The sequence below is a fragment of the Azolla caroliniana genome, unplaced genomic scaffold (genome assembly GCF_043228905.1).
Source record: "Azolla caroliniana isolate FFs.n. ecotype wild unplaced genomic scaffold, voAzoCaro1.0.p SCAF_5, whole genome shotgun sequence".
Taxonomy (NCBI): Eukaryota; Viridiplantae; Streptophyta; class Polypodiopsida; order Salviniales; family Salviniaceae; genus Azolla; species Azolla caroliniana.
In genome coordinates, this window is record NW_028230440.1 from 2,393,391 (window position 1) to 2,465,479 (window position 72,089).

General features: G+C 39.6%; 3 protein-coding genes across 4 annotated transcripts; 1 reads left to right on the forward strand and 2 right to left on the reverse strand.

The window, feature by feature from the left end:
- The first annotated feature begins 938 nt into the window (after nt 1-938).
- On the forward strand, nt 939-10,629 carry LOC147863606 (ATP-dependent 6-phosphofructokinase 6-like). 2 transcript variants are annotated; one of them, XM_087319335.1, is made up of 15 exons: nt 939-953; nt 996-1,496; nt 4,444-4,490; nt 4,565-4,604; nt 4,702-4,773; nt 5,002-5,139; nt 5,393-5,551; nt 5,627-5,680; nt 5,778-5,846; nt 5,931-6,060; nt 9,050-9,090; nt 9,180-9,401; nt 9,502-9,550; nt 9,693-9,847; nt 9,952-10,629. In XM_087319335.1, the coding sequence occupies exons 2-15, from the start codon at nt 1,092-1,094 to the stop codon at nt 10,189-10,191; spliced, it is 1,821 nt and encodes a 606-aa protein (XP_087175461.1). In that variant the 5' UTR covers nt 939-953; nt 996-1,091; the 3' UTR covers nt 10,192-10,629. The 2 variants fall into 2 exon arrangements, with proteins under 2 accessions (XP_087175461.1, XP_087175460.1); XM_087319334.1 differs by lacking the exon at nt 939-953 and having other exon boundaries at nt 972-1,496.
- Nucleotides 10,630-12,875: 2,246 nt separating this feature from the next.
- On the reverse strand, nt 12,876-17,577 carry LOC147863607 (uncharacterized). Its single transcript, XM_087319336.1, has 2 exons — nt 17,420-17,577; nt 12,876-14,702 (listed from the first exon to the last, which is right to left on the reverse strand). The coding sequence occupies exons 1-2, from the start codon at nt 17,440-17,442 to the stop codon at nt 12,938-12,940; spliced, it is 1,788 nt and encodes a 595-aa protein (XP_087175462.1). The 5' UTR covers nt 17,443-17,577; the 3' UTR covers nt 12,876-12,937.
- A 6,699-nt stretch (nt 17,578-24,276) lies between these two features.
- Nucleotides 24,277-27,095, reverse strand: LOC147863608 (cytochrome P450 94A2-like). Its single transcript, XM_087319831.1, has one exon. It carries the CDS (start codon nt 26,941-26,943, stop codon nt 24,724-24,726), a length of 2,220 nt encoding a protein of 739 aa, XP_087175957.1. The 5' UTR covers nt 26,944-27,095; the 3' UTR covers nt 24,277-24,723.
- Nucleotides 27,096-72,089: the final 44,994 nt, after the last annotated feature.

Below are 72,089 nucleotides of genomic sequence, written 5' to 3' on the forward strand. Positions count from 1 at the left end.
TGCATGCAATCCTTAACATGTAAGCATATATATACAATGAAAACAACATTGCAACGATGTTTTGGCAAACATAGTTGCAATATCTTGACAGAGACTCAGGCATAGTCCATCAATATATATTAAGCATGTATGTACTTCTTCTTGATTTAGCAATTGTGCCCCCTCCACCTTTGATGCATAAGATGATGATGATGTTCAAGTATTGTATCATCATCTATTGTTGCTCATGGCTTACACATGGCATCAAAGGATGAAACATTCACCTACAACTCTCGGTGATTGATTAAATATGGTGAGCAAAACGAGATCCATGAATCATATTTGCTTATGTGAAATGGGAAGGCCTTTCTAAACTAAGAGCCCATGGTGGACGGTGAAAGTTGGGATATACAATAGGGAATAATCGGTCGGTCGGTGGTTTCCACATCATTCGGGAAGACCTATTCCAAAGATGGGCTCATGATCACATTCTCAACAACAAAAAATACAATGCATCATGGACGAGGGAACATGAGCAGGGTTGTCGAGATGACTATACAACCAACCGAGGAATGAGACAAAATCTTCTTCTTCGCTAGCTCATGTAAATGTTTCTGAGAGAGGTGCGTGTGATATGCATCCGTTGATAAGAAAAAGCATTCGATTCGACGCATTAAAGAGAAAAACTAATGGTAGTAGTGTCTACGATATGCATGCATTGATCAGGAAAGCATTCGATGCATTAAAAAGAAGAGCTAATGCGAGAGTGTCCATTACCCATTATGCTCTTGGGCCCAGGGTTGTAGTCACCGAAAAGGTGCGGCTTTTTGGTGAAGGAGCACAAACAAACAAGAATTACCAAAACAATAAAAGAAGACTCAGCACGAAAATATCTAAACACCATTAGCAACACGTGGAATAACGAGAAAAATGCGCAGACGAACAAATGCTCACATTATTTTAGTCTGTCTTCAGTTCTCACTCCTGGGGCCCTTTCTCTCGACGCAAGCCCTCAGCGACGAACAGAAGAAGTCTCTTTCTCTTCCTCCCCCTCAGATCGCACATTTTCCGTCTCTTGATCTGCTTCTCCTTCCAGAGAAAGTTTCATCTCCATGGCTACCTCTACCCTTACTTTCTTCGACCTCCACAGATCTTCCCTTCCTCCTCCATCGTCATCATCAAGTTTCAACCGTTTCGTCTCTGCGAGAAGCTCTAGCCATAATTCGACAAGAGGAGTAAGCATTCCAAAAAGATCGACGCTTTCTTACTGTAAATCTAATTGCTTTGGAAATATATACTGGTTGTATGGCAAATTATATTCGAAAGAGCCACACGAATTTGTTCAAGCTCGAGGAACCACCAAAGTTCAGGCTAATTCATCTTCTTCGCCATCACCATCATCAGCATTTTCCTCTATTGAATCTGAATATGACCCCGTGGACATGAAGATCGTGAGACATGGATCTGCGCTGCTCGAAGATGTCCCTCACTTGACAGACTGGCTTCCTGATTTACCTGTAAGAGTTATTTCATTCTAGTTTCCTTTTTTTTCCCTTTCTTCTTCTTCTCACTACAGTGTTGGTTTAGCTATGGATGCAGAAATAGCAGATTCTTCTATGAATTATTGTTCTTTTTTGCTCATTATTAACTTAGTTTAGCTATGTATGCAATGAACTGAAGTTGGATTACTGCTATATACATTAGCTTATCCTTCTCTTGTAATATTATTCTAATTAGACGTGGATATGGAAATTATCCCTAGGAATCAATCAATATTTTTCCTCATTATATCATTAGTTTACATATGAGATATGTAAAAAGACAGACTTGATTCTGAACATTGCTTATAAAAATTATTATTTGGTTTCTTCATAACTTCTCGTTAGCGTAATAATCATATTGGATATGAAGACAGCTTCCTTGTTTGCCAATTTGGCTAATTCATGTAAGAATTATCATTCTTTTTTCTTGCATAACCTTTGGTTAGCTCAACTTGTTGAAGAGTGACTTTTTATGCTTCTCAAATTTCCTCTTAAAAGTTATGATTCGTTTTCCTTATAATCTTTGGTTTGCAGTCTGGAGAGCAACATATTGCTCTTAAAGCACTCCATTTGACAGGTTTTTCACACGCAAAGATCTATAGGATAAGATCAAATTTCCATACTTTTTTCTTCTCATATACTTATTTTAATTGTTGCTAGTGACCAAGATATCATTGTAATCTGGACAAAACCTTACTTGATTCTGCAAATAAGTAATATTTGACAAGTTTAACGTTTTTTTATTGATCTATGAATCTTACAAATCCATGCAGTATTTATGCACAAGAAGATCAGTTTCTCAATGATTATCATTCTTTTTTCTCACAGCCTTTTCTTAGCATAACTGTTGTTAGCGACCATGATATCATCATACTAAGTAGAATACTTGAATTTTGCAAAAGAGCAATATTTGAAATGATTTTGGTATTTGAGTTGTTTCTGAATTCTTAGATCTATGCATCATCAGATTTCAATTAGTATACATTTTTTTCCTCTCATAACCTCAAGGTAGCTTAACTGTTGCCAGCTATTGTCATTTTATCTTAGTCTGGAACATTAAATTGATTGATTCTGCCAAATGGCAACGTTCAGCTGGTTTCATATTTGATCAACATATCAAGTTTTGCATATCACTCCAAGATCAGATTTCAATAAGTGTCATTATTTTATATTTTATAACCTTAGTTAGCGTAACTATTACTAATGATCACAATCCATTGTCGTCTGGAATGATATATTGCTTGATTCTGAAAAGATCTCTGCAACATCTATGTAGGATGCACTAAAGTATTGATCTATGAGCTTTCAATGTCCATGAACAAAAACATAAAATGATCAATAGTTAAGTAAGCCACAATATGCGAGGATCTCTCATCTACTAGATGTTTATCAAATAGTTTATTACAAATTATTGTTCAAATACACACAAATTTATGGATTGCAAACATATCATGAAACTTTAGGATTCTTGTGAACCTGCTTACTCAACCTCGCATTCTGATAAGTGGAACGATATCCTTATGTAGAACATTTAAGGTATGTTAATCTTCATATTGTTAGATATAGCTTTCATCTCGATTTAGAAGTTATTTTTTCCTATCCAACATACCCTCTTCGACTTTTCTAGCATGATTTCTATCATTTCTCTCTTTTGCCAGAGATCTTGATATTATCTATAGTCTGGAACATTACATTAATTGATTATGTTGCCGTTCATGTAGCTCATATTTGATTGACATATTGATTTTTACAGATTACCTGATATCTATGAGCATATCAGATTTCAATAAGTTTCATCCTTTCTTATTTTATGACCTTAGTTAGCTTAACTGTTGCTAACCATCGTGGTCCTTTGTAGTCTTGCTTGATTCTAAAAAAGATCTCTGCAAATGAGCCACAAAATGTGAGGATCTGTCATCTGCTAAATGTTTATTGAAAAATCTATTGCAAATTATTGTTCAGATAAATAGATAGAATTATGAATTGTGAACATGTCATAGAACATTAGGATTCTTGTGAACCGTCTGTCAATCGCCTTGCATTGTTATAAGTGAAAAGATATCTTTATGTAGAGCATTCAAGTTATGTTAATCTTCGTAGTGCTAGCCCTAGCTTTTATCTTGAGTTTGTAATTTCTTTTTCATGTCCAAAATACCCTCTTCAGTCTTTCTAGCATGATTTCTACGATTTCTCTCCTTCATTTTCTCTATTTAGGAAATGCATGTCTTATCAGTTTGTGTTGTTTGGGTGAAGAAGATGACAATTTTGTTTACTGTTATATATACTTTGTTATTCAAGGTTCTCAGGATTCTCGGAATGGTCTAATTCAAACCTTTGTTGAAAGTTTTTTAAAGTTTAAAACATTCAGTATGAGAAGATGTATCGTCCACAGTCCTGAAGGACTTTGTGAGACAACTCTGTAAAAACAAGGAATTGCAGTTGCAGAATGCATTTGACAAAAAAGCAATTCATCTCTTTTGTGGACATTGCCATTAACTGGGAATCCTTTTCCATATAGTATAACTTTCTCAAACTCATCTTAATATCCCTGGATGCATCGCAAGCAATATTTACCATTTGTTGTCTCATGGGATTTTATGGTCTTTGTCTAAATATTTGTTGTGAGCCGGTGAGATAACAGTGTTCTTTTGTGTCGTGTATTATTTATCTTGAAATAATATAACAGGTGAATATTGGTAACAACGACCATCCTGCATAAGTATAGGCATTATGTGGCATTTGTTTTCTTCTAATGAAAAAGATGTAAATAGAATCCAACTGTATTATGTAATATGTGAAATTATTGTTTTGTAAATCATCATCATAGAATATCTATTGGAAAGAGTAAACAATGGTCTATTATTTTTACTTATCCCTTGTCAATTGCATCATATAATTATATATTGTTTGATGCTTGTTGCAGACATACAATAGTCCTCTCACTTACAATCCAGTCTTTGACTCTGGAAGGTAAAGAGACTTATATTATCAACAATATTTGTTTCCATTTCGTGGTGTCATTATTTCACATGCCCTTATGACAGGTACTATTTTGTTGGCCCAGATGATGTAGTTGCTAAAAATGTGAGTATTATTTTGCGTCAAACCTATTGTTTGCAGTGCATGCATACAGCTATTTGCTATATATGCACATTGAAGTATGTTTTTGTTATGTTCAAAGGTTGTGTCATCACCTCGCGTTCAAGGAGAAGTAATACAACGATATTTTCGTCGTGCGGGTCCTAGAGCAAAGGTATTTATCTTGCTTATCTATTTTTCCACCTCAAAACCGTTAATAATGTACTTTTAGTTGTGCAAAAACATATGTGGTTGTATGAAAATGTTAATTTTATGTGTTAGTTATACAAAATCACCAAATTCTAAATGTTTGTTCTGATTAATTAGATTATGTTATGACTGTATGATGAAAACGTAAAATGTTGTTTAGTTGTACAAGAGCATCATTTGATCTTTCCTGCAGGTTTACTTTAAATCTAATGAAGTTCGAGCTTGCATTGTCACATGTGGAGGCCTTTGCCCTGGCTTGAATACGGTTATTCGAGAGATAGTATGTGGGTTGTGGAATCAGTATGGAGTTCAAGACATAATTGGCATTGAGGTGCTCATCTATTTCTTTGCAAGTTCCCAGTGTATCTCTTTGTGGTCCTTTAAACGAAATATCAACCATGTACAAAAATGAGGCGTAACTTCATCCTAATAAATCTATTACTCAATTGATAGAAAAAATGGATAAAAAGATGATACAAATGGTAAAATACTGTGTTACTGGTGGCTGGTATCTATAAAAACTTGACCATAGTAAGATATTCTTGATTCTAAATGTTTATTACTATCTTTGGATCGATACCCAGGGTGGTTATAGAGGATTCTATGCTCGTAATACTGTACGTCTGGACCCAAAAGCAGTTAACGATATCCATAAGCGTGGTGGAACTGTGCTTGGAACTTCACGTGGTGGTCATGATACTATGAAAATTGTGGATAGTATTGAGGACCGTGGAATCAACCAGGTGCTTTTCTAATAATTTCTCCTTCTGATTCCTTGTTGCAATATAGCTAGCATTGTCTCATTATTTATTTGGTAGGTATATATCATTGGGGGTGATGGAACTCAAAAAGGGGCTGCTGCAATCTACAAGGTATAAATGGAAACTTCGTAGTGTTGTATTATCATTTAAAAAATTCTGATATTTAAAGTAAGGATATGCTGAGGATATGCTGAGGAATCCCAAATAGGAAGTGCGAAAACGAGGCTTGAAGGTGAATGTTACAGGCATACCGAAGACAATTGACAATGATATTGCAGTATGTATCAAATTTCTTATAGACATGCTACTTATTCCTGTTCCTGTTAGCAGGTTTTTGAACTTACTCTTTGTCTTGTTCCAGATTATTGATAGGTCATTTGGATTTGACACAGCAGTTGAGGAGGCTCAACGGGCCATAAATGCTGCTCACACTGAGGCAGAAAGTGCACAAAATGGCATAGGTCTTGTGAAGTTGATGGGTCGACATAGTGGTATTGTACACATTCTCTCTCTGAATGAATTTGTTGCGTATAATTTCGTAGCTCTTATATGAGTTTCAAATACGAAATATAAAGAGGGTCATTTTGGAAACATCTGGCTTACGTGAGCTGTGAAGTTATTGGATTGCCTGCCTGGCCTGACATCATGGTAATGAATTGAAGTAGCATTGACTATAGGTTCACAAAACCCATGCCTTTGCCTGCATCTAAATTTTCCGTATGTGTCTCCCCTCAATATCCCACCCATTTTGACGATAGGTACTACGATGAGATACCATAAAATCTTCATGAAACAATAATCTCCTGGTAGAATTTGGGAGCTGAGATAATCACAACTTCTGTAAATAGAGTGAAGTGTATTAATGGACTGATAAATAAAAATTCTCTCATTCTTTCACCATCACGTTAGCCTATAGAAACTTTTGTTGACCATCAAACTCTGACCGGCATAATTTAAATTCGTAGCTGTTGTGGCTACACTTTCAGACTAGTTGTCTAGTCAACTTTACAATAACCGATTGTCTAGGCTTGCACGGGTTTTTTCTACTTTTGATTTTATCTAGTCAACATCTCAAAACCAAACAGTGCTGGTGGAAGTATCAAAGCAGAAAATAATACCAATGAAAGGATCCTGAGCAATTATCAGTCTTCTCGTCTTTGCAGATAATTTTTTTATCTCTTCACAACATTCATGTCCTTCCATAATATCTTAGATCTCTTTAACAGTTAACTTTCAGTCATCATAGACAATGCCAATAATCAATATCCGTGCTAGAGCATTTTGCAAGATCTTCAAAGAACAGAAATTTGGAAGGAGCAATAATAATGATTTAATATTGGTAAATCATTATTACCCCCCCAATTCCAGAGACCATGTCTCTTTAACAACATTTATGTCCTTCCGTAATATCTTAGATATCTTTAGCAGTTAACTTTCAGCCATGATAGACAATGTCAATAATCTCTATCCTTCCAAGAGCCATTCCCAAGTTCTTCAAAGAAAATTACAGAAATTTGGGAGGAAAATAAACAATGATCATTATTACCCCCCCAAATCCAGAGACCATGGGAACTCTAACAGGCTTGAAACGCGGGCACTGATCATCATCAAGGTCACATGAACTAGCCTATTATTATGCTCTATATGGATCACGCTATTTCTTTTCCATAGTAGATATGGGATCTTTGTAAAACTTATTGGAGTTTCATGAGATACTGCATGTATACTTGCATTAGTTTTGTTTTGTTTGAGAATTGGGAGATGATCCTTCTTTTGATAATGGAGATAACTGTGGTAATAGTTTTGATAGCCTTCATGTTGGGTGATTTTTGTCTTCTGTTGAGATGTGACAAAATTTCAAGGTATTTGTTTTTTAATAATCCTATATCTACTCTTGGGCAACTTATATTGCGTGTGAGAATGAGTTAGCTTTTGGTTCAAAGCATTTATTCATGATGAGCTAAAAACTCTAGAGGTGAAGATTACACTCAAAATGTCAAAATGTTTGGGCTTATATGTATGCATATTTTTCACTTGTATTCTTTTCTACTCTTGGTAAATTAATAATGTGAGTGAGAATGACTTGGTTTTTATCCTAGGTATTCATGATGAGTTGAATGAATGAGGTGAAGTTTACTCTAAATTTTTTTAATTGTACATGCATATTTTCACTTGTATTCTTTGACTAGAGAAGTTACTCTTTCTTCTCATTTTATCTTTATTCCAAGGTTTACTTCACTTTTCACACATATGTAATATGTATAAAGTTTAAAAGTGTAACAAATTGCATGCCTAATGTTGTAAATGATCAAAATTACCTCAAATGATTTCAGAAGTTGGAGACTCCAATTCTTTATTATGCTATGTTCTTGGTTTGTTAAAGTTACTTGCAGAAGCTGATCCATGATTAATCATGGAAGATGGCCATATAGAATTAGACTGTGTGAGGTTTTGTATATTTTCCTACAAAGCAGAACCTTGTGTAAATCTTCATATTATTGTGAAATGAAACTAGATTGAACTTGAGTAACATGGTAGAAAAACATGAAATGAAGCAAGTGATAGCAATGACCTTAATCGACTCACTATCCCTTTTAACTACGTGAACCTAGTGCAGTGACCCCAAGTTTAGCCAGAAGTCTGTTTGTTGCTTGGGAAAATAAGTCAGACATTTCTATCAAAACAAGTGTAGGTTTTTTGCTTCACAATATCTACTTTCTCTTTGCCATTCTCTCTGCATACATGCAAATTGATATCTTTTTTGCTTCATTGAATGGTCTCTCTTCAACCTTCTATTTTCCGATGTTGTGCCCCCTTATTGCAGCCTGGTTTTCTCTTACACATAAACTGATTTCAGGACCTTCTATCAATTTGCCAAATTTCTCTAAGTGGCATAGTTTGTTGATTTTTCTTCTTTCTTTTTCTGTCCACCACCACAGCTCCATTTTGATATCATGCATTCCAGTTTTGTTTATTAAACTTTCATGAATGCATTAAAATATCCTTCATTCATCATGAAAATATATTTAGCATGTACTAACTCTAGGTGAGATTGTTTCCCCATTCCATTTCTCTAACTTCCATGTATTGTAATGTAAACTAATGTAGGATGTGTTTTGTGTTCATTACTAGCACTACATAATCCTTAGAAAACATATTGAAATGGTAGATGCCTCCTTGCCAAGGTACATCTCTAGCCTTGTGAGCATCATTACATTGATCCAGAGTTACATGTATTGGCCAAACTCTCTTAGAGCACAAAATGAGCTCTAAGAGGCATAGTAAAAACACCAATCTGGAATGTAAATGAATTGATTAAGCAAGGAGAATCACTAAATTAGTACCATCAATTTTTAAATCAGAAAGACATGTACCATTAGAATTTAAATAAGGAAGACTTACCCCTTCATGTTTATTTCACTTGGGATATTTATTTTGACACTTTCAGTTAGTGCGCTAATATGAAAGGCTGCCTTGCAGGATATATTGCAATGTTTGCAACTCTTGCAAGCCGTGATGTGGTGAGGTTTTTATTGTCATTACTACCCAATGTTACCTCTGCACACTAATGAGCCCATATGAAGATGAGAAACTCGTGTTTGCTATGCAGGATTTATGTCTGATACCCGAAGTTCCCTTTTATCTAGAGGGCAAGGGTGGTTTGTATGAATTTGTAGAGCGCCGCCTCCGAGAGAATGGTCATATGGTTATAGTTGTAGCCGAAGGTGCTGGACAAGAACTTCTAAAGACTTGTGGGAAAGAAAGCGGTTGTGATGAATCAGGGAATCAATTGCTCCTTGATATTGGCTTATGGCTTTCAGAGAAGCTCAAGGTAAACGAAGTGACTCAATTCAACTCAGTGTCATGTATAAATACACTCTCAAGCGATTTGTATTAACCAAATTAACTACTTTTTCATTATTACCATGAAGGATCATTTTATTTCAACAAAGAAAGGGTCTTTGAATCTTAAATACATTGGTAAGCAGTACTACATTACAAAAGCAACCATGAAAGTACATACTCATGTTAATCTACTTGCTATTTGTTCAGAAGTATTAACCATTGTTGGCAATTTTAATCTACTGATGATTTTTGGCCTAAAATTATGGTAAATTTTCAGATCCAACATACATGATTCGAGCTATTCCTAGTAATGCATCAGATAATGTGTACTGCACTCTACTAGCGCAAAGTGGTATTCATGGTGCAATGGCTGGATATACAGGGTTCACCGTTGCACCTGTGAATGGTCGTCACTCATACATTCCCATCTCGGTGATTATATCCATTCAAAACAGTCTTCTTTTTTCACATCCTGTTTTTTCCACATAATAAGCTTCTAAGCCAAATTTGCCTCTTTGATTGGTTGATTGATGCAGAGAGTAACAGAAAAACAAAATCGTGTCAACATTTATGATAGAATGTGGGCTAGATTGCTCTCGACAACAAATCAGCCAGCGTTTATTGATGCTGAAATGTCGGACGATGAAGAGAGCTCGACTACATCTCTATCTTTTTCATCTTCATCTCCACAGATAACATCCTCTCTGCATCAAAAAAGCACAAACGGGGTTCTATTAACACAAAAAGAGCTTGACGGGGTAGCTAAAATTGAGTGAGAAAAAGAATTTTGTATTCTTAGCAGAGTCGCTCTGCCCGAATAACACACAAACTTCCATCACATATCTCCCCAATCAATAGTCTATACACCTTTTGTCTAGACATAAAGGTGATAATTCTAAAACAATTCACATGCGATCCAAAGCACGGGTTTCACATGTCAAGAAGACTACTAAAATGAAAGACGAGTGAAATCCCTTCAGCAACTTATCTTTGTACCATTGCAATCACTACTAGTTTGGCAAAGCTCTACTTCTGTAGAGAGTTGCTAATATGTTGAGTTCACCTCATTCAAACATTAAAGTCGATTCACATTTTCTTTATATAAAATTTATGTAAAATGTCATCATCACCAAATTATATTTTATGATCAATGGATTGCTTTGGTCAGAGACATTACAACAATCTTGGGTAATAAAAAATTGAAGTGCTCATTCTATGTGTGAGTACTCTCTATCATGTTGCATGTCTAAAATTATTTCCTTGTTAAGCATATCCAATGTCTTTTAGCAAAGAATGCCAATGCTAACGAAATGTTAAATAATTGCTAAATGAATGAGGTTTGACGTTCACTGAAGTAGAGAGAAATACTGCATTGTCCTATGAAGCCTTCATATACTACTATTAACTTTTGTGCCATGTTCTAGATCCCATGATAATTCCCCTTCCCCATTCATGTCATTTCTCTAGGTACTTCTATATTGACAACTTCTGTTGATGCTCAAAAAACACCAAAATGGTCACTATGCAATAGATGAAGCAACAATTTGTTGATGCTGAAACAACTTTCAAGCGTTTGTCAAGTAGTGCTATAGCCAGCACAATGAATCTAAATTATACATTGCTATCCTCTTTCTGATTGTAAATAGATTCATGGTTAATTTAACTTCAGTAAATTAATCCTTAAATATGAAATGGTAATTAGAGAACTCAAGGTGTTTGGGCAATCATATGAACCCATAATAATAATGAAATAAACGGTTCAATGTGTATTTATCTTTATTCACAACATAGCAATTACATTTATTCATACATATACAATTGCATGCTGGTCTAATTATTTATTTCCTGTGTGTGTGTGTGTGTGTGTGTGTGTGAGAGAGAGAGAGAGAGAGAGAGAGAGAGAGAGAGAGAGAGAGAGAGAGAGAGAGATTTGTACCTTCCACCATTTCGCAAAGGGATTTCTGGGAAGTGGGCATACTGTGCTACTCTATTTTCAAAACAATGTGACTAGTAACAATGTCTATTGCTAATGATTAATTTGAAATGTTGGCTTATAGAGTGGCTTGTGTAGCTAATGTGTTTGATGCCAACAACCGAAAATAAATTACCTGACATGTGCGCCCAAGCTTTAAACTTTAAAATTCCCTTCCATTACAGTACCAAAAGGAATTTCATCAGTTGAACAGATCACCAAATGACGGTGTACATGATACAAACAAATCAAACACAAATACAAGTAACATTTATTGAATAGAGAATGACAGTCAACCTAGAATATATAATTATCTCACCATTTTGACAAACAAAGCACATTGTTTTTTATCCTCAGCTTATAGAGTGTCTTGTGGAGCTTGCGTGTTTGATATGATGAGTGAAAATAAACTACCTTGACATGCACATAACCAAGACTTAAAATTCCTTTTCATTATAGTATTTGAAGGGGTTTCATCAATCAAAGAACAGAACAACGAATAAAGGGGTACATGATCCACACATATCAAAACACAAACACAAGTAACAATTCTTGGATAGACAAATAGTCTACCTAGGATATATGATTATCTCCCCATTTTGACTAGTGAAGCATTTTGTTTTTTGTCCAAATATCTGCATCAATCTTAGTGTTTTGGTACTCATCTTCATTTGACACTGCATTATATTCTTGATACCCCATGGAAGCTTATTTTGGTGGGTACTATTAATATGAACTAAAGAAAAGACAAATATTGAGTACATCTTGTAATCGGACAGGGGTATTTCATTTGGCTTCATCATGAAGTGACTCAATTTCCATAAATAGTTGAAAATATATTTGCCATTGATTCAAAGCATTGCAAAACAATCACAAGTAAGATTTTCTTCAGTAATATTAAAATCGCATGTCAGCCTTCACCACAATATCATTAAATAAACATTGTATAAATTACTGGCATCTGACAAATCACAGCAAGATATGTTTGCACGTACCAAAATGCCTGTCTGCAAAGTATGAGCTGCCAAGATTGCTGTCATGATGATCATTGCCACATAAGGTAGACTGTTTTGCACCGTAGAGATAAAACACATTATAATCAGGAGGATGGGATATTCGCCAAATATTAACTTCAGGTTTTAAGCTGACCCTGTTTGATCAATATATATACTTCTTATACACATATTAGATTCTAGCATTAACAGGTGATTTTGAACAAAAGCAAAGCCTCATAGAAATGACCATTATCCTTTGACTTACTATATAAATGTTTACTGGTGGGTGCCCTCATCTTTCCTGTGTAGCTAAAACACACATTTGGCCAACAAAATAATTATTTACCGCGTTAAGTACACCTAGACATGGGCATGAAAATGTATTGACTCATAAAAAAAATCAACATTCAACCTCATGCTACAGAGAAACAATCTTTTGATCACTTTCAATGGTTATGCAAAGAAATACATCTGATCAAATTTATTGTTATCACACATCTTGGCTTGTTGATAAAATATCACCACGAAAGAAATTGAGGACGTGCACCAACCAAGTCATTCATCTGATTTTATGACGCAATCCTGTTCCACCATTGCATTCATGAGCTCTGTTGCTTCTGATTTCCTATCTTTCTTATTCAGCAGACGGAGAAGATGCTGGAGCTGCCGTGACTGTACTTTAATATTGCCTTTATCCATGACATACTTGCATAATTTTATACCTTTGTCAAGCTGTCGAGCTCGATTCAGCGCATCAAGAATAGCTGTAGCCTCTCTTGTTAACAGTTTTGGATTAGTGGCTAACAACTCATCAAACATGTCACCTACATCATCAAATTTGGATGCAATACTAAATGTTTGCATTAGCATATTGAAAGTGCTTATAGGCAACTGCAATCTTTCAGCTTTTAGCTCACTTAAGAGCTGTTTGGCTTTCTCTAGCTTATACAAATTGCAACAGCCTCGCAACACTATCACATAGCTGGTTACATCAGGCGTACATACACCACCTTTCATTGTGTCTAAAACCCCTAATGCTTCAGCAAGCTTTCCACTTTTGATAAGTCCACGTAGTAGAATATTGCAAGAATCAGGAGACAACTTCTCCCCTTTCTCTGATGCAGTTTTAAATTCCCCCACTGCTTTCTCAACATCATTCACCTTGCATTGGTTCACAATAAACAACCTTTTGGTGTCAGTTGTAGGTGTGCATCCATCTGCTTCCATCTCCCCTAAATGCTGGGTTGCTTTGTCATATTGTCCCAACTTTAGGTATCCTTTAATTATACAATTATGTGTTGTGATGTCTGGTTTAAGACCATTTGATTTCATCCCTTGAAAAAGCTGGAGCGCTTCATCCATCTTCTTTTCCTGGCACAGATCGCTGATTAGAGTATTGTATATATCCATATCTGGGTTAAGACCCTTTTCATGCATAACTTCACAGCATTTCATAGCCTCATCTATTTTGTTGGACTTACACATAGACTTCACAAGCATCTTGTAAGTCTGAATATTTGGTGGGCAATCATTTTTTTCCATCTCCTCCACCACCTTCTGTGCAAATTCTATCTCATTGGATCGAGCATATACTGCAACAGCAGAATTAAAGTAGTCTATTTTACCCTCAATGCTTTCATCCGATAATCGCTGTATCAACTTCTCTGCCCTTTCATAATCACTGGCCTTAATGAAACCAGTCAATGCGGCATCATAAACCTTTGGGTTAGGACTGAAACCAAAAGATTCCATAATCTCTGGAATTTCCTCTGCTTTAGATGCCATGCCAGCTTTCCCAAAGTAATGAACTAAAGTGACAAATAATTTAGGGTTGACAGGCATGTCACTCTCTTTCATCTCCTTAAGAATCTCCAAGGCCTTTTCAAACTTGCCTGATCGTATTAAGTTTCTGAACATTGTACTATAAACATGTTTGCTGTGTTCATAACCCTCTTGTTTTCCCGCCCAAATGAAAAATTTCTCTGCAAAGTCAGATCCCATGTTTTGGACTACCCTTGATACCAGATGATGACTGAGTTTTCCTGAGTATTCACCTAAAGCTTCCTCAACATCTGTATTCCATGACTTACCTCCACAAACTTCTAGCACCTTCCTTAAATTGCTTTTAGCCTTGGGAATAGTAGGATCTAGTTCTACTTGGTTTGTTGAAATGTCTGAACTATTCATAAGATCCACTGTCTCAGCTGAGAATGATCTGCAGCAGTGCTTTCTAGACGCAATACCGAAGCTAATCCTCACTGTCAAATCAGATTTGGGAGCTACCAATGGGGGGTCACCAAGAAGCTTGTATGCCTGCCAACTGCAAAGGGAAATGTTTTAGATAAGTAGTTGGAATAGAAATCCCAGCAGTAAAAGTGATGAAGCCTCCCCTTTTGCTTTGTAATTTCCTTTTTTCCCTATAGATATTAAACTATTTACAGCCATTCTTGGAGAAAAAAGACCTTACAGCCTCTGCAAGGACCAGGATGATAGTTCTGACTTATAAATGATGCTGTCAAAACTTATGCATCCAAAATTACAGGGCTATTCTGATTCATTTCAAATATCTTACTTCAAATTTTTAGAACAGTTATTTTCTGTAAATCCTAAATATAAACGCATGTATGATTACAGTATACATGGAAACAATAATGTGATAACACTCCATTTTCTCCATTAACATTTTTGCACATCTACATATTGACATGGTAAACGAGGGCATCCAATCCCTTGCTAGCACGTTGACACAAGTAGATGAAGAGTTTTGCATGGTTTACGGTGAAAATGTCTAACATCAATAAGTGTGAAACACTGTATCACAAGGAAGTATGAAATCACAAAACAGGGAATACAGTTTCCATTAATGTTGATTAAAATAATGCATGCCTTTATTTTTTGCAAGCCTATATGAGAAGATTTCAATGATAACTAAAAAGGCTTAACTTCCTTCACATGCAAATATTCTTGAGGAGAAAATAAAAATGAAAAAAATGAATCTACTTCTTAACCTACTGCAGCAAAACTACAGAGATACGTTCAAATGACATGATTTTACACAACATGAAAAACATGGAAATCATACAGAGAGAAAATTAAGCAACTAAATCATATTAAGATACAAGAAGTTCTTGATAAAAACTCAAACACTTCGATTCTATAAGTCCTACTGCAGCAAAACTACAGAGAAACGTTCAAATTACTTGATTTTACAAGACATGAAAAACATGCAGAAAAACTAAGCTAAAGGCATTCAAACTATTTTGATGCTTCCAAAATAAAGAGTATAGCATACTGCAAGATAAAAATAGTTCAAACACTCTGATAAAATGCCTAAAAACAAGTGTAAGAGAAAGACAAATATAGAATAATTGAAGGGAAAATGGTTGAATGCTACAAGAACTGAAAACAAGCATGGAAAGATCATACTGAGAGAAATGCAGAACACATATCAGAAGGAAAAGTATAAAAGACGTTCAGATTAAAACCAAGGACTGTCTTAGTAGTGAAAGTCGAATAATATAAATAACAACTGTCCGGAAAGCCTGTGCAGAAAATAGATAGCTTTTCAAACGAAAGACAAAAGACACAGATAAGCTGTGTTAAAAAGAAGATAGAAATGCAGGATTTAGTGCGATACTGCACGAAATTGGATGGTTTGATAAACAGCACAAGAGATTCTATGTCAATGAAGGTAAAATATTCCACTGCAACAAGACCTTAAAACAAGTGTAAATCATTCCGAGAGACAAATGTATCATAGTTAAGAAAAAACGAAGCTCAAAATCAAGTTCTTGATGAAACTAGACGTCTTCCCTTGGTAAGTCTAGTAAATCTAAGTACACATAGAGATTTCTCGAGATAATGCAGCAAAAAAACAAGTTCTTCACACACTTCTGCAGAGGTTAGATGAATTCCATCAGTAACACCGATAAACTTAACAAAATATGGTTCATAAATTCGCATTCTTGTCTGGTTTATAAACATTAAATCTAACAGGATCAGGTTCAGAAAATAATCACCTTCTCGTCCGATCTAGAAGCTTTAAAATCAAATAGAATCTGATCCATAAACTAACATTCTTGTCCGATAAATATTTCCTAAATCTAACAGAATCTCGTTTATATGATCATATTCTTATCTAAACTGGAAATTTTCAATGTAACGGAATCTGGCCCATAAAAATCACATTCTCGTCTGATGTAGAAGATTTAGAAATGTTGATTATCTATAATTCTTTCACACAGTAAACGTGCTTCTTTCACCATCAATAGATCTTTGTTCGTTCAATCCTGGTCTCGTGAAAACATTTTCAAGATATTTACATGATATTCACGTGAACAAGAAACAGATAGAGAGACAGTGGAACGCAATAAACGTTTGAAACGTCATGAAAGTGTCAAGAAGAATCAGCAAAGAACGAAAAAAACTTCACATCATACAATGTAATGAAAAGGCAAAATAATTTTTTTCTGACCTATCTGTAGACGCACAATATAGTCTGTAATGGCTGAAACGCCATGAAAATCATGAAGAAAATTGGCATAAATTTCAAATGCAGCGAAGAAGCGCGGGAAAGCTTGTATGGTCAAAATGCAGACGCAATGATTAGCCATGCCTGCTAACTTTAACAAAGTTATGGTGGAAGATGGATCTTTCTCGATCATGGATGAATGCAATACATAGAGATACTATATTACTAGCAACATTAATGCTTAAACAAAATAAACATTTCTTGATTGTTGTGAAAATGAGGCAATTCTATGATGGTTGGCGCGGCAGGAGAATCACGAAGAAACAGAAAAAACTTGAAATGATATTCAAATGTAAAGAAGCACCACAGGAAGTCCAATCTGTTCCATGGATGCATAGAAAAACGCGTGATCTGTGACGGTTGAAATTACGAACTTCCATGAAAAAACGTGAAAGGATTAGGAGAGGAAGAAGAACAGGTACCAAAAACAGACATGGTAGAGAAGCAGTATTACTATGAAAAGAAGGAGAAACTCTAAACAGTCAGACATAAAGAGATGGACTTACAGAGAGATCCGAGGTCGAGCCATCGTCGTCTGCGCAAAAGAGTTCCTTCTTAAAACCCTAAATCTCTGTATATGTAACCTAATACAAAATGTAAGTAAGACCGACTGACAACACTGCTTTAATTCTAGGGTTTTAGTTTTTTAGTCATAATCGTGGTTATATCTCATTAGCATAATCTCTTGTTGTTTCTCTAGTCTCAAAGAGAGCATGCTCGGGTTTTACTTCCAACATTTTCTTTGGTTTGCAGTTTTCCTAGACAAGCTCGACCAATCTCTACTCTCTATCATACACACTAGCAACATCATCCTATGCAACTTATCAGCATGTTTGTACATTGCTACGCCTTTGGTTCATGTCAAGCGCTCTCTAGTCTCAACGAGAGCATGCTCGAGTTTTACTTCCAGCATTTTCTTTGGTTTGCGGTTTGCCTGGACAAGCTCAATCAATCTCTATTCTCTATCACACACACTAGCAACATCATCCTATGCAAGATATCAACATGTTTGTACATTGTTACGCCTTTGGTTCATGTCAAGCGTTAGACATCCTGCACTGCTCTGTCCGATCTGCCCCTAGGATAAAACATTACATCAATGCCATACTAGTAGTTGGAAAATAGTAATGCCATGTCATTAGCTTGAAACTAATGATTATCTCCTAGAACGATGTTACATGAAGTAAGTTGTCGGCCATCGAGAACATGCCATTGACCACATCAATAACTCTAAATGCACATACGATAGTGGCAAGTTAGCATGCATTGTGGAAGTTGTTCAATTAGTAGTAATGATGCTTCATAACATCACTTCTATAATGGTGTTACTTTGGTTTTTTCCTCATAATTATATGTGTTTGTGACATATTTGATTCTGGAATGTTACAAAAGTTTTGCAAAACATTAATATACAAGGTTTTCCCTTGACTCAACCTCATTCATATTTTTTTATAAAGCAAGGTTTTGCTATCTAGACAACCTCTTCTCATTCTGGGAAGCAATAGCCCTTGCCAAGCGTATCAACAACAAGGTAGCAATGGTGCTACTAGATTTTAAGAAAGTATATGACAAGGTATGTTGGAACTTTCTAGAAAGTGTGATGGGGAAACTCGACTTTCAAGAGACATGGATCAAAGGCATTGCAGGACTTTATAGGAATGACAACAGTTGTGTTTCACTAGCAAGTGAAAGGGGCCCCTTTTTCCGAATATCTCAATCTGTACGACAGGGATGCCCACTAGCTCCATATTTCTATTATACGCTGAAGCACTCTCTTGCGTTCTCAACTCGCGACATCTCAACCTACGTGGTCTTCCCGTACCTCATTCTCACCAAAGCATCTTGGATATAGAATTTGCAAATGACACAACGGTCTACCTACAAGGGGACTTGGAAAACCTCCAAAAGCTAGAAAGTGGGCTAGTTGTATTTTGCAAGAGATTCAATGCCATGATCAATTGGCACAAATCTTGCGCAATATGGCTCTCTCAGGAAACACATCCGGTGTGGCACCCACGTCCCGCTTTCAAATGGATCAATCAAGGAGTGAGCACCAAATATTTGGGTTTCCAAATTGGTTTCAACATACCGTTGGAGACTATGATTGCACCCGTTATCCATTCCATTCGACAAAAGTTGATACATTGGAGCTCGAAAAAACTGTCGTTAGTGGGTCGCATCATAGTGGCAAATCAGGTACTACTTGCAATAGCATGGTACAGTCTATCGTGTTGGACAATCTCCAAGGAAAGTATACATCAGATTCAACGACTGGTCCGCAACTACATTTGATCTGGTAATGAAGAGGTGCATGGGCAAGCCCGAACGGTCCCCTCGTCACAAGATGGCCGAACGTACAAGAAAGACACAAACACACACACAAAATGCTTGTACGCCTTTATGAGGAGGAGAGGTGCATGGGCAAGCCCGAAACGGTCCCTCGTCACAAGACGGTCGAACGTACACGAAAGACACAAACACACGCACAAATGCTCGTACGTCTTTATGAGGAGGAGAGGTGCATGGGCATGCCCGAAACGCTCCCTCGTCACAAGACGACCAAACGTACAAGGAAGACACGAATAAAGAAAGAAGGAGAGAAAGAAACACGAATGATATCGACCAAAGAGATAAATACGTGTTTAATTCCAACGCAAGAGGACCCTTTATAAAATAGGGTTTTGTTTACAATGGCAACTTATAGTTAACCACAAGCTCAATCAAAACATAAATATTAAATGCCCTCAGAGACAAAAGCAAATCCGAACACGGCGAAGATGAACACACGAGCACGAACCACGACCACCCGAATGGCGAGCACACGGGCTCGCAATGACGAACGGGGCGGAGCAACGTCGAGCCAATGAAACTTGGGCTCACGAGCACTTCGAGTGCCGACACGAAGAAGACGAACACGTGGCGATGGGGGGATGAAGGGGTATGAGATGAAGAGAAGTGATGAATAAAAAGATGAAGAGCTTCGAAGGAAAATTGGCGATAGTCTCCTCCTCCCAAAACGTCTTCCCGAATGAGCCCCCCTCAACCTCCTTTTATAGGAAAAAAGAAGGGGGGGTCGCCAAATTTGTCTAAATGAAAAAGGAATAAAATTCCTTAAATCACACTACATGGTAAGACTAGATTTGAACCATGTACCTCTAACTAGTAGTCAATGTCACTTTCCACTAACCCACTAACTCTCGCTTTAACAATATATAATTTTATCTCTATAACTTCTTAGTTTGTGTCTCCTCTGCATTTTATCTCTCTTCTCTCTTACTTTTTGCACGGGCTTCTATGTATCCTTTCCACTCTTTCTTTTCCCTTTTATTTTGCATATGCACAACTAATCGCTTTGTATGCACACACATTGCACATGCACATTTTTGACCCCCCCTTTCGCCGGTTTTTCCCACTCTCGAGCACGCCACATCACGACAACGTAAGATCAGTTGGGACCTTTTGCAATGGACATGGCGTGATCCCTACGCGGGGCAAGGAAGCAAACCCATCCCTTTCTTCCAATTCACAACTAGATTGGGTCACCACATTCTAGCTGGTCAAACCGCCCGAGAGTTAGCTGTTGCGAAGGTCTAGCACACATTTCAAGTTCCTCCCACAATAATCACCAAGTTTTGGCGGAAAATCTGGAAACAACAACACGTGAGGCGAATTACCACGTTCTAATGGCTATTAATACATAAGTCCCTACCGGTGGGAGCATGGCAACGTGGGAACCTTAGCTCTCCTAATTGTGTAGAGTGCCCACATGCAGTAGAATCAATACGACACGCTTTATGGGACTGCCCAACGTCCCATCGAATATGGCGAGGGGTTGGCCACTTGTTACAATTATGCCAGGTGCAAGGCTCAATCAAGTGGGGAAATATATGCAGTAGAATCGATACGACACGCTCTATGGGACTACCCAACGTCCCATCAAATATGGCAGGGGGTTGGCCGCTTGTTGCAATTATGCCAGGTGCAAGGCTCAATCAAGTGGGGAAATATATGTTGGCTATCATGGCAGACCGCAGTTGGCAGATACGAGCATTAAGAGGAGGGGATGACTTTGGTGATAAAAGCACAAGAGGTATTTTTCTCCTCTAGGGGCAATGTCCACTCCACTCCTCTTAATGACAAATCTCAAGAGGTTTTGGAATTGGTCAACCCAATAACTCTTTGGATTCTATGGAAACAACGATGTAGGTGAGTCTTCTCCAACCAAACCGCACATCCAACAAGGTTATTGCAAGAGATATGGAGTGAAGTTGCAGCCACTTTGAAGAGACAATATGATGGCCTTAAGGGCGGCTCCGATGGAGTTGAAAGACAATGAATAGCCTTCATCCAACAATGGTTGTCCTCTCCCTTATTTGAGTCAGTGGGCATCCACATAAGATGGAACTATCGCGTCCCTACAGGGATTTGTACATAATCGTCTCATTTGTAAAATTTTATAACTAATGGAAGGAGTTTTTTTTGGAAAAAAAGAAGAAAAAAAGAAGAAGAAGGTTTTACTATCAAAGTGGAGTGAGGTCCAGGAGATAAGTGGTAGAGGAAACTTCAAGGCCTGATTCACAAACCACCATGTTTGTAAGTATGCTTGGTAAACGCTATCGATGAATCTAAGAATGAGCTCAATTCATTGTCAAAATGAGGTGTTTTATTGTCATGGAGGAATCAAGAATTGCATGTATTTAAAGTTGAGAAGTACTCCAATGTGCAACCATAAATGTGTGGATTATGATTCTAGAATGCATAATGAACCATAATGCATTACAATCCTACGTATGGTTGTTTTACAAAATGGGAAACATCATTAAAAAGTCAATGTTATCAAATTCTCTTGTATCAGTATTTCCCCATGTGTGTGTGCACATGCACGCTATTAGGTTTGAGGTGTTATTTTGTATTCTGAGAGCTTGTGATAAAGGGTGAATTTTAAGGGATACTTTTATTAGCTTATGGGAAAGGAGAACTATTTTGGCCAAATATCCCCTCTACAAAATATTTAAAGCTCTACTACACACTAAAAAATTAACTCAAAGCTTTCGGGTTCTTGAAGATCTACTAAAAGAATGGTTTTCAATCCTTTATAGGAGATTATAATTTGAGTTTAGAAGGTTTTGTATTCATTAAAGATGGCCTTGTTTGCTATTTGTACACAAGGGTGTTAAATTTTAATCCATTAACCATAAGTTTTCAACATGCTAAAACAAAATCTTGTGCTCTAGAGTCTAGACTAAGTACTAAGAACATGTGTTGCTAGCTTCTTGAAAACATGATGCATAAGTTAGAGGAAAGATATAGTCATCAAAGTAAGAAACATATTGATGAGTGGAGTGTGGGATTTCAAAATTTTCAAACTTCTCATTTAGTAAATTGACAAATTTAGAATGGTTTATGAGAATTGATGAAGTATGTGTGATGAGTTTATTGATTTATTAAATGATGATAACTCTCTTGATTTCTATGTAATGGCTATGGTTTGACATTTTGTGAGACTCCAAATAGTAACGTCCCAATGCAATATCAACACATAACAATTTCTAGAGGTCGTGGATAAAGATGCAAAAGCATAGTATGAATGAAGCACGATGTTATAAGGCATGCCAAAGAGTGAGATTTGGGTATTTATGTGTATGTTAGGTGTATCCAATGGTGTATTGTGAGGCCATATTGAAATTGATGTGATATGACATCCCAAAGAGTGAGATTTGGGAATTTGTGGGTATATTAGGTATATGCAATGGTGTATTGTGAGGCCATATTGAATTTTACTCAAGATAGATCTTGTTGTCCACCTTGGTCTCTTATTCAAAGGCACTAATTAAAAGTTCTCTTCGATTTATGAGGGAGCTATGGGGAACAAGAGGATTGCAATATTCTATTGTTAATATGATTAAACTAGATTCATTACACACTGTCCAAAAAACGTCTTTTGGGTGATCAAACGCATACATTCTATAAAAAATTAAATGGATGCACTTGGAAATCATGTTCTCTTGCAAGCTTTGACCAATGCATTACTTTGAATTTTTATGTGAAAGAAAAAATGTTGTTATTGAAAAGATATTTCTTGGCTAGGATATTTTGATTCATATGTCCATTTAATGTAAATTGTTGAATTATTTAAGCCATGTAGAAAACCTACTTTTTTTACATTGACAATTTGACTTGGTACAATTGGATCTCTACTCTTTAGATGGGCTCCTATGTAGCACATTGGTGAAAATCAGAACACTTTGTGGATTGATTTTATCAATAAAAATCACCCATAGACAAGAATCCGTTGGTAAATAGTTTGTCAATATTAGAATAGGTACTAGTGTTTGTGAACATTTAGATATTGACCCCCTAAAGTTTGTATTGAAAACATTAAGGTCAAATTATGATTAAGGCAATAAATAGATATAAAATGCGATAAAGCCAAGGCATTTAGAGGTTGATAAAGTACTCAAGTCTACCTACCACTTCAATGATCACGAGTCTCATCACATTCCTATTTTTGATAAAGTTCTTTGTAATCGGAGAACAATAGACCCTAGAATTTGTCATTGTTTTTTTAACCTATAAATTCGTATCCACCAGTTGACGCATTGAGAGATTACAAGGGTAGTTGGACATCTATAATTGATGGTTGTCTATCAAGAGTAATGTCAAGTTGAGAAACACTTATACATAGGAGATACTCAAGATAACTCATATGCAACGACCCAATCATAGCATGTCAATTTTCTTTGTGTAGATTGAATGTCCATGCATGTCTACATCATGATTTTACCTAAAGAAGAAAATATTCTTTATGAATACTTGATTAGATATACTCCTAGTATGTCAATAAAGGAACCGAGTTTGCCTTTGACGTATAATGTGGAGCCCATGTAAGATCATTAATTTTGTTTGTTTTATTGTTCTCAATGTAATTAGCGGGAGTGCATTAATTTGTCATTTTCACATCAATATGTCAAATCAACAATTATCAATTAGTTAAGTTCGAGAAAAATATCTGAAATAAAACTAGGACTCATTAGGAGAAAAGAACAAGGAATGAAATGATGGGGCATGTGTGAAGTTCCTTTTCGAGGGACTTGGAATTATTATAGTAATAAAAAATCCATTCTCCAAGAAAATTTGAATTAAGGCATGCCACTACTAGTCAAGCTGAATTAGATACCAGATTCTATTGAGAAGACATTTCTCTAAGAAACAATGATGTAGCAGACCAAGATATTGCTTGATGCCCAATAAATCAATACACAAATTATGGCTTCATGACTTTGTAAATTAATGTGCCCAATATAATAAAAAGCAAAACACCCAAGAGAGAGAGAGAGAGAGAGAGAGAGAGAGAGAGAGAGAGAGAGAGAGAGTAGTTTTACAGTTACTCATAAAAAATAAAACATACAAATTTTACAAAAACTTTTCAAATAAGGCTCATTAGATTGCCTCTTTATGAGTTAGTGATACAAAATAGGACAGTCTCTTTAGATTGTGCTAATACAAATAGGAGTGTCACTTTAGGGTGGGAGTACTAGTAAAAAAACAAAGAGGCTTATAAAAAGAGCTGAATGGAATTCTTTATCCAACAAAAGGGCATGCAAGGGATAGAGCATAAGTTAAATTTGAGGAGGCCAAATGAATATTCGCGAAATTTAGACAACACATAAATGTTAACTTCAAGGGATCTTGTCCGAGGCTAGCGACATTTAAAGATTTTCCTTAAGTTTCATTGGAAGAACCCTAATAGCGATCTTAGAGAGAGAGAGAGAGATTTGGAGTATGCGTGCAAACTTAAAGTTGGTGTGCTCTAAGGGATCCTAGGGAAGTTTATAGATCGCCTAGCCTTGACATTGACCTCGCTAGTTTTGGTCATGGGTAACATGGAAGTTGAAGAAGAGGAGCGGCGACGGACATTGACAGGAAGTCCCTCCAACATTTTGAGAGTGATGGCAATGCCATAGTAGGGTTCGAAGTCTGGGTGGGCGAGCGAGATTCGGAAGCGGCGGATGATGGCAGCTGCCGCACACTTCATCTGGAGGATGGCCATATCCTTACCTATACATGTGCGCGGGCCTCCTTGGAACACCGGGAACTTGTATGGACTTACTTGCACAAACGTGCCTACATTGTCCTCGTCACCCGCGATTGTGTCAGTCTTTTCGAGCCATCGTTCAGGTTTGAACTCATGGCAGTCGGAGCCCCATATTTTGTCCATTCGTGCCACGGCATACGCATTGTATATCAGGTGTGTTTTCTTGGCGACTTTGGTCCCGTTGGGTAGCACATCCGCCTCCTCCACGAGCTTTATGTCATGAGGCACGGGAGGATACAATCTTAGCCCTTCGTGTATGGCAGCATGGAGATAAGTCATCCCCTTCAGCTCATCATATGTGAACTCTTCTTCCTCTTCTTCCTCGTCTTCACTTTGCATATCTTGACTATGCTCTTGACCAATGTTGTACACTCCATCATATTCATTCACACTAGACTTCTCACTTCGCTTAACTTGCGTGGACTCATCACCAAACTTATCCCCAGCTAAATCATGCTCAAAATGGCCACTCTTAGCTTGGCCTGATTTCTCCCCACCCACATACATACCTTGACCATACAAGGCTTGACTACACTCATCCTCAATAATTATATGCTTCTTGACTTGGCCACACTCCTTCTCATCTTCTACATGGTTTGCTTGACCAAATTCATGCACCACATCCAAATGAACCCTATGACCAAGCTTCACCTCACCTTGCTTACATTGCTTACCTTGTTCACCATCTTGACCAGGCTCTGTTACCGTCATCATCTTCTTCGATTCCGCATCGCCATGAAGACCATCGCAGGGATCAGGAGCTATTTTTGCACTGTGATTCTTCTTCTTCTTTGCCGACTCCTCCAGGGAAGGCTTCTTCCGCATTTGCAGCACTCTAGTTACCTCGTCATAGATTTTTTCTTCTATATGAGGGTGTTTGATAAGCAACCAGAAGAACCAAGTCAACCCAACAGAGGAGGAATCCCTCCCAGCTACCATGAAGCTAATGCTAGTGTCACGAAGGAACTCATCTTTCTTCCGATCCTCTGACAGATATAGCTTCTCGTAATCACCAGCATATTGCTTCTTGTCTTCTCCCACTTTCTTATCTGTCTCATTAAATTGCACCATACTCATTAATCTTGATAAAAGATCACATGCTTCTTGCCTATCCTTCATCAGGTGTTCTTTTTTCCGCCTTGCGATCACATTCATGGCGAAGCTATGCACCACATGTAGGGCTTCGGAGAGCTTCCTCTCGGGGCCCACATTCATGGCCCTGGCGAACTTCCATAGCCAGTTGGGCAAGAAGAACCTCTTGAGGATGAGCTCCGAGGCGTCATCAAACGCCTGCACTAGAGGCCCATTCTCTAAAGACAAGTCTAGACAGGCTGGGTCTACACCCAGGGTCACTTGGCACACATTATCAAAAGCAAATTTCATAAAGATGTCTTGTAAATCTATACTCATTGCCGGAGACGATGAGCATGCTTCTTTCAAGACTGGGACAAGGCGATTCGTGACCTCATTCTGGACAGTGCGGAGGATGAAGGTCTTAAGAGAATGTGCCGAGAAGCCATTGATTGTCATCTTCCTTTGGAACTTCCATTGGTCTCCGTCCGTATTAAAGATGCTGTCCCCTAACATGTCTTCCATGACCATGTGAAACCTAAAGCCTTTGCTATAGTTGGGAAAGTTGGTCTTCAGCATGTGCTCTATGACAAGTGGGTCAGCCGTCGTGTGGAACTCCATCCCGAAGATTTTGGTTGAGAACGTTAGGTCATCTTCATCGTACATTATCTCGGCTACAAAGTCATGCAATCGGTGGATGTTTCGAAACAAGGGGATTGCTGTCCCTATGAAAGGTAGGGCACGTGGAGGGCCAAACAACCACCATAAAAACATGGTAATGATTAGGCTCACCGGTATCATAATCTCTCGAGGGATTGAAAGCAATGATGAAACCATCATATCTATGTTCCTTAGAAACTCCATGGGATGATAAACTTGTAGGGTTTCTCAAAGAATTTGAAATGAAATTGGATTATGTTGTAGACTATATTGATTTACTAAGAATATGCTTTGAACACTAGGTTACAAAGTTTGTGGAGAGAACTTAACATCTACAAATGCTTGATCTTGGATTCATCCTAATGGAAGATACGTCAATATATGTATGCTACGGATGTGAGGTAGTTGAGAATATTGCTTTGATGTCTCCTAAATGTATATCTACCCAAATGTAACAATGTCGTGGCCAACCATGCATGATCTAGGATTCGCTCATAAATTTAAATGACCTATCCAACATCGTGTTTATTACACCAAGAAAATAGATAAGCAACTGAATGAAGTGTAAATGAATCATCCCAACACAGGAAAATAATGTATATAAAGGCAATATGTACTCTCAAATTAAATAAACACATAGATTACAGTATTGAAGTACCACGAACTATTTACACTAGGCCAAGTGCTTTTTCCATGGACACTTGATTAAGTTATACCTCGTATAATATTGCGTCATGATAATTTTCTTTGGTTAGATGCTGGTTGGGTAGAGTATTTAATGATTGCCAACTTCTCACCATTTACCGTTTTATTGAATGGAAATGGTTAGGTGTGCCAAGGTAGACAAGGAGTGTAATCTTTCTTGTTTTTAATGTTATAAAGTGAAAGTTTACCTTTTCTTATTGCAAAACTGGGAAAAGAAATCACTCTACTGAGATTTCAGCCTTACTTTGAGCGCGTACTGATATTTTCTGTATGCTTTATTTTTTGTGGGTTTTTACCTCAAAATGAAGTTTCCCACGAGTAAGTAATATATGATGGTCCCAAAAAAGAAATCAATCACACATTTTTTTAGCATTATATATAAATATTACTAATGGGAAATCTCAAAGCCAGGAGAAATTCCACAATAATAATAATAATAATTATTTTCCAACAATGGTTTATATTATGTCTAAAGTGATTTTAATTATATATGAATAGTGCCTCATGTCGATGGAGGAAATACCTAGAGAGGTGGCTGATACCTCCAACATATACAACCATTAACCATGCAAAAGGCATTCATCATTTCCCATCTCTTCTTAAAAACCTCTTGCTTTCAAAAGACTATATCTAAATCACCCTTGATAGCATCATATTCTCCTTTCCGTGTATGCACCAAAGTCAACCAAGTCTCCTTGACTACATTCACAACATTCCACTGAATTTCTTGAAATATCCCTTGATATCTACTAGTCCACAAAATCCATAAAACTATTGAACTAATCATCTCCCGAACCACACAATCCTGTACTGAATTAATAGACATACCTAGCGACACTTCCGCGACATATCGACCTCTCGTATACAATGCAAAGTTAACATTTTCTTTTTCATAATCTTATCGTTCACCCTTGATATCTGCCCACATCATTGCCCCCATTTATATACTCTAGAGCCATATATCTCATGCAAGAGACACAAAAAACAATTTCCAAACCAATTTAGTTGCCATATATGACCACAATACACAATCAAGAGACTCTGTTTCTAACCCACACAAATCACACATCTTATTTACATCTTGACAATACATCCAAACCATAACAGGAACCGCATAATGAACAAGCAACCATCTAAATACAATAATCTTCTTTGAATTTGCATGGCCCATAGCCATTTCCAAAATGTTGCCATGCGAGTAGGATCAACATTATAACTCAACTATGTCTTAGTTGCTGTCAACCAGTGGGGCACCATATGCCTTCTCATTTCCCTTCCCAATCGACACGAATATTGAAAAAATGGAATCAACCAAACATTACAACGATAATTTACAACATGTTGCATTAGACACACTAGAAAGATAGTGCATTTTTATGTCATTAGAGATGTGACAAACATAAACGGATCATCATGGAGATAACCTAAATAATTGATATGGACAAGAAGTTGATTGCCCATAATTTCGCTGGTTAGGGACAATCCAAAGTGTCCATAAAGAACATATACACGTTTTTGTTTGTCTTTATAGCAATGCATTATTATGGCCCCACACATGCAAACTTAAAGCATTCGCCGAAAGTTGGGAAGTGAAGAAAAAAAGTTGACTTTTCTTTAGTAGTATCCATGTGCCAAAATATGAGTTACCCAAAAAATTGATTCCTTTGAAAGTTATAATATATGAAAGATTATACAAAACGAGATAATGCGATGCATAGCCTTTTATCAACAATTAACCTCGAGAGACCATAGAGAGAAAGTCATCGCAAATACCCCCTACAAATAAGGCAAACTTTTAATTTCATGTGATTCAAGAGTTATTATTTTTGGGTTGGTGCATTTCAAGCGAAACTTAGTACAAATTTTCTAATACAAAGTTTTTTTTATACCAAAAGTTGCTTAATGAAACTTAGTGCACATTTTAGATGGGTGTTCCCTCCAAGTGTTCCTAACATCTAGATGGGTGCTGCCATGAGGAGCGAATGGAGGACATCTATGCTGAATTCTGTTTTGTATGAGGCTCACGTGGAGAATATGTGTTCGAGTAATGCTATACACATAGAATGATGTGGTGTTTTGGAGTTGTTTTTTTTTATGTTGTTTCATCTACACATTGTTTTCCTTTGACATGCAAGATGTCTTGTAAGATATGAGTTGTAAATGATTCCTTTGTACATTCTTAACTAATGGAAGTAGATGTTTTTGGAATGGAAAAAAAAAACTTAGTGCACATTTTTTACCTAAAAGTTCTATTTTTAGGTTGATGCATTTAAACTTACTGCATTTTTTCTAACATGTGTAAGATTCAAACGTATATCCTCTAACTTAATCACAAAGCTAAACAATATAAGCCTTGAGGCATTACAATGACCTTATCAATAGTGTCATAACATCACAATATATGTGTGAGAGGTTTGGAGCCCACACATGAATTTTTAAATTTTTTTTATTTTACAAATATTAGTATGTATACAAAAAAGGTAGTCGTGATGTATAAGTGGAGAATATGGTTGGTTTGGATGTGGGTTCACATCATGTGCCGTTGGCAATATGACAACAATAGCTATCTTCACTAGCTCTTGGATCAAACAAACTCAAACAAATTTTGATGGTGCTCAGTCGATGTCCCTTGATCTACCAATCATAGAGGGGAGTGTAAGCGCGTTTATATTAGTGGGAGAAGGAAATCTAAGCTCATTGTACAAATGAATGAAGGGGATACTTTTAATATCCCAATTCCCACTCACTCTACCATCCTTACTAGGTTGATCCTAACTTCAACGTGTACTTACATAGCCTCATATATAAACCAAGCCCATGCCTTCTTGTATGAAGTGTTGATGTCCTTGATGTATAATTTATTTAATATTAGTATTGTTACCATAAAACATATGCTCCATTGGTATTAATAAAAAGCCCGGAGGCAGTATACAAATAGTACATAATATTGTTTCATCTCCACCAGTATATCTGAAATGATTCTAGTATTTGTAAAAACTGTTGGGAAAAAAAAAACAGCCATAAAACACAACATTAATATTAGTATTGTTCATAGTCTCATTGTATAATCATGCATATTTTTCTTTATACATGGTCTTGTGAATATTGTCTATTGAATATTCCCTTCTTCTCTTTTTGTTTACCGTAAACAGAAATGTCTTAATTACAAAAGTTGAATTACAATTGATGGAATGTGGTATCTTATTGATTCATCACAAAATCAACTAAGCCCCACGATATCCTCATATCTAGATACATTATGGACTTGTACAATTCCATGTGATAAAAGGTCAATGAAAATGATGGCGATGATCCCTTACCAAGCTACTAATCCCTAATTCCACATGTCAACCTTCCTAAAGTCTAAAACAAGGAGAACTGACATATATGTCCTTGAACCCCATATGGAGTAGAAAAAACAAAGGTATGCCACATATGCCGATTATATAACAATCCCTAATACCTTAGGTACTTTAAGGCTATCTCAAAATGTGGAGACGACATCCTTGAGTCCACTTATAGAAGCCCACACTAGATATATGAATTTCCAAATAGCCCTTCACACTTATAGACAAATGACTTTGGCCACTAACTTATATACTCCCCCCATTAAGGAAATAGGTTGCCAAGGAGTAAAAAATGATGTACATGGCATGGAACTTTCAACAACAAGTTTATCAAACCAATCTCTCTCTCTCTCACACACACACACACACACACACACACACACACACACACACCTCTTAATCTATATTCTAATATACATAACTATATTCTCTAGTTCTTTCTGAGCCTTATTCTCGAATCTCGAGTTCAAAATCCAAACTACAAGTCCAAGGAGTATGATTTTTCTTTCCATATTGAATGACATAGAGTTGATATCAATAAGTGCTTGGGCATGTCCTCTCATTTCATTGTAGGTGCCCTAACATGCTCAATTGATATGACTTCAATAATTGTACTACAATGAGCTATGCTTTACATCCTCGTTTCATTCAACTTGTGACAACATCTATAAGACATGGTTTGATATTATTTTGAAGATATGATTAATATTTCACACAATGTAGGTTGTCATGTACCCATCATATGTTCTTTATTTTCTATGTTTTATTACCAACATCCCAAGCTGAGACTGGAAGTAGGTGGTGTGCCTCCATGTTGTTTACTTTCAACACATAACTTTGGACTCTCATCACACCCACTAGTTTCATGGTTCTCACTACATTTCAAGATCAAATAGAGTAGTCAACTTGAGTTAAAGGAGGCACCATAGGTGTACCTTCTCAATGTTATTCTACTAAGGAAGTTGTTTACTTCCTCTGAATAGTTTCGCCAAATATAGGAAGTCTCTAGCTTTTGAAATAGCTTTCAATATAATATTGTGAAAGGAACTCTTGGCAAAACATTGTATACCAAATTCTCAAATGAAACAAAGCAATGTTAGGAAACATGTTGTGATGTAACTTCTATTTTGTGCACAATATGGTGCTCTACTCACAAGGTGTCAACACACTTGAACACTAGTGCGTATTGTTGAGGATATTTGTAAAGAGAACGACCTATCAAAGAATGTATGGAGAACCAAATGCATTATTGTCAAGACCAATTGACCAAATGTTATGTAATAAAAAAACATTTGTCCATGATTCTACTCCCTTTCATTATGATTGAGAGAGTAAAAAGATGGTATTGTGTTTTAGTTTGAAAATTGCTTAGCTAATGGTCAAGTTTATTGTCTACCTCTACCCACTCACTCATTTCTTTTCCATGATTGTAATGTTTAGTTTTATGAATGTAGAGTTTCTAAGTTAATTTAGTAGTTAGAAAGCTTAGTTTTGTTTTCACCTTGGTTTTAATCCAAATGTTTTGTCATTCTTTAGGAAGCCTTTTCTAGTGGTTTGATCAAACTTGAATATATATTTTGAGTGGAAAACCTAGTGCCTTCAAAGAGCTTTACTTTGTGGATATACATTTCTTTTCCACAAGCTAGAAACACGCGCCTTTCTTCATTTCCTTGTATGTGTTGGTTAGACAAAGATTTGCATGCATTTGGTTAACATGTAAATGTTCATAGAGTGATCGAGCATATCTTCTTCTCTTAAATATAGATAATCTCTTAACCTCCTTTCCCCTCCCCTTAAAATGTCTCCATACGTCATTTCTTTTGCTCGCATGAGAGATTTCATCTTCTTTAGTTTTCTTATTGCATTTTAAAAAGAAAAAACATATCCTTCCATTAGTTTTAAAAAGCATATCAGCAACAAAATACAAAATGATGGAAAGGAAGTGATTATCCTTCCCCAACCCGTCTTGTATAAGACTATAGCTAGCCATGAATCCTTCATTTGATAGACTTGATTGAGCACTTCCTCAATAGTTGAACTTGAAACATCCCATGAATTTGCATACGTTCAAACCAAATCAATCTTCCTCATCATGTTCATATTCAACATATCCAGATACCACCTTTGGGTCATGACATGCATCCAATATACCACCACATTTACAATGACCAAGCATCATCTATTTTCCATATTCAATGTAAAACTGAAGCAAATCATTATGGTATAGAGGTCATTTCGTATGCCTCGATCCATGATTCCAACATGTATGAACATGCCTTCATGTACAACCATGTGATCGACACCCACCTTAAGGGATCTCAACCCATCGAACAGTTTATATGCATCTGATAAACTTCCACATGTTGCATACAAATCAATAGTGCTTCTAATGAGCATATTCAAGTTGATACCTAGCTGAGTGATGTCAATATGGATTTCTTTTCCTGTCTTTTAACTCAGATGTGTTCGAACATGAAAATCACATCTTGAATGCAAGATTTGAAGAACAATGACACCATCCATCACATAAGAAGAAACAAACTTCTTTCAAATGCATACATAAGAGCATCCCCCCCCCCCTCCCCCCCACATGTCCAAATCCACATGTCTCCTATCGGTGGAGGAAATACCCTGAGAGGTGGTTGATACCTCCAACGTATACAACAATTAACCATGTAAAATACATTCATCCTTTCCCATCTCTTCTTAAAAGTCTCTTTCTTTCGAAAACCTACATCTAAATCACCCTTGATAGTGTCATATTCTCCTTTTATAGCCTAACCCTCCGAATGAAACAATATGTGGTTGCTTCACACAATAATGTTGTTTTCTTAGTTATTGACGACCTTGTTTTGATTTTTCCTCGAACCAATTTCAAGGAAACTCTTATGGTCTTGTGTTTGTCTCTATTCCCCATTTGAAAGATAAGAGGTGTAACCTTTTGTATGGTTTCATGCATCTTCTTCCATTTTTTATGGAGGTCCATATTGATATCCAATTGTTTTTGCAAAATGGAGGGATTTATTTTTGCAAGCAACTCAATGTCAGGACTCGGGAGCAAGAATGTGCCCAAAAGCAAGGTACAAAGCAAAAATATGAGTTGAACTAGAAAGAGCTTAACCGCTAGTGAGTAAAAACTATAAGGGAATAGACGAGAAGTTCATTTTAATGAAGATGACAAGAACTTAGAGAGGGGATTAGGCTGAAGACAACCAAAAAATAGTAGGCCAAAAAAAGTAGTTGGGAAACACATGAAGCGACCATGAGTATTGTGGTAAATTAATGTTAGAAAGCCTAGATAAGTCAACATTAGGTAAAAGGAGTGACAAAAGTGAATGGCAAAATGTCCAGAAGAGCAATGTGAGGAATTTATTGGGGTTGTGTGATGAATGGAGGGAAGGGCCTAGGATCAACTTTAAGAATGTGAAGGTGCCAAGGACAAATTTAGAGCCACATGGGAATGTTAAAGAACCCATGAGATATAATGGAGAACTTGATTTGTGGAAGGCCCAAGGAATTATTATGGAGCATAATAGCTTGAAGAAGTGCCAATGATTAGGTCAAAAGGCATGGAAATTGTGATAGAGGGTGTAACAACAATCATGGAGTCCTTAACAATGTGACATGATTTAACAACAATCTTAGAGTGCTTGAAAGTGTGGAGAGTCCCAATGTGAAGCTAGGAGCATTAAAGCATGAGAAGGAGTCCATGGGCCATGACTAATTGTAGTGACCCAATAATGAAAAATGACGTGTCGTTAAACCTAAGGAAAAACATGCTCGAGTTGGGGTGGGGATGAAACACTTAACAACATGGTGAATGATTAGGTTGAGGAATGTAAAGTCTCACATAACAATCAAACAATATGGGGAATTTAGGCCTCCCAAAAGAGAGATGTCTCAATGGCTCAAAGAAAATTTATTGACAATTCACTGATGTCATAGGGAGGCCAAGGGATGAAAATCTCGAAATAATAAAGGATAAAGGTTGGGTTGAGTGTGGAGAAAACAAGCTCGAGAATGGAGTGCCAAAGGAAACAACTTGCTAATTACCAGAAATAAGTTCTAAGTGAGGATGGTGAGTCATGACCCACATTAGAGAACTAATAATGGTCACACAGTGATGATGAACTTGTGAGTTGAGACATAGTTGTGAGAGATACATAACAATCGGCAACGGTTCGGTTTGAACCGAACCAAACCACGAAACCGCGGTTTAATGGTTCGGTTCGGTTTCAACAGTCAAAAACCACGGTTTAAACGGTTATTTATTATTATTTTTTTAAAATTTAAAAATTCAAAAAGAAAATCTAAAAATTGTTTTAAAACAATCTTTGCATTTTTAGACCTTATTCTCACATTATAGGAACATCTTAAAAATTTTGAGAATGTTAAAAAATGAAATATTATAAATTTTAAAAAATTAAAAATTAGACCTATGTTGAAAACTGAAACCGTGGTTTTTACGGTTTAATGGTTTCACGGTTCGGCTTAACGGTTTCACGGTTCGGTTGAAGTTTCAACATTTGTAAATGGATTCCAAACCAGTTCGGTTTCAAACTGAACCGAACCGTTGCCGATTGTTAGAGATACATTTGAGTTATGACCCAATTTCAAAGTTTGGGCATCATGATAGAGATCATAAAAGACCTACAAAAAGAAGCATGTGGCTAGACGAAATCACATAATGCAACATGCCTCAAATTTGTAGGATCTTCACCAACTCGCAATCTTATCAAAATCAATATAATCATTTGGGACAAGACATCTAGTAGTAGTCTTGGATTGGGATTCATGAATGAATGTAATAAGTTCAAACGTTGGTTGATGCATTGGGTTGAAATGTGTACCTACATATATGTACTTACATGACCAATAGAGAATCATAAATGTAATTCTTTAAAACATTGATGCTTTATAGATTACATGCATTTTGTATAACCATGCCATTATTAAATTGTTGCTGAATCTGTAATTTGTGTTTCTCAAGATTTACTTTGTTAGCGCACAATTTTATTCCAAAGTATCACACATAGTGCGTAATATACTCAAATACATTTGCAAATATTCTTTTTCGTATGTTGGCAAACGAATGTGTATGTTATGAAAACATACTTGCATTTTTATTATTACATTTTTTACCTTAACTTTCTTACCTATAAAACCAATTTACCTTATAATATATAATGAATACAAAAGTATGGTATTTGGTATTTACCATACTCGAACGATTGAAACATTCTCGAATGTGAATGCACGTATGGTACGTATTGTTCATGCTATGGTATCACATATATAAAAATATGATTACAGAGACTCAAACTACAACCTACAAATGTTCATTGTTGGTGAATTTGACATTATATATTTTCTCACAGAAAAACAACAATCAAATGAGAATTCTTTCACTAAAATACCCTGACATAGTTGTAACTTGTAAGTTTTGTATTGATGGATTTCTAGTAGTTGTGAAAACTTAGGAGTATTATTTTATTTTGGCGTTTTGTTTAGAAAAAATATCTTAGCGTAGTTTATGGGGCCTATCAAATAAAATATGAAGTACATACATACAAACTGAATTCCTTTCTTCCAAAGTTACATTAACTAGCACTAGGTTTGTTGCTAAAACCAAAGACTTTTGATACCTTCAAATAATTTAGAAAAGCCTACATTATTCATACTTTCCCTAGAGATTTAATATATTATATTCATGTGAGGCGTTTCATTAAAGCATTATATCCACCATGTGAATTATATTACTTTACTTTGAAATGCCTTTCTTTTCCATGGATAATTGGGAAAGTTTTTGGATTGTACATAATACATATTTTTGAGATATTGTATACTACAACTGGCGCCAAGATGCGGGTATAGTCGTTGAGTTTGCATAATTTCATAGTCACCTCACTACCACATTCTATGTTTGTCCTTTTGATTCCCATTACATTGTCACTACCACATTGTATGCATTGGAGGTTTAGAACAACTTATTAAACCATTGTTAGAGGTTTTCTACTAATCTGAGCACACACATATTAAAAGAATGTGTGCATTTGATTCTCGCATTATAACCCAGAATTAAGAATATTGTTTCCATAATAAATGTTAAATAAAAGGGGAACATATAAAAAAGTTCATGAATACTTGCTAGAGGAAATGAGTGTGTCGTTTCTATTGTCAATGACTCTACACATTATTCTTAAAGCCACTCTTTAATAAAGTGATCCTACTCTATACCATTTCAGCGAAGATAATATGTGTATTGCACGTTCTTTTTGGGTAAAAGGTTGATGGGCATCACACCAATCTCATCTACGGAAAATATCCTCACGAATGGCCAATGATACACCAGTCGAAGTAATTGTTGAAATGTTGTATGCTCTATAGATAATCATGAAATATCGTTGCACGAATCTGTTAGTATCTCAACATAACGCGCTAAAAGGTTTATAAGATGTAGTACAAAAACATTGATACGAGATGTTCTTCAAGCATTGGTGTAAGTTGTAACAGTTTTACTTTTAACCACTCCTGACGTAATAGCAATTTGTTTTGATGTACATTTTTTTAACTCTTTCCCTCATTAAAACCTTGTCACCAAATACTGAAAGTTGTTCACTATGAGATTCTAGAAGGTTTAAGTGTTCTATCCCCTCCCCCTTTAATAGGAGCTATCCACTTTTTTCGTAAGCATAGTTGTACGTCCTAACACATCAACAATCGAAAGTACTCAAGGAATTCAATTCGAAAACAAAATAATCTCAATGATATTCTACACTTGCCAAAGAAGATCACTTTGTGCTTTCTAAAAGATGTTTTTCAGCCGTACGGTTTCAGATACAAAACTATTGTATAATTCTTATATACAAATTTATTAGTTTCTACAAGCCACTATGAGTAAAGCACAAATGTTCCATTCTATAGTAACCTCATCTTGCGCCATTCTATCTATATAACCAACCCATAAATGGCATCAAAATCTGTTGACATCAAAAATACGTATAAATTGAAAATTTGATAAAACAATAAATATTTTATGCATTTGACAATATGTCATGCTTTTTGTTTACTAACTCAAAATCACCGGAACAAGATTTGATTTAGTAATGGTTATGAACAAGATTTGGTTTAACACACCTTTCTTTAGTAATGTGCTACTAAGTAACAAGATTTGGTCTTCTATAAAAAGTAAGTAATGCAATGAGTTTTAATCAATGTCTCACCCCTAACTAATCAATGTGCTTATGCGACAATTGCTAATAAGTAACGTGTTTAATTAATGTAGATTAACTATTTAATCAATTGATTAAGCAAAAAGTGTGACCTTTCAAAAAATACATGGGGATTATATGATAGAGAATGTCATTTGGTCAATTGGATGGGCAAATATTGTGAAAAGAGAATTTAGACAAAATCATAATATGTCACAATTAGTAAGGTTGCTATTATCGACTAACCTGTGAATCCATTAGTAACTCAACCTATGGATCTATTTGTAACTTGGTTTTACTTTTTGAACTTTTGATTGTGTGTCATTCCAGCATAGAAAGCATATTCACACAATCTTTATGCAAGGTTTATAGAGAGGCACTCAAAGGTATGGTTGAGTTTGAGACATACATTTATGGTGTCATGGGTTTGTATGCTCATTCAAGATACTATGTTCATCACATGTGATCTAGGTTTTGATACTTATAAATTCCTTACCCTAAACTATCTCAAATTATATAACATGGAAGGTTAACTAGTCGTTGGTTTTCTCGATAGGTATGATTATCACCAAAATACCACCAGAAGTAAGCTAATGGTACGAGAGTGAGGAACTAAATAATATCATATGTAAATGCATGTAGGAGACAATAAGAGGAGATCAAATGATTAATTACAATCGTAATCATTTAGGAAAGATAAATCAGTTACATGGGTTTATCTCAAATATACCCCTTTGTAAAAGCTATACATTGACAATTGTTTTCCCAAAATTGGGTTGGTAAAAGTATTTTTAAGGGTAAAAGACAATGAAGACATCATTGTTGAAGTGTAAAATGTGAGGTGAATTGTGCCATTTTGAAGGTTTTCCGCGGGTATGTGTTGAAACGGGTGGGACCACCGGGGTCTCAAACCAAGGACCCAGTGAGAAAGGATTTCCGGATCGTTTCTGGATAACTTCGCCGGATTGATCCCCGGCTACCGGAAGTTGAGCTCACAGGCTCGGAGACGTATATTGTTCCGGACCGGTTGCCGGATAGCAGCGATGAGCTCACAGGCTCACTCACTCGGATACGCACACTCAAACAGGAATAGCACATAAATAAGAACACAGGGATGCCCAAACACATAGAGAGACTTAGCAAAACTACTGATTAATAGAGAAAACAAAAGGATTACAATAGGACGTGGCCAGCAACAGAGCTTCGAGCTCCCAAGGCTCACGCACACAGACGATAGCGAGCCTCCGATCGGGCGCACACGGGCTACCAGCGTGAAACGGAGGTCTCACAACACGACGACAGAAACATAGATTAGGAAGGCAAGTTTTGCAAAGCTCGGTTCGGTAGCACTTCGTCCTCCAAAATCGTGGATCCCTTTTCAGCTTCTCTCTCCCCCTCTATAGCTCAAGAAGGAGAGGGAGACCGACCGTTACATCAGGCTGTTAAGACAACCACTTTCTATCCTCGATTCTCTCACATCATACCTTCTCATTCCTCTCTTTCTGTGGGACATTAAAGTGCCCATCAAAATCACACTCTCTAGTATTAGTCCTATGCTATTTACACACTTATGTACATAAAGAAAAATTTCGTGTGCATCCGCGCACACCCATTCACGCGCATCTAGCAAAATTTTCTCCTTGTAGCCGGAATTCCCCACGACAACACATTTTTCTCTTTTTCTTTATTATTATTATTGGAAATTACCTTACATTAGTGGTAAGTTCATATATTACTACTATCTATGTCATGTGTTCGAAACTTAATTTTGTCACTTCTCTCTCTCTCTCTCTCTCTCTCTCTCAATATAAAGCAAGAATGCCTATTGATCATCAAAATTGGCCTCTTTATGGACGATTCTAATTCTAATTCTAATTCTCGTTCGTTAGTGTCATGTCATAGTAACATTTTATGTTAGTGTCATGTTTTCTTCATATTCTCGAATATATGTATTAATAATGAGTTTTTGAACGTTTGATTATAATTTGTAATGACATATTTTGATTAAATCTCTATAGTTCATACTCATTTTTTTTTAAAGTTCTAAAGTGAAGAAATTGATACCTTCATTACTTGCAAGACGAGAACATTGATGATTGCAAGATGAGCTCATCATCAATACAATTATGTCCTTGAACTATTTGATTTTTATGTTTGTGCTTTCTAATGTTTAGTAGTAGTTAGAAAATTCCTAAGTTTTGAACTTTCAATTGTGTTGACATGTGATTCAATCAATACATAATATAGACCATAGTCATTTTTTGAAATTCAACTTAAAAATCAAATCCAACTTTGAGATGATTTACCATACACGTTTGAATGAATCATTCTCGAATGCGAATGCATGTATGGTTCATTCTATGGCCAGATGGATGCCTTTAATGCAAGTAGTTGGTGCTATGAATGCACAAGAGGTAAACTCGTCAAGACCCTTTTTGCGAGATGCTTAAAGACCGTATCCTCTCGTTTCCGGGTTTGGATGTTGATCACATGCTTCACCCTTTGGTATGTCTAGAAAGCAAGTTGCCTAAAGGTCTTCCAAGATCTGGTACGCCCCCCGAAGGAAATGATCATGGATATTTTGTTCATGATAATCAACTGCCTACAAGGGTAGTTGTTGTCATGAACACGTGACCATTATGGCGTCACTTGGGCTTTAACCTAGGATCTTGTAATCCATAATTGAAAACCCCAACCCTTAAGGTAGCTTATTGCCATATGATTTTAGGATAAAAGTTACTTTTTGTAATATATTGATTATTCTAAAAACTCTGGATAATTCTAGAATGTTCTAGAATGTCCTAGAACATCTTAGAACATTCTAGGTCTAGAACATTCTAGAATATTATAGAAATCTCTAAGCTATTCTATAGGAACCTATAAATATAGACATACATGTCTTCTCAAATCAATTCGAATCAACACCAACCGTTAGCTCTCATTGCCTATTTTGTATCAATTCTCTTTCTCTTTCTATCGTAATACACCCATTCTTCTCTTATCATTTCGTTCATTTCTTCTTGTGTTCTCTTTTATCCTTCTTCCATCACATCAAGGAGAATCTTGCACATGGGTTTATTCGACATTCAAATTCTCTAGCTGGTGCTCCTATTGTTTTTGTGAAGAAAAAGGACAACTTGCTTCATTTGGTCATGGATTAGCGAGGCTTAAATAAAGTCACCATAAGAAATAGGTATGCTCTACCTTTAATCTCCAGTCTTTTAGAGCGAATTGGTGGGGCAAAGCATTTTACCAAAATTGATCTAAGGGGCGCATATAATCTTGTTTGAATTCGAATGGTGGATGAGTGGAAACTACATTTCGCACTCTGTATGGTCATTTTAAGTATACAATCATGCCTTTCGGGCTCACAAATGCATCCACAGTTTATCAACATATGACAAATGACATTTTCTGGGATTTCTTGGATATCTTTCTATTAAGTAATTAGGTAATTAACTAGGGTTAATTAGCGACTAATTATATGGTTACGTTAAGCAGCGGAAAATTAGTATGATATGCGCGTGAGAGTGTGTGAGAGGAAGAGAGAGAGAGAGAGGAAGTTACACTTGAACACAAAGATAAATGGGGGATGATTGACTATATTGTAAAGTGTCATCACATACAAAAATACCCACAATGAGGTATATATACAACCCATGTGCAAAGGTGCACATGTGTGGGTAGAACATAGGTACTTATGTGTAAGTCCTACATTAAATGTACTAAGGAGTGGAGGATCTAAAATATCCTACTTAAGTACAAGGTCCTATTTAAAGGCTTAAGGTCAACACATTAACTAGATTCGATCTAGGTAACTACTAAGTTATATGTGTTGACTAACTAGATTAAACTAGTTGAGCTTGATATCTCAACACGCCCCCTCAAGCTCAAGTGTGAGGCGTCCAACGTCCGGTTTAGCTTCCTTCGGCTTCATCAGCATCGGTGCGGCTTGCGGCTTTCTTCGTGGTGTTGCGCGGCTTTCTTCGCGTCTTCGTGGCTTCATTGCGCGGCTCTATAGCACGGCTTTCTTCACGTCTTCGCGGCTTCGTTGCGCGGTTCTCCGCGTCTTCGCGGCCTCGTTGCGTGGCTCTCCGCGGCTTTATTGCTCGATTTTCTTCACATCTTTGCGGCTTTGTTGCACGGCTCTTCGCGACTTATTCTCCCCCTCAAGCTTGTGACGAAGGCTTGGATGCTCGGGCTCTTGTTCGGCCACTACCTTCATCGCGAGGGCATAGTGATGGGCCATATACTCGTTGTAGGCGTAATGAGTGACTTGGGTCTTCGCTCGTGATGAGCAACAGAGTTTCTCGTTTGTCGATGTGAGTGCCTTCTTTACTCCGAGTGTCCTCATGATGGGTACACTGAACTCACTGTCTAGTGAGCGAGCCGAATCATCTGAATCATGGTCGTCGGGGTGGACCTCGACTTCGTATTCGGGCATCTTACCTTTGCCTTTGTCCGATGTCGGACTTGGCTGCAACGTGTTTTCATCGCATGGAGGCTCTTGTGGGCCAATTAGCTCGGTAGAGCTTGGATTGTCCTTCGGTGGAGGACTTGGCCGAGTTTCGTCGTCCGAGTTGGCGTTCAACTCTTCCTCGATCGGGTCGGATGGAGTCGCATCGGGCTTATACCAAGATGCCGATTCGTCAGAAACGACGTCGCGACTTATCCGCACCGCTCAGGTCGAAGGGTTGAAGCACTTGTACGCCTTTTTCGCGGACAAGTATCCTATGTGGATACATTCTTCCAACTTCGCGTCGGGCTTCTCTCGACTTTCGTTCGGGATGCGTACATTCGCAATGCTTCCGAACACCTTGAGGTGCGAGAGGATGGGCTTCCTTCCAACGAAGATTTCGTATGGAGTAAGCTCGTGCACGCTGTCGTGCCTTTCGGCTCCGGATCGTTGCGTGAGTCGGGTGGGAACCACAGAGGTCTTGGACTAGGAGAAAGAAGTTCGTGAGATAGAGATTAATTATGAGTAAATAGCAAAGAGAAAGATAAGAAACTCGTGAATCACACGAGTATACTATATTAATTGGTACTTAGGGTGTTAAGAGAGAAGTAGATGTATAAATCGTGAATCCCACGAATAATTTTTGTATTGGTTAATACTTAATCCAAATAATCAACAACCCTTTACATATTTCTCTCCTCCTTATATAAGGAAAGAAGAGCTAAGCATGGCTTCATGCTTTTTTTTTTTTTTTTTACAAAAAGTGTTCATGTCCACTAAATGTCCATGTGATGCTTTTTTATTTCCTAAGTATAGGGCTCATGCACGCTAGATGTGCATGAGTTATTTTTAGTGTCTCGCGTTTTTCTTTTTCATATATTAAAAAAATACACGATTTACCTTTTAATAAAGGTATGCATAAATAAAGGTCTTATACGTATTAAATCTATATTTAAAACACTTAAGATAAGTTAATGTAATGGTAAGGTTGGGGTTTGTCAACGTGGAGGTGCAGAGTTCGAATCACGCCCTGCGCAGTAGTGAGTATTTCCTTTCTTTTTACATTTATGTCTCTTTCTTTTTACATTTGCCGGTATGCCGTTTTCTTCCTTGCCGGTATGCCGTTTTCCTCCTTGCCGGTATGCCGTTTTCCTCCTTTTCGGTATGCCGTTTTCCTCCTTGCCGGTATGCCGTTTTTTTCCGGTTCTCACCGAGCACTCCATTCTCTATCCGGAGGGACAAAAATATAATTTCCACATAGTGTGCAACCTACACTACGACACTCACCCCCTCCAAACCCGCACATCCTCCGGTATGTGCCGAAGTTCTTGATTCTTCGTATCCGTCTTCATCCGAAGCTTCCTCCGATTCTCCCCTTATGTCGACTATGAGTTGTAATCCACTTTCTTCGCTTCCCGCATCATTGTGGTCTTCGTCCGATTGCTCCTCGTTGTCGGCCTCGACTTGGATCACATAAGGTTTGTCGTCGGTCCGCTTCTTGAAAATCTTCACCCGCTTCCCGGCTATAGGCACTCGTAGTATTGTTCCATCCAACTCGGACAGTTGGTACGTCCCGTTGTCGAAGACCTTCCGAACCTCGTACGGCCCGAACCACCTTTTCGCGAATTTCCGCATCGTTGTATGTTGATGGTCCAAGCTACTATCATAGACGATCACCCAATCTCCTTCTTCAATCCTCCTCGGTCGTAGTCGGTGCTTTGTGTCGAACCGGCTTTTGTTCCGGAACCGTGCTTCTTGTTGTCGGCGTGACGCTTCCGCTACATCTTTCGGTCTTCCCTCCAGTTGTCGTATCCGGACCGCTAGTAGTTCTTCCCGGCTCATCTCTTCCTTCCACGGTAGTATTGTCCATGTCGCGATTGCGGTTTCCGTTGGCATTACCGGTGCTTGTCCGGTCATGAGTTCTGCCGGCATATAACCGGTCACGGAGCTATGCGTCGTCCGATCCGCCCATAGTGCATACGGAAGTATTTGTGGCCAATCCTTCACCCTTCCGTCGCATGCCTTCGCAAGTGCTTTCACGATCGGACTATGTCCTCGTTCGATCTTCCCGTTGGCCTCCGGATTGTAGGCCGTTGTCAACGTTAACCGAACTCCATGTTTGGCGAAGAATCCCCTAGCTTTGTCCGAGTCGAGTTCTCCCCGGTCCGCAATCACTTGTCCTACACAGCCGTACCTACAAAACACTTCTTCCAAAAGAAATTGGCACACCGCGGCACACGTTTTCCTCCGAAGCGCTCGACCTTCAACTTGGTTTGTGAGATCTTCTCGAGCTAACACCAAGTATTTCTTTTGTCCAATCCCGGTCGGCATAGCTACAATGTCGACCATCCACTTGAAGTTGATTGTCGGTGAGAATGTCGGATGCAGCTCATCTCGGTGTCGGACCCCGGAGTAGACTTGACATTTCTCGCAGCTTTCTGTGAACTCCGCGACATCTCTATACATGTTCTTCCACCAATACCTTTGCTTGATTTTCACAAAAGTTGCCCATGTTCCTCGATGTCCAGCCCAATCGGATTCGTGGAACTCGGACATTATCCGGTTTCGTTGCTCTTTCGTCCCGACTACTCGAAGTGGTATCCCATCCGGTCTTTTCGGCGTCCTCCATATTAAACCGTTTTCCAAGAAGAACTTTTGGACTTGCCTCTTCTTCCTTCGGATCTCGGCTCTCCTTTCTTTATCATTGGTTGAATCCTCGACCTCTTGTAGCATCTTCCCGATCATCAAGGTTTCCCCCTCGTATTCTTCTTCCCGGAATTCTCGGATCACGTTCACTCGGCATATGGATTCTGACGTGAAGTAGTCTTCGGAAACTTCTTCATTATCTGATTCGGTTATGTCGTCTTCAAACCGCGCCCTCGATAACATGTCCGCTACCGCGTTGTCCTTCCCCGAGATGTGTCGAACCTCCGGATTAAGTGACTTGACATATGCAACCCACCTTAGCATAGCCACATCCGGTATCGTACAACACCGCATCATCCCGAGTATCGGAAGACAATCCGTCTCGATCACCACTTCAGCTCCGATCAAATAATCCCGATCCGATTTTATCGCCGACACGACTCCCCACAATTCTCTTTTGACTTGTGCATATCCGCGTTGCCTTTCGTTGAGGACCTTTGCTCCAAATCGGATCGGATACCGCGAACCATCCGAGTCGGCTTGATTGATGACCCACCTGATACCGGTTGGACTTGTATCAACCGTTACTATGATTGGTCGCTCGTAGCTTGGCTTCTTAAGTGATTCCGCCCTCCATAGTGTCTTCTTGAGCTTCCTCATGGCTTTAGCGTGTTCCGGTTTCCACTCGAATTTCTTACCTTTCCGCAACAAGTGATAGAGCGGGTCCGCTATATGTGCATAGTGCGGAATCCATATGTGATAGAATGCACACGCACCCAGAAACCTTCGGACTTCCGATGTTGACTCACATACTTCCTTCATAGCTCGAATCGCATCGATCTTTGTTGGTGACGGTCTTCGGCCGTAGGGTCCACATAGATGTCCGACCACCAATATTTCTTCTTGCCCGAATGCCGATTTCTCCCCGGAAAGTGTTAGGTGCACATCTTCTAGTTTTCGCAACACTTTCTCGCAATCATGAATATGGTCGACCACGAACTTTCGGCATCCCCGATCATCCATAGTCTCATCTTTTGCTTCCACCGCGCATCCTTTCATCGGAATGTCATCTAGAAACGTCATCGTTATCTCCGGGATGCAATCTCGAAGCACCTTGTTCATCGCGTTCATCATATGTGCAACCGAGTTTGTCGCTCCTTGTGGTAGTGTGCACATTCGAACTAGTCCTATCGGTGTCCGCATGGTAGTGATGTCTCGGCTCTCCACGGCTAGTTGGAATTGATCATACCCCGAGTATAGGTCCCCGATGGAGTATATCGCACGTCCGGCAAAAGCTTCCGCAAATTCGTCCACTATCGGACCGACTCCCGAGTTCCGGATCGTGACCTTATTCACCGGTTGCAAGTCTTGGATAAATCGGAGTGACCCATTCTTCTTCGGAACCGTAAACCATCGATTTGAGTACGGAGCACTTGATGGCTCTAGAATCCCCATCGCCACCTTCTCCTTGAGCAAGTCGATGACTTTCGGAATATGCGCCCGTGGCACCAGAATCGGCTTCAGATTCCACGGTACATGGTCAATCGTAAAGATCACCATCGGCTCCACTATTCTCGGATCGACGCACCCTATCTCCCTTGATGTAAATGCAAACGCTTTGCCGTGTTGCTCCAACATCTCGCGAAATCGTTCTTCTTCTTTCTGTAATAGGAACCCACCTCCACCGATCCGAAGTTTCTTCCGGGTCTCATCCGTGAAGGCATGTCCGATATCCACGGACTTCCGAAGTGTCGGATCTCCCGAGACTTCTTTCTTCTTTTGTTCGCTATCGGCGGGTAGTGGTCCCGCGGCCGGTTTCACCTTCTTCTCCACGGTCTTGTATTTCGTACTTACCATTGCTTCTTCTTTGCGGAGCGCATCCGGCCCCATTTTCGCAACGATCTCGTACATCTCGACCGATTCCACCGGGACTACCCGGTTCCCTTGGCTTTTATCTTCCGCAAGCTCTTCAAGCCGTTGTAGTGTATTCCCATAGAACACTTCCTCGATCACTCCCACGATTTCTTCGTCTTCTTTTATTATTGATGCCGACCGTAACTTATCCTCCACTTGTCGGTATTGTTTCTTCATTCCTCCGGTTACGGCCGTGTACGTAGATGCCCCATCCGGGCCGATTCGTACTTGTTTTGCTCCGAGAGTTTTCTTCCTGTGTGGGGTATCAGGGCTTCTCGGACTATCACTTCCCCACTCCGCAACAGTCCGCTTTAAAAATCCATTCTCACTTGGGACAAGAGTTCCCTCTTGTTCCTTTCGTGATTTGCCGGCACCGTTAGGAATTGGACGGATTTCCCTCCGTTTTGGCTCCGAATTCGCGCAAAAGCCGCACCACTATCGAGCACCTTCGTCTCCATCCGTGAAGCCGTGATAAAGGGTTGGCCGAGGATGACAGAATGTGAAACCTCATCCTGCACAAAGAAATTTTGGTCAATTTCGACATCCCCGATCTTTACTGTCACATCCGGACAAGCCGCAAATAGGTCTTCTGTCGTTTTCGTGGCTGCCCGAATCTTCCATCCATGGTTGGTGTTTATAGGCCACTTCCCCTTTCGGTAGAACTCCTTGGACATCAAGTTGATCTCCGATCCGTGATCAATCAATGCTAGCACGGGTTCTTTGATGTTGCCGATTCGGACCGGAGTCTCCGTAGTCGCACGTGCCCAGTGTGGCCTTGTATAGTGGGAGTCCGGAATTTCGCCTTCCACTTCGGTGTCGTTCATTGAAACGGTATTTGCATTCACCCTTGGAGCATTTTCCTCCGTACTTTGTCTCTTCCTTTTCACGAGATCCACGAGAAGATCGTGAAACTCCTTCTTCGCTATTCCGAGTAGTTCCCGCAGCGAAAAATCTACCCGGCTATCCAAGATTCTTTCCTCGAACACTCTTTTCAAGTCGGTTTGTTGTTCTATGTCCGAGGCGAGCTTGAATGCCGGAGTCGCCTTTTCTTTTCCCTTACCTCCGGAGTTCCAGCTTTCCGGTATCTTCGATGGTCCGGCCGCATCCTCCGTGCGCCGTCGTTTCTCGTCCACATACACCTCATGTAATTGACACAGGGCGTATATGCTATTCTTATCGACAGGGCATCCCCATCCCGTAGCTTCCCGGACGCCTTCCGCGGTGTTTCGGATATCGTTGGAGTCGGTTTTCTCGGTGTTTCTTAGCACCTCCGGCCAGAAAGACGCCTTCGCTCCCGTTGACTCCCCGACACATATTCCCGCGGTTGTCGCATAGTTGCTTCTTGCCGCTAACTCCTCCTCGAGCACCTTCTTCATGCCGCCTTTCCGGAAGTTCGGTCGGAGTGGCTTCCGAGAGTCCATCGAATGAATCCGGTTTCCCTCGTAGTAGATGAGATCCCGTCGTAGCGCCTCCTTATGGTCGTCGCAATCCCTCCGATCGTGTTCGGCGCTATCGCACCATATGCACCGTCGATCCGTATATTTGGAGCTTGTGGGGCGGTCATCCGACTTCTTCACGATCGCGATCTTTAGATTCTCCATCTCCTTCAGCAGCTACTCCACCGTAGACGCGTCGACTCCCTTCTCGGCCGTAATCTCCCGAGCCCTCGGCTGATGGTCTTCCAGTCCCGTTCTCGGTTTCGGAATCGGTTCCGAAACCCTCTTTTCTTCGTTGGCAAGCCATTGCCCCCTCTTCGTGTACCGCGCGACGATATCCCGCACGCTTTCCCATGTTTCGGTGAGGCCGCTTTCGGTGGTCGTGTCCTCAAGAAGCACTCCGAGATCTTTCCGGTCCCGGACGTCCACAGCTCGCAAAAACATGATGACTTTGTCCGGCGCAAGAATAGTTTGATCTCTCGCGGACAGCCTCCCGAACCGACTTTCGAATGTCGAAAACACTTCGAGGACCTTCAACCCCTTACCTGACGTTTCCACCCAATCCTCGAATCCCCTCCGCGTTGCCTTGGAGGAGTCCTCGATGGCAAACGTGGTCTTTAACGCCTCTTCGAATGCTTCCCACGTCGGATTTTGTTGTTGCAACCCGTGGATACTCCCTTGAAGCCCGTCGGTCGCCACCCGGTTAAAGGATGTCACTTGCAGTCCTTCCGAAGCCCGGCACCGGAGCATCTCCGCCTTGTAGTCCTGCAAATATCGCGACACATCCTTACCATTAAATTGCCCGTTGCGTTGCACGAGCCGCTCTACTGATGCCGAAATCTCCGACATCGTGCGTTGTTCTTGAAGCATCCGTTCGAACATCGCCATCATATTGTTAGCTTGTTGAGCCTCCATCTCCTTGCCACCCGTCTTCACGTTGGGTTCACCAACTGTGTCGTGCCTTTCGGCTCCGGATCGTTGCGTGAGTCGGGTGGGAACCACAGAGGTCTTGGACTAGGAGAAAGAAGTTCGTGAGATAGAGATTAATTATGAGTAAATAGCAAAGAGAAAGATAAGAAACTCGTGAATCACACGAGTATACTATATTAATTGGTACTTAGGGTGTTAAGAGAGAAGTAGATGTATAAATCGTGAATCCCACGAATAATTTTTGTATTGGTTAATACTTAATCCAAATAATCAACAACCCTTTACATATTTCTCTCCTCCTTATATAAGGAAAGAAGAGCTAAGCATGGCTTCATGCCGTTTTTTTTTTTTTACAAAAAGTGTTCATGTCCACTAAATGTCCATGTGATGCTTTTTTATTTCCTAAGTATAGGGCTCATGCACGCTAGATGTGCATGAGTTATTTTTAGTGTCTCGCGTTTTTCTTTTTCATATATTAAAAAAATACACGATTTACCTTTTAATAAAGGTATGCATAAATAAAGGTCTTATACGTATTAAATCTATATTTAAAACACTTAAGATAAGTTAATGTAATGGTAAGGTTGGGGTTTGTCAACGTGGAGGTGCAGAGTTCGAATCACGCCCTGCGCAGTAGTGAGTATTTCCTTTCTTTTTACATTTATGTCTCTTTCTTTTTACATTTGCCGGTATGCCGTTTTCTTCCTTGCCGGTATGCCGTTTTCCTCCTTGCCGGTATGCCGTTTTCCTCCTTTTCGGTATGCCGTTTTCCTCCTTGCCGGTATGCCGTTTTCTTCCGGTTCTCACCGAGCACTCCATTCTCTATCCGGAGGGACAAAAATATAATTTCCACATAGTGTGCAACCTACACTACGACAACGCTATTTGTGGTGCATCGATTCATGAGATAGACGGCCGTGGATGCCGCCTCCGCCCAATAGAAGTTCAGCATGTGCTTCTCACGCATCATGGCGCGTGCTACCTCGAGTATTTGCCGATTCTTTCTCTCGGCTACTCCGTTTTGTTGGGGAGTGTGTCGGCATGAGAATTCTCTACGAATGCCTTCACCTTGGAGGTAAGAGGTGAACTCGTCGGAGAAGTACTCCTTTCCTCCGTCCGATCGTAGGCATCGAATGTGCCGACCAGTTTCTTTCTCCACTTGGCTTTTGAGCCTTTGAAAGTGGGAGAGCACTTCGCTCTTCTTCTTCATCGGGTATATCCACGCGTAGCGCGAGTGGTCGTCGATGAAGGTGACGTAGTAGCGGCATCCGCCGAGCGTCGACGTTTGAGCCGGTCCCCATATGTCCGAGTGTATGACGTCGAGGAGGCCTTTGCTTGTGGAGCTCTCCTTCGGGAATGGGAGTCGATGTTGTTTGCCGAGTTGGCATGCTTCACACACTTGGTCGACTCATTTTGATTCGAAGGCCGGGAGTCCGATTACGACTCCCTTTGATTGCATTCCGCGAAGCCGTTGGAGGTTTACGTGGCCGATTCGCTTGTGCCACAACTCGATGTTTGTCTCGGTCTTGAGACCTTTGGCGTACATGGCTGATTTTACATCGTTTGAGTCGAGGATGAACAAGCGACCGTCTCTCCGTCCCTTGGCTATGAGTCAGTCGTCTTTCTCGATGAAGCAACCTTCATTGTTGAAGCGAACTTGCATGCCTTCCTCCACGATTTGGCCGACCGAGACCAAATTCTTTGTTATTGTGGGCACGTGCAAGACATTCTTGATGCAAGTTTGCTCGCCTTCTTTCCCGAATGGGACATCGCCGATGTGCCGAATGGGATGCGGAATGTCGTCTCCGGTCTCTATGTAGCCGGGTCGATCCGGCCTTCGCAAGTCGCGAAAACCACTCTTGGTGTGACGTCATGTGGTGTGAGGTGCCGAAGTCTACGAACCACGCGTGTTCGGAGTTGGAGTTGCTTGCGGAGTTTGCGGGATCGGAGGCCATCATAGAGTTCGCTCTATGCCTCATCACGAAGAGTCCGCCGTAGTCCGCGTATTCCGCGTTCGCGACGTAATTTGTGAGTTGCCGGCTTGTTGAGGTCGACTCACTTCATCTTTTTCGGCACTCCTCTTCGCGATGGCCGATTTTGCCGCAGTTGTTGCACGTAGGTGGCATCGTTCGCCGACCTTGTTCGGCGTGGAAGCTCCCCCTTCTTGTGAAGTTTCCTGGATGGCTTCCGTTTCCTTGCTGAAATTGTGAATTCCCTTTGTGGGATAGGTCGAATTGACCTCTTCCGCGTCGACCTTGTCTATGGGCACCATCTTTATCGGAGAAGAGCATGTTGGAGACAATGTCGTCAATGCGGAAGATCTAGAAGCATTCGATTCTTCTGAATACCTGCGTATGACTGTTTCTATGTCGTTGCACAGAGAGAGAGAGTGAGAGAGAGAGACACAAAAGAGTTCTTTATTCATAAACAAGAATACAACAAGCCCCCCAACCTCACAAAGAGGTTACAAGGTCACTATATATAGGGACCGACTTAGGGCAACTGCCCTTTATGCTAATTACATAAATGGCCAGAACGGGATAGTGTGAATACGTCCATTATACACTTGTATTCGACACTCCCCCGTAATGGGCGTATACATGGGTTATCTAAGATTACAGGTATAGACTTAGGTTCTCGGACATATCAGCTTTGTTCGAGTCGGCAGGGTCCGAAGGCAGAAGACCGAACTGGTCGGGTCGGAACAGTTGAAGCCGATCATTAAGGAACTGATGTCGGTTGTCGGGAACCATCCTGCTCTGTGTCCGGCTCTAACCGGACTGGTTTGTCGTTACGCCCATCTGATGCCGAAGAGACCGAAAGCGGTCTGCCGAAAGACACTTGGTCATTCCATCTGCGACATTGTTGGTTGTGGATATTTTCTCTAGACCGATTTTCCCTGAAATGACGCAGTCCCGAACGAAGTGATATCGAACGTCGATATGTTTGGAGGCGTTGTGGTGAACCGGATTTTTCGACAAGGCAACAGCACCTTGACTGTCGCTGTAGACAACTGGAGCCGAGTCATGGTCGACTTGTCGAAACGTGTGCGCCAGCCGACCGAGCCACAAAGCTTCTTTTGCTGCGTCGGACGCAGCTACATATTCTGCTTCGGTCGTTGAGGTCGCTGTGCACTCCTGAAGTTTCGACTTCCACGAGATTGCTCCATTGCCGAATTTGAAGCAGTATCCGGTTGTTGATTTCCGACTGTCTATACAGCCGGCGAAGTCCGAGTAAGTGTAACCGACTACGCCTGAGGTTCGGTTCGGACCGAAAAGAATGCCGTGGTCTTTTGTGTCAGCTAGATATCTAAACACATGCTTGACTGCGTTCCAATGCGATCGGCCAGGGTTGTGCATAAATCTGCTAACGACTCCTACGGCATGAGAAATATCAGGCCGTGTCGCGACCATCAGGTACATAAGGGAGCCGACTGCCGGTGCATACGGTACCGACTTCATATATTCCCCCTCCGGACCGGATGTCGGGCAGTCTCGCTGAGAGAGCCGAAGATTCATGGGGAGCGGGGTTGAAGCAGATTTGGCTGATTGCATGTTGAAGCGTTCCAAGACACGTCCGATATAGTCGGTCTGAGACAAAAAAAGATGTCGTTTATCGCGATGCCGACTAATCTTCATGCCAAGTATGTGTCGTGCCGGACCGAGGTCCTTCATGGCAAACTTCAACCGCAGTTGCCGAATGAGATCGGCAAGTTCGCCCGCGTGGCGTCCAGAAAGTAGCATGTCGTCCACGTAGATGATGAGGAAGATGGGTGATCCATCTTGAGCTGTGTTGGTGAAAAGACAATGGTCCTCATCGCTTTTTGAGAAGCCGATCGATTGGATGAAGTCGTCGAACTTCTTGTACCATTGTCGCGGTGCCTGTTTGAGGCCGTATAGACTCTTCCTGAGTCGGCAGACTAGATGTTCTTGGCCAGTTGCCACGAAGCCTTTTGGCTGCTCCATATAAATTTCCTCGTCAAGATCACCATGGAGGAATGCTGTTTTGACATCTAGCTGAATCAGCTCCAAGTTGTCGGCTGCCACTACGCCGAGTAGGAAACGAAGGGTTGTCATTTTCACCACTGGTGAAAAAATCTCGTCGAAGTCGACGCCGTATTCTTGTCGGAAGCCCTTCGCAACTAGTCTGGCCTTGTACTTTGGGGTGGTCGAATCAGACGTCTCTTTTAGTCGATAGACCCATTTGCAAGGAAGAGCACGTCGGTTCCTAGGTAATTCGACCAGATCCCAAGTCTTGTTTGCCCGAATGGAGTGCATTTCCGACTCCATCGCCAGATGCCAGGTGGCTGAATCGACAGATGTCGATGCTTCCTCGTAAGACGTCGGTTCGCCGGCGTCGGTGAAGAAAATTCCAGGAGAATACCTCTCCGGAGGTTGCGACAGTCTCTCGGATCGTCGGGGTATGGCTGGACTGGTCGCATCGGGTATCGAGGTCGAATGGTCCGAAAGCGAATCATTCGGCTGTGCCGAGTCGGAGTTGTCCGAGTCGGGAGTGTAAGGTTCAGCTACCCGTGAAGCTGACCGTGTGTTAAGAGCAGGGCCTTCTTGAAGGGTCGGCACATCGGAAAATGTTACCCTTCGGACTTCAATCGGTTTTTCGACTGATGGATTCATAGCCGACTCGTTGAACACAACGTCCGAACTTCGAACGATTTGTCTGCGTTCGGGGTCCCAGAGTCGGTATCCCATTTCGCCGTCTGATCCATATCCAAGGAAAATGCATTTCCTGGACCGAGGTGCAAGTTTTCGGCGATCATCTTTCGGAATAAGGGCGTACACCTCGCATCCGAAGATCCTCAGCTTGTCGTAATTCGGCTTACTGCCGATCCATAGTTCCTGAGGAATTTGAAGTCCTAGAGGTCTACTTGGCGACATATTGATTATGTGTACTGCCGTGAGTAGAGCCTCTGCCCAGAAGCCATCCGACAGTCCGGAGTGTTGGAGCATGGAAACTATCCTTTCTTGGATTGTCCTATTCATTCGTTCTGCAATCCCGTTTTGCTCCGGACTGTGTGGTGCCGTAAATTCACGTCGGATGCCGCGTTGTCGGCAGAATTTGACGAATTCTTCGGATTTGAACTCTCCCCCATTGTCTGTCCGAAAGCATTTCAGTTTTCGGTCGGTTTGATTTTCTACCATAGCGAGCCAGTCTGAGAAGATCGAGAAGACCCGATCTTTGGTGCGAATCGGATAAGCCCACACCTTTCGAGTCGAATCGTCAATAAAACTGACGAAGTAAGAGGCACCGCCGAGAGACTGATGCGGCATTGGGCCACAGACGTCCGAGTGGACTAAATCGAGAGGTCTCGTGTCTCTTGGTGCTGATGTCGGGTGTGAGGCGGCTGCTTGTTTGCCATACTGGCAATGCTCGCAGAATTGATGGTCCGAGAAGGAGAGTTTAGGGATGTATCCGGCTCTAGATAGGTGCGTAATGCCGGCCTTGCTGAGGTGTCCTAGTCTTCTGTGCCATAGTGATGACACAGGAATATCCACCAAAAACAGGTTACCCTCTCTGAGCGTAACATGTAACGGATACAGTGAGTGTATCTTGGGTCCTCTAGCAAGCAGGAGGTTCCCCCTGTGGAGTGTCCACCCTCCCGAAGAAAAACCGGCACGAATGCCGTCTTCATCTAGTTGTCCGACTGAGATCAATGGCCTTGAGAGCTCGGGTACATGTCGGACATTGTGGAGTACAAGTGTAGAGCCACCTGCAAGGTTGAGCTCTACTGTGCCGATTCCGATGATGTCACAGTGTTGTGAGTTGCCGACTCGAACTGAGTCGGAGTGACGGATCGTATATTGCCGAAATTGGGATCGATGAGGAGTCACGTGAAATGACGCGCCCGAATCTAAGAGCCATGTGCTCGATTCTTCAGTCGTGAGTAGAACTTCTGATCCGACTGGATTTTCGATTGATAGTATATTCGGGTCGTCCGGTAGTACATCAGCTGAGAAGCTGACGTAATTGATCTCCTCATGCCGGCCACTCTTCTTGTTGTTCTTGTTCTTGAGTGCGCGGCAGTCGGCTTTGATGTGTCCGGGTTTCTTGCAATAGTTGCAGATTCGGTTATCCCGTGACTGGCTCCGTCTTCGCTGATTGTTCGGCGGCCGTGAGGAATCTCTACCTCGTATGTTCGATCGGTCTGTCGAACCTTGTACTACGTAAGCGTCGTCTGTTGAGTCTTTGGCGAAAGACTTTCTCCGAGCTGCTTCGGTCAGGATTGCGCTCGTGACTTCGGAGTATTTAACAGCCGTGGTTGACGTGTTGCACACAGTTGTGACAAAAGTTTCCCATGATGAGGGAAGGCTGCTCATGAGTATCATTGCTCTGAGTTCATCCTCGATTGCCGTCCCCTGTGACGAGATTTGGGAGCTTATGCTTTCGTACTCATTGAGGTGTGCTTGAACCGAATCGGATTCTTTCATCCGCAAGTTGTAGAGGCGTCGGATCAGAAACATCTTCGTTGCAGCGACCTTCTTTTCGTAGGTGTCCGACAGTGTTTTCCACAGTTCGAATGCTGTCGTACACGATTGCACCGTAAAGTATACCGATTCCGATAGGTGCATCCGAATCGTGGCGCGGACAATTCTGTCCAGCTTCTGCCACTCAATTGGTTTGTATCCTTCTGGAGGTTCTTCATTTTCGATGGGATCGATCTGCCCCTTGACTATGAGATAGTCCTGCATTTGTTCCTTCCAGAAGTTGAAGTTCGATCCATCGAACTTTCGTAGACTCATTTCTGACGAGCCGGATGTTGATGCCATCAAATTCGGTTTTGGTTGACGAAGCTCGGTTCGGAGTTGACCACGAACCTTGTTGGAGTGCAGCCGGTTGGCTCACCCGATATCGTTGTAGTCGGATTTGAACCCGAGTCGGTTCGGCTTCGGAACTTGCTCGAATACCGATTATTGAAACCGATTATCTGGACCGATTCTGCTTCGGTTGACTGCAGCAACGAGAGAGACGGATCCAACTGATCCTCCCGAATGTCGATCAGCCAGATGAAGCACGAATTTGGGTTGTTGTCTTGAGACCGATCTGCACCGAGTGGTTACAATGAGCGGCGAGCAGCGTTTGATGACCTCTTCGGATGCCGTTTAACCGAATGGAGCACGATCGTGTCAAAGTTGCACAAGGAGATTTCACCTCGAGCGATTACGATCACAAGGAACAGAGTACAACCTGATGGCTTACTCCAAGCAAGAATGATCTAACGCGATGAGATGCAAACCTGGTTTTTCTTCTTCTTCTCTCTTTCTTCGAATGACGCGAATACTGTGCAGGCCGTGATGAAGTGAAGAACCGAATGCTGTGCAGTCGGTGATGACGGCCGAACCTAGCTCTGATACCAGATGTTGGAGACAATGTCGTCAATGCGGAAGATCTAGAAGCATTCGATTCTTCTGAATACCTGCGTATGACTGTTTCTATGTCGTTGCACAGAGAGAGAGAGTGAGAGAGAGAGACACAAAAGAGTTCTTTATTCATAAACAAGAATACAACAAGCCCCCCAACCTCACAAAGAGGTGACAAGGTCACTATATATAGGGACCGACTTAGGGCAACTGCCCTTTATGCTAATTACATAAATGGCCAGAACGGGATAGTGTGAATACGTCCATTATACACTTGTATTCGACAGAGCATTTGTCCTTCCGATGTGTTGGTCTTTGGTTGAACGTGGTTTTCTTCGACCAATAGTATTGATTGGAGGTTGAAGAACGAGGGAGGGGTATCTCTCGCCAAGATTGCCGTTCTCAACGTGTTGAATCGTTGTGCGAGGCTGCCCAAGCATACTTGCACCATCTCATCCTCGTCAATGTTGACGTTGATGAAGCCAAGAGAGTCGCAAATGCTCTTGATCTTGACGGTGTAGTCTGTCATGGACATTTCTTTTTGTCGTATGTTGTTCAACTCTTGCCGGAGTTGAAGCTTGTGCGCAGATGTGTCCGCAGCGTAAATCTTCTTGAGATTTTCCCACGCCTCTTTGGGCGTCTTGGCGTCACGAATGTGGCTAAGCATGTGGTCGTTTACACATGTTGCCAAGCAATACATTACCCGACTCGTGCCTTGCTCCCACGTTGGGTAGTTGGCGTGTGTGGGTTCGGGTTTGTTTTCTTGTGCGCCGTTGATGTAGCTCCAATACCCTTGGCCGACAAGGTATTGATTCATCTTGTACTCCCAAGATGAATAGTTGCTTCGGTCTAGCTTTTCGCTAGGGAGTGAGCTTCCCATTTGTTTGTTCATGTTGATTGTTGTGTCTTCCGTTTTGTTTTTCTTCTCTTGGTCGCGTACACGTCCTTCGTAGCGGCACTACGGTAGCGGATAACGAATAGCCGGGATTTGTCGTCGGCGTCTCGAACACACAATCACGAATAAGCGGTGGGCTTAGTGGATTTCCTAAACCACGCGCTCTGATACCATGTTAAGTAATTAGGTAATTAACTAGGGTTAATTAGTGACTAATTATATGGTTACGTTAAGCAGCGGAAAATTAGTATGATATGCACGTGAGAGTGTGTGAGAGGAAGTTACACTTGAACACAAAGATAAATGGGAGATGATTGACTATATTGAAAAGTGTCATCACATACAAAAATACCCACAATGAGGTATATATACAACCCATGTGCAAAGGTGCACATGTGTGAGTAGAACATAGGTACTTATGTGTAAGTCCTACATTAAATGTACTAAGGAGTGGAGGATCTAGAATATCCTATTTAAAGGCTTAAGGTCAACACATTAACTAGATTTGATCTAGGTAACTAGTAAGTTACATGTGTTGACTAACTAGATTAAACTAGTTGAGCTTGATATCTCAACACGCCCCCTCAAGCTCAAGTGTGAGGCGTCCAACGTCCGGTTTAGCTTCCTTCGGCTTCGTCGGCATCGGTGCGGCTTGCGGCTTTCTTCGCGGTGTTGCGCGGCTTTCTTCGCGTCTTCGCGGCTTGATATCTCAACACTTTCTCATCATCTACTTAGATGATCTGTTGATTTACTCTAAAACACAGGAGGAGCATGATATACATGTGCGGAAAGTACTTGAGAAGTGCAATTTTGACTACAAACAAGTTGAATTTTTGGGATACACTATTTCATCCAAGGGTATTTTCATGGATCTAGCAAAAGTCCAAACAATATTGGAATGACAACCCCCATGTTTAGTTCGGGACGTCCAATGTTTACTCGTATTTGCCAATGTGTATGCAAATTCATACATAGTTATTCAAGCATTTTGTTGCCCCTCACCCAGCTCACCAAGAAAAATCAACCATTGGTTTGGACTATCAAAGCGGACAAGGCATTTACACAACTGAAAGAGGCATTCACATCAGCTCCTATCCTAGCTCATATTGATCCCGAAAAACCATTTACCATTGAGGTGGATGCGCCACACTTCGCATTATGGAGTATCCTATCGTAACGAGGCATGGAGATCTAGCCTTCGACAATCAAAAGCAGATTCTCCTTGGACCATCAAAACTACATGCACCAATAGTTTACGCCACGCCACTTGATTCAAGCGTTCTTGATACTATTCGGCAACAACTTCACTATGATGATTTAGCTAAAGATGTCTTAGCCAACATGGGTTCAAGCCATGCATCTTGCTCCACATTGCAATCTTCGTCTCAACACTATTTGGACTTCAAGTAGCAAGATGGACTACTCTTCTACAAAAATCTCCTTTAAATCCCTAACGGATCACCCCGACTTCAAGTGTTAGAACACTGTTATGATGATCCTATGGTTGGACATGAAGATTATGTTCGCACATATGAAACCTGTTGTGGAGCCAAAATACCCAGGCATCATTCCTATGGCTTGCTACAACCATTACCGCCTCCCAACAAGCCATGGCAATCTATTTTTATGGATTTCATTATGGATCGGCCACCTTCCAGAGGCTTTGATACTATTTTAACAGTAGTGGATCGATTTACCAAGATGACACATTTTTTTCCATGTGTAAAGAGCGTTAGTAGTCAAGAAACCGTAGATCTCATTATGAAAGTGTTTCGCCATCATGGTCTTCCAAACGATATAATTAGCAACTGTGTGCTAAGATCAATTATCAACACTTAGGTCCTTCTGTCATCATGGCACATATTAATGATGCAACATTTCGTGTTAACCATCCCGCACGCATGTAGCTCGTCGACTTCCATTGCCACTATCCAAAAAATCCCGGCCCTATAATGTTAACGTTGACTTCCACTCGTCGTTCTCGTAGGAGGGATAATGTCATGAACACATGACCATTATGACGTTACCCGGACTTGAACCTAGGACCTTGTAATCCATAATTAAAAACCCTAACCATTAAGATAGCTTATTGTCATATAAAAAACAAAAGCTAGTTTTTGTAATATATTGATTATTGTCAAAACTCTAGTTCATTCTAGAATGTTCTACAATGTCCAGAATGTCCTAAAACATCTTAGAATATTCTAGGTCTAGAACATTCTAGAACATTATAGAAATCTCTAAGCTATTCTATAGGAACCTATAAATATAGACATACATGTCTTCTGAAAACAATTCGACGAATCAACACCAACCGTTAGCTCTCATTGCCTATCTTGTATCCATTCTCTTTCTCTTTCTATCGTAATACACCCATTCTTCTCTTATCATTTTGTTCATTTCTTCTCGTGTTCTCTTAATATATCCTTCTTCCATCACTCTATCTTTTATTCTTGGTTCTTATAGTTGTACGAGGCTTGCAACCACTCTGATGATGTGGTCACTGCTCGCTTACGCTTTTGGCATAAATGGAGGAACACACCAATGGTGATGCAAGGAGGAAATGGCTTGAGGTGGAGCTACCACCACTTAACGTGGTTGTTTCCTACTCACCTCCTACCCTCCCTCCGTTAAAGGCCAGAGGATCGAGCTCATGCTGGCCGATGATGATTGCCACTAGTTTATAGCTCTAGGTACCTACTTACATTAAGTAGAATGTAAGAGAGGATATGTACGTATTCTCAATAAGAGATTTGTAAGTTGATCGCAAGCTTCAATCTTTGGTATGTGTGGAAAACACGTTGCCTAAAGCGTAGTTGCTTTGGTCGAGCTTCTCTGTGGGAACTGAACTCGCCATACCTCTGTCCATATCTTTCTCTTTCTGTCCTTACCGGGTATTAGGGTTTGTCTTCGAAAGCATTTGTCGGTTGCAGAGGTTCTCAACCCTCGCGCTCTGATACCATGTCAAAGTAAACATGTGGAAGCGTTTGACAAACCGACTCAGCCGGATAGCAACAGAAGATGAAAGGAAAACTCAACATACAGAGAGTACGCGTACGCAGGAGAGAGAGAGAGAGAGAGAGAGAGAGAGAGAGAGAGAGAGAGCAGAACATATACTCAATTCAAAATAATACCCTCAATTTCTGTGTACCGAAATGCGTGGTGTTCAGCATCTCGACGTGCCACACTTGAGGGGGAGAATGGGCAAAGACACCAAAACGAGCAAAGGTAAAGAAATTGTCGATTACGCCGGTGAGGGCGAGTTTTGCAGCCAATTTGACGACGTGGTCATTGCCTGCTTATGCTTTGGGCAGAAATGGAGGAACACGCCAATGGTGACGCAAGAGGGAAATGGCCCTAATTATTAGCCCCCACGTTGGTTGTTTCTTACTCACCTCCCACCCTCCCTTCATTGCAGGCGAGAGGATCGAGGTCGTGTTAGGCGGCGATGATTGCCACTAGTTTATAGCTCTAGATACCTACTTACATTAAGTAGAAAGTAAGAGAAGATATGTACGCCGTAATCTTTGTCTTGCTTTACAACATTTATTTCAATGAACCTTATGACTTCATGGTATGTCTTATTTTTTATTCAATGATTTATTCTTTTTATTTTTCTTGTTTCAAAGATGTTCACTCAAATATCATAAATCTACCATGTGATTGTAAATTATGCATAGCAATTGGCTTGGTTCGGTTTCTTGACCTTAAAACCAAACCAAACCATTTATTCATAATAAAAACCGAACCAAATTGTTTAAACTTTATGAAGTCATTTAAACCGAACCATTTAGAGCCGAACAATTTAAACCAAACCGTTTAAAAAATAGGAGAAACCAAATTGTTTATGAAAAATTTAGAACCACACTAAACCGGTTTATCATAAATCAAAACCAAACCAAATTTGTGTGAGAAAATCATCATAAATTTATTTATCATAAATTTTGTCATCTTACTTAAATTTGGTTATCATACTTATTATAAATTTAGTCATTATACTTATCATAAATTTGGCCATCATACTTATCATAAATTTTTTTTTCCCTAAAAACAAATACTACTTCGCATTACTTAGCAAACAAAGTACATTAAAGACCAACCAATTTCAACAAAACCCACTCTAGTCTTCTTACCAAAGTGATCATAGTCCCCACCCCCTCATTTACAACAAAAGTATCCCATCAACTCTCTTAACATGGTAACTACCTTGTAACATATTTATACATATTTATAGATCTTGGTCACTAATGGAAACCATTGGCGGAAACAACCATCTGGGTGCTTGGTAGTTCGATTTAGGCCCTGATTATGATCTGACCACCATAGGAGAACTGTCCCATTTCAATAGAAACCTTGACCGAGCTCTTTCTGCTTCATCTGATTCCCCCTGAATTGAATTGTACCGTCCCCACAACCAAGGTACCAGGTCGATCTAGATGTTTAACAACACCTCACCGCTTAAGAGCTTGTGCTGTTGAAAAACAAACTTACAACGCCTAGTCCAAATGTGCCAAACCATTAAGCAAGCCACCACCATCCATATCTCCTCAAAAAATTCGGAGTTTGTGCCAGGTCGAACTCCAACACATTGAAACACATTGGCACCCTACACTATAAATCGATGACCATGGGGGTTTAACTGTTCCACCCAGCCTTCCATTGTTAACTTCAGCCCCTGAAAGGACCCCCATATCATCATAAATGAAAAGGTGACTCTACATATAAAACTAGGGTTTAAAATTAAAAGTTGAAAGTTAGAGCCTATATGGAAAATTTAGGAGTATTTTTTAACCTTTAAACCAAACCACATAAACCGAAACTGTCAAACCGTGAAATTGCTAAACTACCAAACCGCTAAACTATGAAATTCAAATCGAAACTGAATAGTAACATTTGAAACCAAACCAAACTATTTGTTTATCTTCGAACCAATAAACCATTAAGCCATGATTTAACCGTACCATTCGGTTTGAGCCAAAACCGAGGTCATTGCTATTTATGCATAAGGTTTTTCTAGATTTCATTTACATTTCCTTTATATATGCCTAAGTTTATATCATGTATTAACTAATCTTTCATGTTCGAGTTAAGATTTTATTATTCACATTCATATTGTGTTTAAAGTAAACACAAGGATGTTCCCATACCCTATTTTCTCTTTCAAAATGCATTGAAAATGGAAATAGTGTAGAATCAACAACATCCAATTGTCTTATCATCAAGTCATGCCCATTCTATATATTTTGGTACAATGCATAATACCTTTATTTTTATTACCTTTTCTTGAAAAATAATGCATTTGACGTGAAAATGAAGGGCAAGTCTACACTTAAACATGCAGTTATGGGCATGCAAAGTTGAAAACCATCATGAAACATTTACACGAAGGGTGATCATGAAAGTACAGAAGGATCCTTGTGCTTTTCATTAATTTGAAAAAACACCATTATAAAAACAATACAAAAACACCAAGGGAAAATCCTTGTTTGTTCTTACACAACACCTGAGTAAAAGACAAAAAGTAAAGGTGAAATATGCAAGTTATTAATGTAGGATATTTAAGAAACCTAACTAGGTAAAACGAATTAACTATTGCACAAACTAGTTACATTGTGATGCAACCTTGTGAAGTCATATTTATTATGTTGCATAGTACCATGATTAAACTAATTAATCTTGAATCATGGTCAATCTATCTCTAACTAATTATGTTATCATAGATCTTAATACATTAAAATCTATTGAAATTGGTCCATGTATAATTTAGATGGATTGCACTTAATTAATTTGAACTAAGTAGGTTGATCTATAACATTTTGGTTAGAGAGCATATGATCTACATTCAATAATTATGAACCTACAAGTATTTTTGTCTCCTAATTTATGCCTTTCTTAAACTTAAATCTAATGATGTGTTAAATTGGTTAACATAATTATGTATAATTTAATAACAAGTAATTTATTCCCTCTTTCAACTAACTACAATTCTAGGCCGAATCATTGTACAAGGATGAATGTTAGGAGATTATAAAACCATTATCATGGATGGAATTGAAAAGTAAAATATTCATTGAATTTACTTCTCAAAGTAATCACAAATGATTGCGTCCAGAAGGAACTATCACGTCCCTACAAGGATTTGTACATAACACTCTCATTTGTAAAATTTTATAACTAATGGAATGAGTTTTTTATTGGGAAAAAAAACAAATGATTGCGTCCTATTGAAGTTCAAGCATATTTATTCGATGCTATGGTCATCAACAAATCAAAGAACATAAGAAGATTGGTGCTTAAGTAGATAAGGGCCAAAGTGACAATGTTTTCTACCATACAAACCATCTTTTCTAATATACAGATGCAATTTGGACCTACTACACATAAGTGGACTGAAGCCTTTTCTCCATTTGATGTTCTGATTGGAGTAAGAGCATATATTGGGCAATAAGTTTTTATGACTTTTGATGTACATGATAATAGTAGGTTAAATTACACCTACACAAAAATTGATTTGTTTTGTTTTTGTTTATAAAAAGAACAGAGGGTGTATCCACAAAAGGTGAACATTTTATGAAGGTTTTAGATTATGGAAAGGAGACTAGTATCTAGGTCAACTTGGAATCCTAGAGAACTTTATTGGAAAGTGTCGATTCAAGTTTGGATAAAACATGTGCTTTTTTTCCGAGATTGTCATGAAACTATTATGTGCTAGGTCGTGGAAGGAACGAGTTGTCAATGTTTTTGAATGTCGAATAAACCCATGTGCAAGACTTTCCTCGATGTATTCTCGAAGAGCCTCAAGCTCAGTGGGTGATAAATTGTAAATTGAACCCCATGATGGCTCTTTTCCTAGTTAGAGATCAATAGGACAGTCGTACGACCGATGCTTTGGAAGAACACTAGCTTTGACTTTGTTGAAAACATTAGCATAGTCTTTGATATTTTTGGGAATTTGGATGTCTGAATTCCCTTGAGTGGCACTAGAAGGTGTCACTGATACTTGGTGCAATTGTTGCTGTGATGGCTGAAATTTGATGAAAAGGAGATGGTACATTGCTAGAACTATATTCTTCAAGAGAAATAATCCTGAGTTCAATCCTTGGCAATGATATTTTCTGCTGAAGGGTACCAAATTTCTCGCTTCCTCTAATCGATTCTAGGGTTATGTAGCTCGAACCATGGCAAACCGAGGACAATTGGATGCCTAGGACTACGGATTATGTTAAAGGAAACTACACATCCTAAATCACCTAAGAGTATGTGTATTGGCTCAGACTCTTCGAATATCTTCCCGGAAGCTATGGGACGTCCATTAATCAGTACTACGGAAACTGGACAAGGAAGTGTACGCAAGGATATTTGGTGTTTTTGGGCAAAATCTCTATCCATGAAACAAGAATTGGCTCCAGTATCTTCCATCACCCTATCTTTTATTCTTGGTTCTAACAGTTTGATTCGAATTGATTTGAGAATACATGTATGCCCTTATTTATAGTTTCCTATAGAATAGCATAGAGATTCCTATAATGATCTAGAGTTTTTACAATAATCAATCTAATACAAAAAGTAGCTTTTATCCTCTCATATGACAATAAGCTATCTTAATGGTTGAGGTTTTCAATTATGGATTACAAGGTTCGAGGTTCAAGTCTGGGTGATGCCATTTGGGTTGTCCTTGATAGACTAACAAAATTGGCTAGATTTATTCCTACCAAAACCACAGTAACCGCTTATCAATTTGGGTCTTTAAGAAACTAGAAACTACGTTGAGCATGAGTTCCGCAAATCATCCTCAGTCTTATGGACAAACAGAATGAGTTAAACAAATTATTGAGGACATGCTTCGAGCTTATGTAGCAAAAAGTCCTTCTAAGTGGGACACACAATTTTTTGCAAGACATGAACCAAATGTTGCATATTGCTAAAGACAATGTCAAGACAACTCAAGATCGTGCTCGATTTTATGTTGATTAGGAGAGATGTCCTCGTGCATTTACTATTGGTCAAAAAGTTTTTTTTGTGTCCCTACTGACTCTACGTCATTGTCTACTGGCAAGTGCGCTAAGTTAACCCCACGATATTGTGGCCCATCTGAAATCCTTAAATGAATTGGGTCATCTGCTTATCACCTTGCCTTACCCCGTAACGTTGGTATTCGTCTTGTTTTTCACATCAGTCGTCTAAAACTATTTTTAGGCTCTAGTGATAACACCATCACAATCCAAGATCTTGTAACATTAGAGGAATTTTCTTACAAACCTCATGTTCCTGAACGAATTCTTGATTCTCGTACTAAACATTTACGTTCTAAAGAGATTCAGCTATTCAAGATGTAATGGATGGATAAACCTATTGATGATGCCACATGGGGACGCGAGCATATTCGTAAGGCACAATTTCCTCACTTTATATTGCAAGACATCAATTTTTTAAAGTAGGGGAGTATGTTATGTACACATAACGTTGGTTAGGGTAGGTCATTAATATTTACATTAGTGAAGGGTATGTTCACTAATGTTAAAAAGGGGCTAATGTGATTGGATAGAAGGAATGATAGGTGCATGCACTATCATGATTTGGGCAACCAATGAATGGAGACCCTTTTAGAAAGGCACATCTATTCAAGGGGCCTAGGAAAAGGTATAAATATGAGCCTTAGCTACCCTCATAAGAACATTACGTCGGAAGGTTGTTGTCTTAGACACCGATGGCGCGGGCTAGGCTTTCATCTCGGCGATCGTGTTCATCTCTTCCAAGGTATTAGTCATCCTAATATTCGGCGGTATGAGACGTTCGTGATAGGTTGGCTATGTCTAGATCATAGCTCAGGGGTGGTCGGGTGGAACGGGTTCTCCTATCCAATCTATTTTCCTTCTTTTACTTTACTTTGGTCTATTGATTAGTAATAGTCTTTTAACACTCGACTTCGACCTCGTACCCAACTTTTCCCAATTTTGGGGACTTCTATTTCGGGCCCTTCCTCTGTTCATGTCACCTTCAAGTCAATAATTACCTCTTAGTCCTTGCAATGAGCTTCTTCATTCAACAAATTCGACCTCACCTTCTCCAGGGATAGATGCTTCCCTTTTGGTCCGGCGTTGCCAAATGTGACAACGAGCGTCTCCCACCTGTCCGGAAAGGATCCCAACAACAATAATGCTAATACCTCGTCGGTAAGAGGTACTTCTAGAGGTGGTTTGGTTGATCAATCCTTGGAAGGCATTCAAGTGCTCCGCCATGTTGGAGCCATCCTGATACTAGAGTCATGATTTTTCGGAAACTCTATCGACAACAGTTTTGTTTTCGAACATAATGTCGATCTTCTCCCAGAGGATGTCCGCCTTGTTCTTTTCATTAAAGTTGATATATAGACTCATGTTTATAAAATACCTTATATACGTTCCGGCCTTCAGATGAATGACTTCCAAGTGGATGCATTGATCTTGTCTGGCTTGGTCTTGTTGTATTGCACCGGCAACCATAAGTCTTTGCACAAAAGCATATCTCGTATCTTCGACTTCCACACTAAGTAGTTGGAGGCGGTTAACTTGAACATGTCGTTGAATGAGTCTTCCATTTTCTTTCCTTGCTTGAAGGTTATGAACCTTCGCTTCGATACCAGTTTGTTGAAAAATGGGTCTTGGCCACAACCGAGATTCAAGTGCAAAAGGAGACAGAACAAAACACAAAAAGTTGGACACAAGATATTTTAGCGTGGAAAACCCGAAATGGGAAAAAACCACGAGAGCACACATACTCCGAACTGAATCACTATGATGGGAGGAATACATCAAGAAACTTCAAGGCAACGACCTTGAAGTTCTTCTTCGTCACAAACGGATGTGGAGTTACTCACACACTCTCCCACACTCTAGTTACAGAGGCAACTACTCACTGTACCTACTTACAACAATAATGGTAATACACTCTATCATAACTACTTGCCCAAACTATATTTATACTCATACACTATATTAGCTATTTACAAATATAGCCCACTAAGGGCACATTGAGGCTATTTACAAATCTATTCTCGAGTCGGCCGAATCGATTATTCGGTTTGTCAATTTTTTTGCTCAATCGATTTTCGGCCTTGGCGAGTTGCCCATTGACTTCATCCGACTCGACTCAAGCTCTTCCCATCCGGAGGGACTAGCTTTCCCAACATAAAAGAGACTCGTGTCTTTATTTTCTTTGTTTATTTTTTCTCCTCGTTAAATTCATTAGAAATGACCACATCAACTACCTCATGTTTGCCCTTCTTGGTCTATCACTTTCTTTGTCCTTGCTTTCATTGGCCTCCTCCTTATGTGTTGTTCCATCGTCTTTATCCTAATAAGGATTAACTTCATCATTTTCATTTAGGTCTAATTTGGTCTTAATGTTATTTTCAATTGATGGATCTATATCATACCCATTGATAACATCCTCAATTGATGGATCATGAGTGTATGTGAATTGAATATCCTTCTTCCAATGGGTCGAGGTGCATAATTTAACATTGTCATATTTTTCTTTCTAAAAAACATATCCTTCCGTTAGTTTTAAAAAGGCATATCAACGACTGAATACGACAATCACTACCCATGGATCCTTCTCCATTTAAAATTGCCCATATTGCCAATATGGGTCCACAAATCATACCATTACACCACGTAAGACCAAAACTGTTGAGCCCACTTATTTTACCAAAAGGAGAGATGATTGGGAGATATATAGCCTCCAATCTGTGACTTTCAGCATACATGCTTAACATCACTACATATCCTACTATTGTATCAGGATCCAATTTGATAGCTTCATTCAAGCACAATTTCCCCATATTTATAATACCAAAGCATCTACATGCTATCAATAAGGTCAACCAAGTACATATCTGCTGCTTTTGTCATTGTTCGAAGCATCAACTCAACCTCTTTAAGACAACCAAATTGCCCAAGTAGTTTAACCATGCAATAATAATCTCAATACAATCATACCCTTCTTAAACATTTTCTGCATCTTTTGAAGCTCACAAAATACTAGTAAATGCAGCATTAATTGGAATTAATCCCTGTTGTTCCATCTCTTTCAGGCAATGCCTTGCTACTGTGTGCCTATCATGTAGAGAGACGTCCATGAAACCCTGTCATGAAATGGTAGTATATTGAACATTCGGTAAGACTCTTCCAACTTTCTACATGCTGCATACATGTTAATGAGCAAATTGCTTATAGCAACTGAATCAAATCCATGCACAAGATTTCTTAAAATCTGGGCAGATAACTCTTCTGCAGAGAGTAACTTGCTAAGTGTTGGGACTGAAAACCTGACATTCCCCTCCTCATCAGGAACTACCTTCAAAGGCACCCTCGATATCTCATCCTAAACCTCGTCCGATAACCACTCCGGTACATCCACCCATTGTCCAAGCAATGAATCGCTTGATACCGAAAAATGTGTTCTCTGGATTAATGGTTGCTTCTCTTAGTAAACCTCGAGACAATTTGTTGTATTGATGGAATTCATGTTGATCCTACTACTAAGATCACTTCGTTTATCTGATTGTGTTCAAGTTTTGCATTTTGAACTGTGATTTCAACAGGTTTTTGGCATCTGTCCAAGACATGTGAACAAAATTCTTCAAATTTTGCGTTAGTACCAATGGTATCAATATGCTTTGGCCCATCAGCAGTCATAGTATGTAGTGATAAAGGGCAAACAGATGGTGGTTTGTGTAAGCATTGATAGCTCGATCTTCTGTTGCCTCTAGGACCCTCACTAGAGCTTGCTCATCATTGTGAATGTCTATTCCTTCCTTCTGCTCGAAACTAGCAGCAAGCCATTCCACAATGCCTTAACAAATCATCGCCTCCTAGATGCATATTTCCAGATGTCGATAATACCTCAAATACTCCTCCTTTCACCCTCAACGCTGAAACATCAAAAGCTCCTCCTCCCAGATCATATACGAGAATAATTTCATCATCTTTCTTCTTTCTATGCAATCCATATGCTAATGAAGCAGTTGTGGGTTCATTGATGATTCTCAATATTTCTAAACCAGCAATCCGACCTGCATCTTTTGTTGCGCTCCTTTGAGAATCTGTGAAGTACGTTGGTACTGTGATCACAGCTTATCATGTATCAGACTTGCCTGTTTCACAGCTCCCATATAAGAAGTTTGTGGGGATAACAAAAACCCCGCAGCAACAACAACAGCATAACAGTAAGGAGCCATGGCCATGGCTCACAAACACCATCTGAGCTTTTTCCAAATCATCCCATTTGGCATACATGTCAACGAAAGCATTCCCAAGCATAACATTCTCTTCCAATAATCTTTTACAAATTATCTCACCATGGATTTGTTTACCCTTACGAAACTCACTATACATATTCCACATCCCTATATATCTCTAAATCGAAGCTTTGAAAATATTTCTTGTGCCTCACCAAGTAAACCAAAAAAAATCTCCGTGGGATTGTGCTCAACATATCCTATAATCAATGCATTCCACGAGAGAACATCTCTGATTGCAAGAGTATCAAATACATCGTGTGCTTGTAATAGAGTGCAACACCTAGCATACATCCCTATCACACTATTTCCAATACAAATATCACTTTCGAAACCATCCCATACAATCTTTGCATACGGTCTTCGTACTTTCTCAACGTCTCCTACTCTTCCACATGCTTTCAAGCATCACGAATACGTTACAACATTTGGTGGAACAATCGCCTCCAATTTCATTTGCCGAATACATTTCAAAACTTCATTGAAAGGTCCATGTTCGGTGTATCCCGCAATCAATGTATTCCATGATACATAGATATGAACCATTTCAATGCTTCTTCAGCATGCTCATGTTTAGCATAATTTGCAATCAACACGTTGCAAGCTATTCCATAGGTAGAAACCAAAGTAGTTGCATCCGGAGACAAGCCCTCGCAACTCATAGCTTTGAACCATTTCAATCCTTCTTCAACATGCTCATAGTCAACAACACATAAGACCTACTACCAAATGTATACATCCTAATACAACACCTTTTGACAGTTTGTCTCCACTCATCCTCACCAAAAAAATGAGAAAACCACTCCCCAAATTTGAAAAGTAAATGAAAACAAAATCAAGCCTCCCTATCACTCCCTAGAATTGTTGCATCATCCATTAACATGATCCATCTCTACCACAAACTTAGACTAAAAAGATTTTCTTATGAGGATGGCTTCCTCAAGCAAAGCCGAACCAAACAACCTTAATGTTCTTATTCCCTCATCCTTCACATCCATAAACTACACAATAAGAACCACACCGATATAATCAGAACATCCATGAAAAACTAATTATTATGAACTAATCGTATTCCCTTCCTTAAATCTTCTCCACTCCTAACCAAAGGAACATGCTTTCACGCTATGTCACTTGAATATGAGATTGGATGAAGAACAAATAATGACACGAAGAGTAGCATACAATAAATGTGATCCAACCTCCCTATCACTCCATATAATTGCTTCCTCCTCCCATATCATCATCCTACTCCAACAACAACAAAAAATTATTATTATGTTGTTCAAGTCTACGGATGACTTCCCCAAGCAAAGCTAATCCTTAAACCCCCTCAATGTCCAATCTAATAGTATTAGTAAATGCTTCATTCACCATCAACATCTGTCCATGGTAACTGCCCAACGGTAGTGCACCATAGTCCATCAGCTACATAATAAAATCTATCAAAAAGTGCCAACCAAAGCGAAGTAAGTTATAATAGAAATATATAAAATAAACCTCCCTGTCACTCCATAGAAATGCTTCCTCCTCCCATAACCTCATCCTTCTTCAATAAAAAAGCGCATTATTATGCTTTTCAAGTCTATTGATGACTTCCCCAAGCAAAGTTGATCCTAAAACCCCCTCAATGTCCAGTCTAATAGTAATAGTAAATGCTTCATCCACCATCGCCATCTGTTCAAGGTAACTGCCCAGCGGCAATGCATCATAGTCCATCTGGTACATAATAAAAACCTGCCAAAAAGTATCAAACACTACAAATTAAGTTATAATAGAATTATATAAAATAACCTCCCTGTCACTCCATAGAAATGTTTTGTCCTCCCATAGCAACATCCTTCTCCAACAAAGAATAGAATTATTATGTTTTTCAATTATACAGATGACTTCCCAAAGCAAAGTTGATCCTTAAACCCCCACGTTGTTCAATCTATAGTACTAATAAATGTGACATCCACCATCAACATATGTCCATGATAACTGCCCAACATCAGTACATTGTAATCCATAAGCTACACCAAGGTTGTTAGGTACAGTACAGATACCATACGTATTTAACGTATTAATACCCGTATAGTACCTCCCAATTTAAAAATACGTTTTCTTAATATGTTAAATACTTATAAAATACGTTAAATACGTTTTACGTATAGT

Bases quoted from the DNA above. Each gene is read 5' to 3' on its own strand.
- LOC147863606 (XM_087319335.1), top strand. From the start codon at position 1,092: ATGGCTACCTCTACCCTTACTTTCTTCGACCTCCACAGATCTTCCCTT. The intron at 4,605-4,701 runs GTGAGTATTATT...TTATGTTCAAAG, and splicing joins ATGATGTAGTTGCTAAAAAT to GTTGTGTCATCACCTCGCGT. The intron at 9,848-9,951 runs GTGATTATATCC...TGATTGATGCAG, and splicing joins ACTCATACATTCCCATCTCG to AGAGTAACAGAAAAACAAAA.
- LOC147863607 (XM_087319336.1), bottom strand. From the start codon at position 17,442: ATGGCTCGACCTCGGATCTCTCT. The intron at 14,703-17,419 runs GTAAGTCCATCT...TTCCCTTTGCAG, and splicing joins GCTCGACCTCGGATCTCTCT to TTGGCAGGCATACAAGCTTC.
- LOC147863608 (XM_087319831.1), bottom strand. From the start codon at position 26,943: ATGGAGTTTCTAAGGAACATAGATATGATGGTTTCATCATTGCTTTCA.